Source organism: Taudactylus pleione, unplaced genomic scaffold (assembly GCF_031769625.1).
Source record: "Taudactylus pleione unplaced genomic scaffold, aTauple2 ptg001767l, whole genome shotgun sequence".
Classification (NCBI taxonomy): domain Eukaryota; kingdom Metazoa; phylum Chordata; class Amphibia; order Anura; family Myobatrachidae; genus Taudactylus; species Taudactylus pleione.
In genome coordinates this window covers 1-72,089 of record NW_028286164.1, presented here as the reverse complement: position 1 = coordinate 72,089, position 72,089 = coordinate 1, and the positions used below count along the sequence as shown (strand labels likewise).

At 41.2% G+C, this 72,089-nt stretch overlaps 1 protein-coding gene and 1 pseudogene across 2 annotated transcripts in view; one reads left to right on the top strand and one right to left on the bottom strand.

Moving 5' to 3' along the window:
- The window catches only part of LOC148439464 (uncharacterized), a 34,756-nt gene extending 10,211 nt beyond the window's left edge, over positions 1 to 24,545 (top strand). The window contains exon 2 of the mRNA XM_088464714.1: positions 20,867 to 24,545. Within this exon, the coding sequence (XP_088320840.1) occupies positions 20,965 to 23,325 (2,361 nt within the window). The 5' untranslated portion in view covers positions 20,867 to 20,964 and the 3' untranslated portion in view covers positions 23,326 to 24,545. The remainder of the gene's footprint in view (positions 1 to 20,866) is intronic.
- A 19,786-nt stretch (positions 24,546 to 44,331) lies between these two features.
- LOC148439463 (uncharacterized) lies at positions 44,332 to 71,929 on the bottom strand (annotated as a pseudogene). The gene is made up of 5 exons (XR_015876212.1): positions 71,864 to 71,929; positions 58,887 to 59,032; positions 53,356 to 53,543; positions 47,311 to 47,434; positions 44,332 to 46,862 (listed from the first exon to the last, which is right to left on the bottom strand). The product of XR_015876212.1 is annotated as an uncharacterized LOC148439463 (transcript).
- Between the last annotated feature and the right edge of the window lie 160 nt (positions 71,930 to 72,089).

Sequence of the window (72,089 nt, the reverse complement as noted above, 5' to 3'; positions counted from 1 at the left end):
ATAGTATTAGTGTATGAGGCTGGAGGCTATGGGGATATAGTATTATTAGTGTATGAGGCTATGGGGATATAGTATTAGTGTATGAGGCTGGAGGCTATGGGGATATAGTATTAGTGTATGAGGCTGGAGGCTATGGGGATATAGTATTAGTGTAAGTGGCTGGAGGCTATGGGGATATAGTAGTATTAGTGTATGAGGCTGGAGGCTATGGGGATATAGTATTATTAGTGTATGAGGAGGCTATGGGGATATAGTATTATTAATGTATGAGGCTGGAGGCTATGGGGATATAGTATTATTAGTGTATGAGACTGGACGCTATGGGGATATAGTATTAGTGTATGAGGCTGGAGGCTATGGGGATATAGTATTATTAGTGTATGAGGCTATGGGGATATAGTATTATTAGTGTATGAGGCTGGAGGCTATGGGGATATAGTAACATTAGTGTATAAGGAGGATATGGGGATATAGTATTAGTGTATGAGGCTGGAGGCTATGGGGATATAGTATTAGTGTATGAGCCTAGAGGCTATGGGGATATAGTAACATTAGTGTATGAGCCTGGATGCTATGGGGATATAGTATCATTAGTGTATGAGGAGGCTATGGGGATATAGTATTAGTGTATGAGGCTGGAGGCTATGGGGATATAGTATCATTAGTGTATGAGGAGGCTATGGGGATATAGTATTAGTGTATGAGCCTAGAGGCTATGGGGATATAGTAACATTAGTGTATGAGGAGGCTATGGGGATATAGTATCATTAGTGTATGAGGAGGCTATGGGGATATAGTATTAGTGTATGAGCCTAGAGGCTATGGGGATATAGTAACATTAGTGTATGAGGCTGGAGGCTATGTGGATATAGCATCATTAGTGTATGAGGAGGCTATGGGGATATAGTAGTATTAGTGTATAAGGCTGGAAGCTTTGTGGATATAGTATTATTAGTGTATGAGGCTATGGGGATATAGTATTACTGTATGAGGTTGGAGGCTATGGGGATATAGTATTATTAGTGTATGAGGCTATGAGGATACAGTATTATTAGTGTGTGAGACTGGAGGCTATGGGGATATAGTATTATTATTGTATGAGGCTGGATAGTATGAGGATATAGTATTATTAGTGTATGAGGCTGGAGGCTATGGGGATATAGTAGTATTAGTGTATGAGGCTGGAAGCTATGGGGATATAGTATTAGTGTATGAGGCTGGAGGCTATGGGGATATAGTATTAGTGTATGAGGCTGGAGGCTATGGGGATATAGTATTAGTGTATGAGGCTGGAGGCTATGGGGATATAGTATTAGTGTATGAGGCTATGGTGATATAGTAACATTAGTATATGAGGCTGGAGGCTACGGGGATATAGTAACATTAGTATTTGAGGCTGGAGGCTTTGGGGATATAGTATTATTAGTGTATGAGGCTGGAGGCTATGGGGATATAGTATTATTAGTTTATGAGAATGGACGCTATGGGGATATAGTAACATTAGTGTATGAGGCTGGAGGCTATGGGGATATAGCATTAGTGTATGAGGCTATGGGGATATAGTATTATTAGTGTATGAGGCTGGAGGCTATGGGGATATAGTATTAGTGTATGAGGCTGGATGCTATGTGGATATAGCATCATTAGTGTATGAGGAGGCTATGGGGATATAGTATTAGTGTATGAGGCTGGAGGCTATGGGGATATAGTAACATTAGTGTATGAGCCTAGAGGCTATGTGGATATAGCATCATTAGTGTATGAGGAGGATATGGGGATATAATATTAGTGTATGAGGCTGGAGGCTATGGGGATATAGTATCATTAGTGTATGAGGAGGCTATGGGGATATAGTATTAGTGTATGAGCCTAGAGGCTATGGGGATATAGTAACATTAGTGTATGAGGCTGGTGGCTATGTGGATATAGCATCATTAGTGTATGAGGAGGCTATGGGGATATAGTATTAGTGTATGAGCCTAGAGGCTATGGGGATATAGTAACATTAGTGTATGAGGCTGGAGGCTATGTGGATATAGCATCATTAGTGTATGAGGAGGCTATGGGGATATAGTATCATTAGTGTATGAGGAGGCTATGGGGATATAGTATTAGTGTATGAGCCTAGAGGCTATGGGGATATAGTAACATTAGTGTATGAGGCTGGAGGCTATGTGGATATAGCATCATTAGTGTATGAGGAGGCTATGGGGATATAGTAGTATTAGTGTATAAGGCTGGAAGCTATGTGGATATAGTATTATTAGTGTATGAGGCTATGGGGATATAGTATTACTGTATGAGGTTGGAGGCTATGTGGATATAGTATTGGTGTATGAGGCTGGAGGCTATGAGGATACAGTATTATTAGTGTGTGAGGCTGGAGGCTATGGGGATATAGTATTATTAGTGTATGAGGCTGGAAGCTATGGGGATATAGTATTATTAGTGTGTGAGGCTGGAGGCTATGGGGATATAGTATTAGTGTATGAGGCTGGAGGCTATGGGGATATAGTATTAGTGTATGAGGCTGGAGGCTATGGGGCTATAGTATTATTAGTATATGAGGCTGGAGGCTATGGGGATATAGTATTAGTGTATGAGGCTAGAGGCTATGGGGCTATAGTATTATTAGTATATGAGGTTGGAGGCTATGTGGATATAGTATTGGTGTATGAGGCTGGATGGTATGGGGATATAGTATTATTAGTGTATGAGGAGGCTATGGGGATATAGTATTAGTGTATGAGGCTGGAGACTATGGGGATATAGTATTAGTGTATGAGGAGGCTATGGGGATATAGTATTATTAGTGTATGAGGCTGGAGGCTATGAGGATATAGTATTATTAGTGTATGAGGCTGGAGGCTATGAGGATACAGTATTATTAGTGTATGAGGCTGGAGGCTATGGGGATACAGTATTAGTGTATGAGGCTGGATGCTATGGGGATACACTATTAGTGTATGAGGCTGGAGGCTATGGGGATATAGTATTAGTGTATGAGGCTGGAGACTATGGGGATATAGTATTATTAGTGTATGAGGCTGGAGGCTATGGGGATATAGTATTAGTGTATGAGGCTGGATGCTATGGGGATATAGTATTACTGTATGAGTCTGGAGGCTATGGGGATATAGTAACATTAGTGTATGAGGCTATGGGGATATAGTATTATTAGTGTATGAGGCTGGATGCTATGGGGATATAGTATTACTGTATGAGGCTGGATAGTATGGGGATATAGAATTATTAGTGTATGAGGCTGGAGGCTATGGGGATATAGTATTAGTGTATGAGGCTGGAGGCTATGGGGATATAGTATTACTGTATGAGACTGGTGGCTATGGGGATATAGTATTAGTGTATGAGGCTGGAGACTATGGGGATATAGTATTATTAGTGTATGAGGCTGGAGGCTATGGGGATATAGTATTAGTGTATGAGGCTGGAGGCTATGGGGATATAGTATTACTGTATGAGTCTGGAGGCTATGGGGATATAGTATTATTAGTGTGTGAGGCTGGAGACTATGGGGATATAGTATTATTAGTGTATGAGGCTGGATGCTATGGGGATATAGTATTAATGTATGAGGCTGGAGGCTATGAGGATACAGTATTATTAGTGTGTGAGGCTGGAGACTATGGGGATATAGTATTATTAGTGTATGAGGCTGGAGGCTATGGGGATATAGTATTAGTGTATGAGGCTGGAGGCTATGGGGATATAGCATTAGTGTATGAGGCTATGGGGATATAGTATTATTAGTGTATGAGGCTGGAGGCTATGGGGATATAGTATTAGTGTATGAGGCTGGAGGCTATGGGGATATAGTATTAGTGTATGAGGCTGGAGGCTATGGGGCTATAGTATTATTAGTATATGAGGCTGGAGGCTATGGGGATATAGTATTAGTGTATGAGGCTGGAGGCTATGGGGATATAGCATTAGTGTATGAGGCTATGGGGATATAGTATTATTAGTGTATGAGGCTGGAGGCTATGGGGATATAGTATTAGTGTATGAGGCTGGATGCTATGTGGATATAGCATCATTAGTGTATGAGGAGGCTATGGGGATATAGTATTAGTGTATGAGGCTGGAGGCTATGGGGATATAGTAACATTAGTGTATGAACCTAGAGGCTATGTGGATATAGCATCATTAGTGTATGAGGAGGATATGGGGATATAATATTAGTGTATGAGGCTGGAGGCTATGGGGATATAGTATCATTAGTGTATGAGGAGGCTATGGGGATATAGTATTAGTGTATGAGCCTAGAGGCTATGGGGATATAGTAACATTAGTGTATGAGGCTGGAGGCTATGTGGATATAGCATCATTAGTGTATGAGGAGGCTATGGGGATATAGTATTAGTGTATGAGCCTAGAGGCTATGGGGATATAGTAACATTAGTGTATGAGGCTGGAGGCTATGTGGATATAGCATCATTAGTGTATGAGGAGGCTATGGGGATATAGTAGTATTAGTGTATAAGGCTGGAAGCTATGTGGATATAGTATTATTAGTGTATGAGGCTATGGGGATATAGTATTACTGTATGAGGTTGGAGGCTATGTGAATATAGTATTGGTGTATGAGGCTGGAGGCTATGAGGATACAGTATTATTAGTGTGTGAGGCTGGAGGCTATGGGGATATAGTATTATTAGTGTATGAGGCTGGAAGCTATGGGGATATAGTATTATTAGTGTATGAGGCTGGAGGCTATGGGGATATAGTATTATTAGTGTATGAGGCTGGTGGCTATGGGGATATAGTAGTATTAGTGTATAAGGCTGGAAGCTATGGGGATATAGTATTATTAGTGTATGAGGCTATGGGGATATAGTATTACTGTATGAGGTTGGAGGCTATGTGGATATAGTATTGGTGTATGAGGCTGGAGGCTATGAGGATACAGTATTATTAGTGTGTGAGGCTGGAGGCTATGGGGATATAGTATTATTAGTGTGTGAGGCTGGAATCTATGGGGATATAATATTATTAGTGTATGAGGCTATGGGGATATAGTATTACTGTATGAGGTTGGAGGCTATGTGGATATAGTATTATTAGTGTGTGAGGCTGGAGGCTATGGGGATATAGTATTATTAGTGTGTGAGGCTGGAGGCTATGGGGATATAGTATTATTAGTGTGTGAGGCTGGAGGCTATGGGGATATAGTATTATTAGTGTGTGAGGCTGGAGGCTATGGGGATATAGTATTACTGTATGAGGCTGGAGGCTATGGGGATATAGTATTAGTGTATGAGGCTGGAGGCTATGGGGCTATAGTATTATTAGTATATGAGGCTGGAGGCTATGGGGATATAGTATTAGTGTATGAGGCTAGAGGCTATGGGGCTATAGTATTATTAGTATATGAGGTTGGAGGCTATGTGGATATAGTATTGGTGTATGAGGCTGGATGGTATGGGGATATAGTATTATTAGTGTATGAGGAGGCTATGGGGATATAGTATTAGTGTATGAGGCTGGAGACTATGGGGATATAGTATTAGTGTATGAGGAGGCTATGGGGATATAGTATTATTAGTGTATGAGGCTGGAGGCTATGAGGATATAGTATTATTAGTGTATGAGGCTGGAGGCTATGAGGATACAGTATTATTAGTGTATGAGGCTGGAGGCTATGGGGATACAGTATTAGTGTATGAGGCTGGATGCTATGGGGATACACTATTAGTGTATGAGGCTGGAGGCTATGGGGATATAGTATTATTAGTGTGTGAGGCTGGAGGCTATGGGGATATAGTATTATTAGTGTATGAGGCTGGATGCTATGGGGATATAGTATTAATGTATGAGGCTGGAGGCTATGAGGATACAGTACTATTAGTGTGTGAGGCTGGAAGCTATGGGGATATAGTATTAGTGTATGAGGCTGGAAGCTATGGGGATATAGTATTATTAGTGTATGAGGCTGGAGGCTATGGGGATATAGTATCATTAGTGTATGAGGCTGGAGGCTATGGGGATATAGTATTAGTGTATGAGGCTGGAGGCTATGGGGATATAGTAACATTAGTGTATGAGGCTATGGGGATATAGTATTATTAGTGTATGAGGCTGGATGCTATGGGGATATAGTATTACTGTATGAGGCTGGATAGTATGGGGATATAGTATTATTAGTGTATGAGGCTGGAGGCTATGGGGATATAGTATTAGTGTATGAGGCTGGAGGCTATGGGGATATAGTATTACTGTATGAGACTGGTGGCTATGGGGATATAGTATTAGTGTATGAGGCTGGAGACTATGGGGATATAGTATTATTAGTGTATGAGGCTGGAGGCTATGGGGATATAGTATTAGTGTATGAGGCTGGATGCTATGGGGATATAGTATTACTGTATGAGTCTGGAGGCTATGGGGATATAGTATTATTAGTGTGTGAGGCTGGAGACTATGGGGATATAGTATTATTAGTGTATGAGGCTGGATGCTATGGGGATATAGTATTAATGTATGAGGCTGGAGGCTATGAGGATACAGTATTATTAGTGTGTGAGGCTGGAAGCTATGGGGATATAGTATTAGTGTATGAGGCTGGAAGCTATGGGGATATAGTATTATTAGTGTATGAGGCTGGAGGCTATGGGGATATAGTATCATTAGTGTATGAGGCTGGAGGCTATGGGGATATAGTATTAGTGTATGAGGCTGGAGGCTATGGGGATATAGTAACATTAGTGTATGAGGCTATGGGGATATAGTATTATTAGTGTATGAGGCTGGATGCTATGGGGATATAGTATTACTGTATGAGGCTGGATAGTATGGGGATATAGTATTATTAGTGTATGAGGCTGGAGGCTATGGGGATATAGTATTAGTGTATGAGGCTGGAGGCTATGGGGATATAGTATAACTGTATGAGACTGGTGGCTATGGGGATATAGTATTAGTGTATGAGGCTGGAGACTATGGGGATATAGTATTATTAGTGTATGAGGCTGGAGGCTATGGGGATATAGTATTAGTGTATGAGGCTGGATGCTATGGGGATATAGTATTACTGTATGAGTCTGGAGGCTATGGGGATATAGTATTATTAGTGTGTGAGGCTGGAGACTATGGGGATATAGTATTATTAGTGTATGAGGCTGGATGCTATGGGGATATAGTATTAATGTATGAGGCTGGAGGCTATGAGGATACAGTATTATTAGTGTGTGAGGCTGGAAGCTATGGGGATATAGTATTAGTGTATGAGGCTGAAAGCTATGGGGATATAGTATTATTAGTGTATGAGGCTGGAGGCTATGGGGATATAGTATCATTAGTGTATGAGGCTGGAGGCTATGGGGATATAGTATTAGTGTATGAGGCTGGAGGCTATGGGGTTATAGTAACATTAGTGTATGAGGCTATGGGGATATAGTATTAATGTATGAGGCTGGATGCTATGGGGATATAGTATTACTGTATGAGTCTGGAGGCTATGGGGATATAGTATTATTAGTGTGTGAGGTTGGAGGCTATGGGGATATAGTATTAATGTATGAGGCTGGAGGCTATGAGGATACAGTATTATTAGTGTGTGAGGCTGGAAGCTATGGGGATATAGTATTAGTGTATGAGGCTGGTGGCTATGGGGATATAGTATTAGTGTATGAGGCTGTAGACTATGGGGATATAGTATTATTAGTGTATGAGGCTGGAGGCTATGGGGATATAGTATTAGTGTATGAGGCTGGATAGTATGAGGATATAGTAACATTAGTATATGAGGCTGGAGGCTATGGGGATATAGTAACATTAGTATATGAGGCTGGAGGCTTTGGGGATATAGTATTATTAGTGTATGAGGCTGGAGGCTATGAGGATATAGTATTATTAGTTTATGAGACTGGACGCTATGGGGATATAGTATCATCAGTGTATGAGGCTGGAGGCTATGAGGATATAGTATTTTTAGTGTATGAGGCTGGAGGCTATGGGGATATAGTATTAGTGTATGAGGCTGGAGGCTATGGGGATATAGTATTAGTGTATGAGGCTATGGGGATATAGTATTACTGTATGAGGCTGGATGCTATGGGGATATAGTATTACTGTATGAGGCTGGAGGCTATGGGGATATAGTATTACTGTATGAGGCTGGATGCTATGGGGATATAGTATTACTGTATGAGGCTGGAGGCTATGGGGATATAGTAGTATTAGTGTATAAGGCTGGAAGCTATGGGGATATAGTATTATTAGTGTATGAGTCTGGAGGCTATGGGGATATAGTATTAGTGTATGAGGCTGGAGGCTATGGGGATATAGTATCATTAGTGTATGAGGCTGGAGGCTATGGGGATATAGTATCATTAGTGTATGAGGCTGGAGGCTATGGGGATATAGTATTATTAGTGTATGAGGCTAGAGGCTATGTGGATATAGTATTATTAGTGTATGAGGCTGGAAGCTATGGGGATATATTATTATTAGTGTATGAGCCTAGAGGCTATGGGGATATAGTAACATTAGTGTATGAGGCTGGAGGCTATGGGGATATAGTATTAGTGTATGAGGCTGGAGGCTATGGGGATATAGTATCATTAGTGTATGAGGCTGGAGGCTATTGGGATATAGTAATATTAGTGTATGAGGCTGGATGCTATGGGGATATAGTATTATTAGTATATGAGGCTGGAGGCTATGGGGATATACAGTATTATTACTGTATGAGGCTGGTGGCTTTGGGGATATAGTATTAGTGTATGAGGCTGGAGGCTATTGGGATATAGTATTATTAGTGTATGAGGCCGGAGGCTATGTGGATATAGTATTAGTGTATGAGGCTGGAGGCTATAGGGATATACAGTATTATTAGTGTATGAGGCTGGAGGCTATGGGGATATAGTAATATTTTTGTATGAGGGTGGATGCTATGGGGATATAGTATTATTAGTGTATGGGGCTGGAGGCTATGGGGATATAGTATTAGTGTATGAGGCTGGAGGCTATGGGGATATACAGTATTATTACTGTATGAGGCTGGTGGCTATGGGGATATAGTATTAGTGTATGAGGCTGGATGCTATGGGGATTTAGTATTACTGTATGAGGCTGGAGGCTATGGGGATATAGTATTACTGTATGAGGCTGGTGGCTATGGGGATATAGTATTAGTGTATGAGGCTGGAGGCTATGGGGATATAGTAACATTAGTATATAAGGCTGGAGGCTATGGGGATATAGTAACATTAGTATATGAGGCTGGAGGCTATGGGGCTATAGTATTATTAGTGTATGGGGCTGGTGACTATGGGGATAAAGTATTAGTGCATGAGGCTGGAGGCTATGGGGATTTAGTAGTATTAGTGTATGTGGCAATGGGGATATAGTATTAGTGTATGAGGCTTGGTGGCTATGGGGATATAGTATTAGTGTATGAGGCTGGAGGCTATGGGGCTATAGTATTATTAGTGTATGAGGCTAGAGGCTATGTGGATATAGTATTACTGTATGAGGCTGGTGACTATGGGGATATAGTATTAGTACATGAGGCTAAAGGATAGGAGGATATAGTATTACTGTATGAGGCTGGAGGCTATGGGGATATAGTATTAATGTATGAGGCTGGAGGCTATGGGGATATAGTATTATTAGTGTATGAGGCTATGGGGATATAGTATTAGTGTATGAGGCTGGATGCTATGGGGATATAGTATTAATGTATGAGGCTGGAGGCTATGAGGATACAGTATTATTAGTGTGTGAGGCTGGAAGCTATGGGGATATAGTATTAGTGTATGAGGCTGGTGGCTATGGGGATATAGTATTAGTGTATGAGGCTGGAGACTATGGGGATATAGTATTATTAGTGTATGAGGCTGGAGGCTATGGTGATATAGTAACATTAGTATATGAGGCTGGAGGCTATGGGGATATAGTAACATTAGTATATGAGGCTGGAGGCTTTGGGGATATAGTATTATTAGTGTATGAGGCTGGAGGCTATGAGGATATAGTATTATTAGTTTATGAGACTGGACGCTATGGGGATATAGTATCATTAGTGTATGAGGCTGGAGGCTATGAGGATATAGTATTTTTAGTGTATGAGGCTGGAGGCTATGGGGATATAGTATTAGTGTATGAGGCTGGAGGCTATGGGGATATAGTATTAGTGTATGAGGCTATGGGGATATAGTATTACTGTATGAGGCTGGATGCTATGGGGATATAGTATTACTGTATGAGGCTGGAGGCTATGGGGATATAGTAGTATTAGTGTATAAGGCTGGAAGCTATGGGGATATAGTATTATTAGTGTATGAGTCTGGAGGCTATGGGGATATAGTATTAGTGTATGAGGCTGGAGGCTATGGGGATATAGTATTAGTGTATGAGGCTATGGTGATATAGTAACATTAGTATATGAGGCTGGAGGCTATGGGGATATAGTAACATTAGTATATGAGGCTGGAGGCTTTGGGGATATAGTATTATTAGTGTATGATGCTGGAGGCTATGAGGATATAGTATTATTAGTTTATGAGACTGGACGCTATGGGGATATAGTATTAATGTATGAGGCTGGAGGTTATGGGGATATAGTATTATTAGTGTATGAGGCTGGAGGCTATGGGGATATAGTATCATTAGTGTATGAGGCTGGAGGCTATGGGGATATAGTATCATTAGTGTATGAGGCTGGAGGCTATGGGGATATAGTATCATTAGTGTATGAGGCTGGAGGCCATGGGGATATAGTATTATTAGTGTATGAGGCTGGAGGCTATGGGGATATAGTATTATTAGTGTATGAGGCTAGAGGCTATGTGGATATAGTATTATTAGTGTATGAGGCTGGAGGCTATGGGGATATATTATTATTAGTGTATGAGCCTAGAGGCTATGGGGATATAGTAACATTAGTGTATGAGGCTGGAGGCTATGGGGATATAGTATTAGTGTATGAGGCTGGAGGCTATTGGGATATAGTAATATTAGTGTATGAGGCTGGATGCTATGGGGATATAGTATTTTTAGTATATGAGGCTGGAGGCTATGGGGATATACAGTATTATTACTGTATGAGGCTGGTGGCTTTGGGGATATAGTATTAGTGTATGAGGCTGGAGGCTATGGGGATATAGTATTATTAGTGTATGAGGCTGGAGGCTATGTGGATATAGTATTAGTGTATGAGGCTGGAGGCTATAGGGATATACAGTATTATTAGTGTATGAGGCTGGAGGCTATGGGGATATAGTAATATTTTTGTATGAGGCTGGATGCTATGGGGATATAGTATTATTAGTGTATGGGGCTGGAGGCTATGGGGATATAGTATTAGTGTATGAGGCTGGAGGCTATGGGGATATACAGTATTATTACTGTATGAGGCTGGTGGCTATGGGGATATAGTATTAGTGTATGAGGCTGGATGCTATGGGGATTTAGTATTACTGTATGAGGCTGGAGGCTATGGGGATATAGTATTACGGTATGAGGCTGGTGGCTATGGGGATATAGTATTAGTGTATGAGGCTGGAGGCTATGGGGATATAGTAACATTAGTATATAAGGCTGGAGGCTATGGGGATATAGTAACATTAGTATATGAGGCTGGAGGCTATGGGGCTATAGTATTATTAGTGTATGGGGCTGGAGGCTATGTGGATATAGTATTACTGTATGAGGCTGGTGACTATGGGGATATAGTATTAGTGCATGAGGCTGGAGGCTATGGGGATTTAGTAGTATTAGTGTATGAGGCAATGGGGATATAGTATTAGTGTATGAGGCTTGGTGGCTATGGGGATATAGTATTAGTGTATGAGGCTGGAGGCTATGGGGCTATAGTATTATTAGTGTATGAGGCTAGAGGCTATTTGGATATAGTATTACTGTATGAGGCTGGAGGCTATGGGGATATAGTATTAATGTATGAGGCTGGAGGCTATGGGGATATAGTATTAGTGTATGAGGCTGGAGGCTATGGGGATTATTAGTGCATGAGGCTGGAGGCTATGGGGATATAGTAACATTAGTGTTTGAGGCTGGAGGCTATGGGGATATAGTATTAGTGTATGAGGCTGGAGGCTATGGGGATATATATAGTATTATTACTGTATGAGGCTGGTGGCTATGGGGATATAGTATTACTGTATGAGGCTGGATGCTATGGGGATTTAGTATTACTGTATGAGGCTGGAGGCTATGGGGATATAGTAGTATTAGTGTATGAGGCTGGAAGCTATGGGGATATAGTATTAGTGTATGAGGCTATGGTGATATTGTAACATTAGTATATGAGGCTGGAGGCTATGGGGATATAGTAACATTAGTGTATGAGGCTGGAGGCTATGGGGATATAGTATTAGTGTATGAGGCTGGAGGCTATGGGGATATAGTATTAGTGTATGAGGCTGGAGGCTATGGGGACATAGTATTATTAGTGTATGAGGCTGGAGTATATGGGGATATAGTATCATTAGTGTATGAGGCTGGTGGCTATGGGGATATAGTATTACTGTATGAGGCTGGAGGCTATGGGGATATAGTAACATTAGTATATGAGGCTGGAGGCTTTGGGGATATAGTATTATTAGTGTATGAGACTGGACGCTATGGGGATATAGTATTATTAGTGTATGAGGCTGGAGGCTATGGGGATATAGTATTATTAGTGTATGAGGCTGGAGGCTATGGGGATATAGTAACATTAGTATATGAGGCTGGAGGCTTTGGGGATATAGAATTATTAGTGTATGAGGCTGGAGGATATGGGGATATAGTATTAGTGTATGAGGCTGGAGGCTATGGGGATATAGTATTACTGTATGAGGCTGGAGGCTATGGGGATATAGTATTATTAGTGTATGAGGCTACGGGGATATAGTATTATTAGTGTATGAGGCTGGAGGCTATGGAGATATAGTATTATTAGTGTATGAGGCTGGAGGCTATGGGGATATTGTATTATTAGTGTATGAAGCTGGAGGCTATGGAGATATAGTATTATTAGTGTATGAGGTTGGAGGCTATGGGAATATAGTATTAGTGTATGAGGCTGGAGGCTATGGGGATATAGTATTACAGTATGAGGCTGGTGGCTATGGGGATATAGTATTACAGTATGAGGCTGGAGGCTATGGGGATCTAGTATTAGTGTATGAGGCTGGATGCTATGGGGATATAGTAACATTAGTGTATGAGGCTGGAGGCTATGGGGATATAGTATCATTAGTGTATGAGGCTGGTGGCTATGGGGATATAGTATTACTGTATGAGGCTGGAGGCTATGGGGATATAGTAACATTAGTATATGAGGCTGGAGGCTTTGGGGATATAGTATTATTAGTGTATGGGGCTGGAGGCTATGGGGATATAGTATTAGTGTATGAGGCTGGAGGCTATGGGGATATAGTAGTATTAGTGTATGAGGCTGGAGGCTATGGGGATATAGTATCATAAGTGTATGAGGCTGGTGGCTATGGGGATATAGTATTACTGTTCTAGGCTGGATAGTATGGGGATGTAGTATTATTAGTGTATGAGGCTGGAGGCTATGGGGATATAGTAGTATTAGTGTATGAGGCTGGAAGCTATGGGGATATAGTAACATTAGTGTATGAGGCTGGAGGCTATGGGGATATAGTATTAGTGTATGAGGCTGGATGCTATGGGGATATAGTATTACTGTATGAGGCTGGATGCTATGGGGATATAGTATTACTGTATGAGGCTGGAGGCTATGGGGATATAGTATTATTAGTGTATGAGTCTGGATACTATTGATATATAGTATTATTAGTATATGAGGCTGGAGGCTATGGGGATATACAGTATTATTACTGTATGAGGCTGGTGGCTTTGGGGATATAGTATTAGTGTATGAGGCTGGAGGCTATGGGGATATAGTATTAGTGTATGAGGCTATGGGGATATAGTATTATTAGTGTATGAGGCTGGAGGCTATGGGGATATAGTATTAGTGTATGAGGCTGGAGGCTATAGGGATATACAGTATTATTAATGTATGGGGCTGGAGGCTATGGGGATATAGTATTACTGTATGAGGCTGGTGGCTATGGGGATATAGTATTAGTGTATGAGGCTGGAGGCTATGGGGATATAGTAACATTAGTATATAAGGCTGGAGGCTATGGGGATATAGTAACATTAGTATATGAGGCTGGAGGCTATGGGGCTATAGTATTATTAGTGTATGGGGCTGGAGGCTATGTGGATATAGTATTACTGTATGAGGCTGGTGACTATGGGGATATAGTATTAGTGCATGAGGCTGGAGGCTATGGGGATATAGTAGTATTAGTGTATGAGGCAATGGGGATATAGTATTAGTGTATGAGGCTGGAGGCTATGGGGATATACAGTATTATTACTGTATGAGGCTGGTGACTATGGGGATATAGTATTACTGTATGAGGCTGCAGGCTATGGGGATTTAGTAGTATTAGTGTATAAGGCTGGAAGCTATGGGGATATAGTATTATTAGTGTATGAGGCAAAGGGGATATAGTATTACTGTATGAGGCTGGATGCTATGGGGATATAGTATTAGTGTATGAGGCTGGAGGCTATGGGGATATACAGTATTATTACTGTATGAGGCTGGTGGCTATGGGGATATAGTATTACTGTATGAGGCTGGAGGCTATGGGGATATAGTAGTATTAGTGTATAAGGCTGGAAGCTATGGGGATATAGTAGTATTAGTGTATGAGGCAAAGGGGATATAGTATTACTGTATGAGGCTGGATGCTATGGGGATATAGTATTAGTGTATGAGGCTGGAGGCTATGGGGATATACAGTATTATTACTGTATGAGGCTGGTGGCTATGGGGATATAGTATTACTGTATGAGGCTGGAGGCTATGGGGATATAGTAGTATTAGTGTATAAGGCTGGAAGCTATGGGGATATAGTAGTATTAGTGTATGAGGCAATGGGGATATAGTATTAGTGTATGAGGCTGGAAGCTATGGGGATATAGTAACATTAGTGTATGAGGCTGGAGGCTATGGGGATATAGTATTAGTGTATGAGGCTGGATGCTATGAGGATATAGTATTACTGTATGAGGCTGGATGCTATGGGGATATAGTATTACTGTATGAGGCTGGAGGCTATGGGGATATAGTATTATTAGTGTATGAGTCTGGATACTATTGATATATAGTATTATTAGTATATGAGGCTGGAGGCTATGGGGATATACAGTATTATTACTGTTTGAGGCTGGTGGCTATGGGGATATAGTATTAGTGTATGAGGCTGGATGCTATGGGGATATAGTATTATTAGTGTATGAGGCTATGGTGATATAGTAACATTAGTATATGAGGCTGGAGGCTATGGGGATATAGTATTAGTGTATGAGGCTATGGGGATATAGTATTACTGTATGAGGCTGGATGCTATGGGGATATAGGCCCTCATTCAGAGCCACTCGCTATTTGCGGTCGTTCGTTCTAAAACAAGGGGTGGCTATTCAAATGAACCGTTCGCTGTTTGCGGTCTGTTCACGCCTCTATGTCTGAACGAGCGAACAAAACTTGCGTTCGTTTTTTGAAAAAATACGCCCCCTGGCCGCTCGCATCCTACGTCATGTCCGCTATTTATTAGATTAATCGAGTACATCGACCAGCGTATGAACTGCTCGCTATTCTTGGGGCTGGTGTTTGCTACCACAATTTTGCGAGCAGTTCTGGCTCTAAAATAACCTAGTGACGTGGTCAATGACGCTGCTGTTTTAAATATGCACACCCATAAAACGCCCGTTTTGACCTTTAAGCACGCCTGCGATCGGATCTCCACTCCCCGTTTTCAAGCACCTTCCCCTGTTACCACCCACATACGCCTCTTTCTGTCACTCAAATTATCAGGCATTCGCTATTTTGCGAGCACATGAATTTCGGCCGCACCGAGTTGTTCGCGCATGCGTATAACGATCCGTACGCATGCGCAGTTGGGCAAACATCGCTCGGAGCGAACGAGCAGCAACTTGCGTCCGGCTCTGAATCAGGGCCATAGTAACTAGTGTATGAGGCTGGAGGCTATGGGGATATAGTATTAGTGTATGAGGCTGGAGACTATGGGGATATAGTATTAGTGTATGAGGCTGGATGCTATGGGGATATACAGTATTATTACTGTATGAGGCTGGAGGCTATGGGGATATAGTAGTATTAGTGTATGAGGCTGGAGGCTATGGGGATATAGTATTATTAGTGTATGAGGCTGGAGGCTATGGTGATATAGTAACATTAGTATATGAGGCTGGAGGCTATGGGGATATAGTAACATTAGTATATGAGGCTTGAGGCTTTGGGGATATAGTATTATTAGTGTATGAGGCTGGAGGCTTTGGGGATATAGTATTAGTGTATGAGGCTGGAGGCTATGGGGATATAGTAACATTAGTAGATGAGGCTGGAGGCTATGGGGATATAGTAACATTAGTAGATGAGGCTGGAGGCTATGGGGATATAGTAACATTAGTATATGAGGCTGGAGGATATGGGGATATAGTATTAGTGTATGAGGCTGGAGGCTATGGGGATATAGTATTAGTGTATGAGGCTGGAGGCTATGAGGATATAGTATTATTAGTGTATGAGACTGGACGCTATGGTGATATAGTATTATTAGTGTATGAGGCTGGAGGCTATGGGGATATAGTATTAATGTATGAGGCTATGGGGATATAGTATTACTGTATGAGGCTGGATGCGCTGGGGATATAGTAACTAGTGTATGAGGCTGGAGGCTATGGGGATATAGTAACATTAGTAGATGAGGCTGGAGGCTATGGGGATATTGTAACATTAGTATATGAGGCTGGAGGCTATGAGGATATAGTATTATTAGTGTATGAGGCTGGAGGCTATGGGGATATAGTATTATTAGTGTATGAGGTTAGAGGCTATGGGGATATAGTATTATTAGTGTATGAGGCTGGAGGCTATGGGGATATAGTAACATTAGTAGATGAGGCTGGAGGCTATGGGGATATTGTAACATTAGTATATGAGGCTGGAGGCTATGAGGATATAGTATTATTAGTGTATGAGGCTGGAGGCTATGGGGATATAGTATTATTAGTGTATGAGGTTAGAGGCTATGGGGATATAGTATTATTAGTGTATGAGGCTGGAGGCTATGGGGATATAGTATTATTAGTGTATGAGCCTAGAGGCTATGGGGATATAGTATTATTAGTGTATGAGGCTAGAGGCTATGGGGATATAGTATCATTAGTGTATGAGGCTGGAGGCTATGGGGATATACAGTATTATTAGTGTATGAGGCTGGATGCTATGAGGATATAGTATTAGTGTATGAGGCTGGAGACTATGGGGATATAGTATTAGTGTATGAGGCTGGATGCTATGGGGATATAGTAGTATTAGTGTATGAGGCTGGAGGCTATGGGGATATAGTATTATTAGTGTATGAGGCTGGAGGCTATGGGGATATAGTATTACTTTTCTAGGCTGGATAGTATGGGGATATAGTATTATTAGTGTATGAGACTGGAAGCTATGGGGATATAGTATTATTAGTGTATGAGGCTGGAAGCTATGGGGATATAGTATTACTGTATGAGGCTGGAGGCTATGGGGATATAGTATTATTAGTGTATGAGGCTGGAGGCTATGGGGATATTCAGTATTATTAGTGTATGAGGCTGGAGGCTATTGGGATATAGTAATATTTTTGTATGAGGCTGGAGGCTATAGGGATATACAGTATTATTAGTGTATGAGGCTGGAGGCTATGGGGATATAGTATTATTAGTGTATGAGGCTGGAGGCTATGGGGATATAGTATTACTGTATGAGACTGGATGCTATGGGGATATAGTATTATTAGTGTATGGGGCTGGAGGCTATGGGGATATAGTAACATTAGTAGATGAGGCTGGAGGCTATGGGGATATAGTAACATTAGTATATGAGGCTGGAGGCTTTGGGGATATAGTATTATTAGTGTATGAGGCTGGAGGCTATGGGGATATAGTATCATTAGTGTATGAGGCTAGAGGCTATGGGGATATAGTATTATTAGTGTATGAGGCTGGAGGCTATGGGGATATACAGTATTATTAGTGTATGAGGCTGGAGGCTATTGGGATATAGTAATATTTTTGTATGAGGCTGGATGCTATGGGGATATAGTATTATTAGTGTATGAGGCTGGAGGCTATGGGGATATAGTATTAGTCTATGAGGCTGGAGGCTATAGGGATATACAGTATTAGTGTATGAGGCTGGAGGCTATGGGGATATAGTATTATTAGTGTATGAGGCTGGAGGCTATGGGGATATAGTATTAGTGTATGAGGCTGGAGGCTATGGGGATATAGTATTACTGTATGAGGCTGGTGGCTATGGGGATATAGTATCATTAGTGTATGAGGCTGGAGGCTATTGGGATATAGTAATATTTTTGTATGAGGCTGGATGCTATGGGGATATAGTATTAGTGTATGAGGCTGGAGGCTATGGGGATATAGTATTAGTGTATGGGGCTGGAGGCTATGGGGATATAGTTTTAGTGTATGAGGCTGGAGGCTATGGGGATATAGTATTATTAATGTATGAGGCTGGAGACTATGGGGGTATAGTATTAGTGTATGAGGCTGGAGGCTATGGGGATATAGTATTTCTGTATGAGGCTGGAGGCTATGGGGATATAGTATTATTAGTGTATGAGGCTGGAGGTTATGGGGATATAGTATTAGTGTATGATATAGTCTTGGTGTATGACACATGTAATAGTGTGACATGTGACCTGTCTGCCTTAGTGAATGACACATGTAATAGTGTGACCTGTCTGCCTTGGTGTATGACACATGTAATAGTGTGACGTATGACCTGTCTGCCTTGGTGTATGACACGTGTAATAGTGTGACCTGTCTGCCTTGGTGTATGACACATGTAATAGTGTGACGTATGACCTGTCTGCGTTGGTGTATGACACATATAATAGTGTGACCTGTCTGCCTTGGTGTATGACACATGTAATAGTATGACGTGTGGCATGTCTGCCTTGGTGTATGACACATGTAATAGTGTGACGTGTCGTATGACTGGTATGTAATAGTGTGACGTGTGACCTGTCTGCCTTGGTGTATGACACATATAATAGTGTGACCTGTCTGCCTTGGTGTATGACACGTGTAATAGTGTGACGTGTGACCTGTCTGCCTTGGTGTATGACACGTGTAATAGTGTGACGTGTGACCTGTCTGCCTTGGTGTATGACACATATAATAGTGTGACCTGTCTGCCTTGGTGTATGACACATATAATAGTGTGACGTGTGACCTGTCTGCCTTGGTGTATGACGTATGTAATAGTGTGACGTGTCGTATGACTGGTATGTAATAGTGTGACGTGTGACCTGTCTGCCTTGGTGTATGACATATAATAGTGTGACGTGTGACCTGTCTGCCTTGGTGTATGACACATATAATAGTGTGACGTGTGACCAGTCTGCCTTGGTGTATGACACATATAATAGTGTGACCAGTCTGCCTTGGTGTATGACGTATGTAATAGTGCCAAATGCCTACCCAGACCCTGTGTAGATATTTAGAAACATTTGTATTGCCTACCCCTGTATGGCCCCAGCTAATGGCCCCTTCCCACTACAGATATGTCTATATGATAGCTGTGATGAACACACCACAAACACTGACGCGTTTCACTTAATGGTATGTGTCTGATGGCTGTGATGATCACACCACAAATCTGATGCGTTTCACTTAATGGTATGTGTCTGATGGCTGTGATGATCACACCACCACCTGACGCGTTTCACTTAATGGTATGTGTCTGATGGCTGTGATGATCCCACCACAAACTGACGCGTTTCACTTAATGGGATGTGTCTAAATGATAGCTGTGATGATCACACCATGTTCTGATGCATTTCACTTAATGGGCTATGAGATGTCTAAATGATAGCTGTGATCACACCATGAAACTGACGCATTTCACTTAATGGGCTATGAGATGTCTAAATGATAGCTGTGATCACACCATGAAACTGACGCATTTCACTTAATGGGCTATGAGATGTCTAAATGATAGCTGTGATCACACCATGATACTGCCGCATTTCACTTAATGGGCTATGAGATGTCTAAATGATAGCTGTGATGATCACACCACAAACTTTGATGCGTTTCGCTTAATGGGCTTTTTCAAAGCACAAAGAACCCAACCGGTCAGTCACCTTTTAAAGTACCGGGAGCCTATTGCGATCGACTTCTATCTTATCCAGGAGATCATCTTGGCAATGATTTGATCCAATAATTAAACACAAACAGAGACAATAGCTTATAGTAAGGGCATTCTTTTCACTTGGGAATTAAAATGTAACCTTTATAGTATACATTAAAATATACTGAAATTGTTAATCGGGACACATCAGCCATGATGATAGAAGTTTTAGATAATTTGTTCCCATATAAGTTAATACTGGATATTCTTTCAGGCTGATGGTTTGTGAATATACTGTAGTAATTTTTAATATTCATATTGTGTCCTCATCTCTTGTACATATTTGTTTAGATATTTTGACGTAGATCGATCATAGGGGTTTCGTTTTTGATTCCTATATGTGGTCCTGCTAATTGGTTCTTACATATACTCTCCATACCAATTCATGTGTTAGTCTTGTTTTACCTGTGTGAATTACAATTTGGCTTTAAGTACTGTATAGACTACTTTTCTATATCTTTTATTATTATACTTTGTAAACCCCTCATATTTATTAATGTACATTCTTAAAAATTCTTTGAAACCTTTAATCAAACCATAAAATAATAACCATGAATTTATTTTCTACAGATGCAAATGAGACCTTAGCTGAAGTCAAACTTTACAGTCCTGCATCTTCATCTCATGTAAACTCAAAGAAATGTCTGAAAATATATAAACCAGACAAGATGCCAAGAGCACCTGGGAGAAAAGTGACCTGTGTATCAACTTCTGCTGAAGGAGAAATTCTCACAAATATATTTACACAAACATATAATACTCATATTACAACTGGATCTATCTCATGTGATGGAGGATCCCTCACAGACACCAATATTTATACACCCACAGATCATACACAGTATACATCTACTCATATTAAGGAGGAACCGGTCTCATGTGATGGAGGAACCCTCACAGACAGTGACATTTATACACCCACAGATCATACACAATATACATCTACTCATATTAAGGAGGAACCGGTCTCACGTGATGGAGGAACCCTCACAGACAGTGACATTTATACACCCACAGATCATACACAATATATATCCACTCATATTAAGGAGGAACCAGTCTCATGTGATGGAGGAGACCTCAAAGACACCAATATTTATACACCCACAGATCATACCCAATATACATCTCATATTAAGGAGGAACCGGTCTCATGTGATGGAGGAACCCGCAAAGACACTGACATTTATACATCCACAGATCATATACAGTATACATCTACTCATATTAAGGAGGAATCAGTCTCATGCGATGGAGGAACCCTCACAGGCAGTAACATTTATACACCCACAGATCATACACAATATACATCTACTCATATTAAGGAGGAACTAGTCTCATGTGATGGAGGAACCCTCACAGATACCGATATTTATACACCCACAGATCATACACAGTATACATCTACTCATATTAAGGAGGAACCAGTCTCATGTGACGGAGTAGACCTCACAGACACCAACATTTATACACCCACAGATCATACACAGTATACATCTACTCATATTATGGAGGATTCCGTCTCATGTGATGGAGGAGACCTCACAGACACCAATACATCCACAGATTATACACAATGTATATCTCATATTAAGGTGAAATCCGTGTCATGGGAGGGAGGAAACCTCACAGACAGTGACATTTATACACCCACAGATCATACACAATATACATCTACTCATATTAAGGTGGAACCAGTCTCATGTGATGGAGGAACCCTCAGTGACACCGACATTTATACACCCACAGGTGATGCATGTACAGTTGTTTATATTGGACATCAAAAACAAAGAAATAACTCATTAATAACAGAATCTTTGGAAAAGATTCATAGTCCAGCTGATTCTAGACATCATAGAACTTATAGTGAAGGAACATCGTATAAAGATGTGAACGCTCTTGGTGATTTGTCAGGTATTATTGAGTATCAGAATGGACACCTCAGAGGGAAAGAGTTTGAATGTTTTCTGAAGAAGCTTCAACCTGCCACACAAGAAAGAACCCCCACAAGGGACGAACCCTTTGGATGTTTGGAATGTGGGAGATGTTTTAGAGAGAAGTCGGCACTTGCTACACATCAGAGAACGCACACAGAGGATAATCTGTACGTGTGCTCTGAATGTGGGAAACATTGTCCCTGCAAAACCCAACTTGTTTTACATCAGAGAACTCACACTGGGGAGAAACCATTTGGATGTCTAGAATGTGGGAAGTATTTTAATGAGAAGTCGACTCTCGCGGAACATAAGAGAACTCACACGGGAGAGAAACCGTACATGTGCTCGGAATGCGGGAAATGTTACGCTTTCAATTCCCAACTGATTACGCATCAGAGAACTCACACGGGATATAAGCTGTACGAGTGCCCTGAATGTGGCAAATGTTTCGCTTTCAATTCCCAACTTATTGCGCATCAGAGAACTCACACGGGGGAGAAACCCTATGAATGTTCGGAGTGTGGGAAGTGTTTTATCGACAAGGCAGCGCAATCCGCACACGAGCGCATTCACAAAGGCGATAATCTGTATGTGTGCTCGGAATGCGGCAAATGTTACGCTTTCAATTCCCAACTTCTTACACATCAGAGAACTCACACGGGGGAGAAGCCCTACAGGTGCTCGGAGTGCGGGAAGTGTTTCTCGTACAACGCCCATCTCGTCGCCCATCAGAGGACTCACACCGGGGAGAAACCATTCGAATGCTCTGAATGCGGCAAGTGTTTTCCATTCCATACCCAACTAGCTACTCACCGGAGGACTCACACAGGAGAGAAACCTTACGTGTGCTCGGAATGCGGGAAAAGTTTCAGTGTGAAGACCTCGCTGGTTACACATGAACGGACGCACACCGGGGAAAAACCGTTTGGATGTTCGGAGTGCGGGAAGTGTTTCAACGAAAAATCAACACTTGCCGCGCATCGGAGGACGCACACTGGAGAGAAGCCGTACGTCTGCTCGGAATGTGGGAAATGTTTCACGTTTAAGTCCTCTCTCTCTACACATAGGAGAATTCACGCAGAGGAGAAATAATTTCCTTTCCCTGATTGGGGAGAACAGATTGTTCGCATCTACATGAACTATGCGCAGTATTATTAGGACATCTTAATGCTTCATGCAACGGAAGCTGTCCCTGCCCAGGTGAACTTACAATCTAAGCGATGGGAGAAACAATGGATGCATAAGGTCACAAAATAACAGCTGTAGTTGCTGGCCGGGAAATCGTTAGCGGCTGCCGTAGGCAGAAGCTTTACCAGCCGCCAGTGCTGCGATCGACTACTGTTGTCTCTGTGCAGTTACAGGCGGTGCGGTTAGAATAAACCAAGGCTTTGTACGGTGGAGATAGAATGTAGTCATTGAGGGAATCTGAAGCCGGGCTGATGCTGGAAACTGTCTCCTTCACCATCTATCTTCACCAGATCTCCTCGATTTGGAGAAGGCTTCTATTTTCATGCTTCATGGACACTTGTGGTCATCTCACACCTTGGAGTAGCCGTCTGCCTCTAATATTTCTATAGGATAAAAAAGTTTCCCCTTCAGCATTTATAGAGGTTCTGGTGGCCGCTGTGGTCACCAAGGAGTCCATGGAGACCACCTGAGTAGATGGCAACAGTAATAACAGTGGAAGTCTCTGGTTCCAGCAGCCGTTATGGAATTAATCTTCATAACGTGCTGTCTTTTGTGTGCCGATTCCTCTCCTTGGCTCCCTGACCTCTCGCCCCCTCATTATCCATCGTTATGAGATGATTAGGAAGGAGTTAGCACAGCGCTGACCTTAAAGACTTGTTAAATGTGGGCATTCTTGTAACGATAATAAATACTAGCTTGTCGATATATTGGTATTTGCCCATACAATAGGCATTTATAGATTTAAATAAAAAAAAAATGCAATATTATTGGAATATTCTTGAAAGTGATAAAGGAGTATATTATTCCAAGTTACTTTAACTTAACGAACTGTTTCCATATAAGTCTACAGAAAATAACAGTAAGGTTAGATGTGATTCAGTTATAATCGTGTAGTAATTCTTTTGTACTATGGAAAAAAAACCTGACCACATATTTAATATTTATGATGTAAATAAGCTAAATTATTATTAATACTAAAATGTCACTAATTCTGTCACTGAGCTCTCTAATATTTGATTCCAGCTCGTTAGTAGAATAATCCAGTTTTCTATTTCTGTTGTATTTATAAATGGTGATGATCATACGTTTGATGGAGTGTAACCTGCTAAATGTATAGTGTCACAGTGTGGTTCCATCTCTTAGTAATATATTGTAATAAAACAAATGTTTGTTAATCAAATGTCTATTTTTTTTTAGCGTTTTCAAAATAGGAGGGGTACATAAGACAAGAGAATGGTACATAAGAGAAGAGAGGGGTACATAAGACAAGAGAATGGTACATAAGAGAAGGGAGGGTACATAAGGGAAGGGAGGGGTACATAAGAGAAGGGAGGGTACATAAGGGAAGGGAGGGGTACATAAGAGAAGGGAGAGGTACATAAGATTAGGGGTACATAAGATAAGGGAGGGTACATAAGAGAAGGGAGGGGTACATAAGAGAAGGGAGAGGTACATAAGGGAGGGGTACATTTAAGAAGGGAGAGTACATAAGAGAAGGGAGGGGTACATAAGAGAAGAGAGGGGTACATAACAGAAGAGGGGTACATAAGAGAAGAGGGGTACATAATAGAAGAGTGGTACATAAGAGAACTGAGGGGTACCTAAGAGGAGGGAGGGGTACCTAAGATAAGACGGGTACATTTAAAAAGGGAGGGGTACATAACAGAAGAGAGGACTACATAAGAGAAGGGAGGGTACATAAGAGAAGGGAGGGTACATAAGAGAAGGGAGGGGTACATAAGAGAAGGGAGAGGTACATAAGAGAAGGGAGGGGTACATAAGAGAAAGGGCACATAAGAAAAGGGTACATTTAAAAAGGGAGGGGTACATAAGAGAAGGGAGAGGTACATAAGAGAAGAGAGGGGTACATAAGAGAAGGGAGGGGTACATAAGAGAAGGGAGAGGTACATAAGAGAAGAGGGGTACATAATAGAAGAGTGGTACATAAGAGAAGGGAGAGGTACATATGAGAAGGGAGGGGTACCTAAGATAAGACGGGTACATTTAAAAAGGGAGGGGTACATAACAGAAGAGAGGACTACATAAGAGAAGGGAGGGGTACATAAGAGAAGGGAGAGGTACATAAGAGAAGTGAGAGGTACATAAGAGAAGGGAGAGGTACATAAGAGAAGGCAGAGGTACATAAGAGAAGGGAGAGGTACATAAGAGAAGAGGGGTACATAAGAGAAGGGAGGGTTACATAAGAGAAGTGAGAGGTACATAAGAGAAGGGAGAGGTACATAAGAGAAGTGAGGGGTACATAAGAGAAGTGAGAGGTACATAAGAGAAGGGAGAGGTACATAAGAGAAGGGAGGGGTACATAAGAGAAGGGAGAGTATATAAGAGAAGGGAGGGGTACCTATGATAAGACGGGTACATTTAAAAAGGGAGGGGTACATAAGAGAAGGGAGGGGTACATAACAGAAGAGAGGGGTACATAAGAGAAGGGAGAGTATATAAGAGAAGTGAGAGGTACATAAGAGAAGGGAGGGGTACATAAGAGAAAGGGCACATAAGAAAAGGGTACATAAGAGAAGGGAGGGGTACATAAGAGAAGGGGCACATAAGAAAAGGGTACATTTAAAAAGGGAGGGGTACATAAGAGAAGGGAGAGGTACATAAGAGAAGTGAGGGGTACATAAGAGAAGTGAGAGGTACATAAGAGAAGGGAGAGGTACATAAGAGAAGAGGGGTACATAAGAGAAGAGAGGGGTACCTATGATAAGACGGGTACATTTAAAAAGGGAGGGGTACATAACAGAAGAGAGGGGTACATAAGAGAAGGGAGAGTATATAAGAGAAGTGAGAGGTACATAAGAGAAGGGAGGGGTACATAAGAGAAAGGGCACATAAGAAAAGGGTACATAAGAGAAGGGAGGGGTACATAAGAGAAGGGGCACATAAGAAAAGGGTACATTTAAAAAGGGAGGGGTACATAAGAGAAGGGAGAGGTACATAAGAGAAGGGAGGGGTACATAAGAGAAAGGGCACATAAGAAAAGGGTACATTTAAAAAGGGAGGGGTACATAAGAGAAGGGAGAGGTACATAAGAGAAGAGAGGGGTACATAAGAGAAGGGAGGGGTACATAAGAGAAGTGAGGGGTACATAAGAGAAGGGAGAGGTACATAAGAGAAGGGAGGGGTACATAAGAGAAGGGAGGGGTACATAAGAGAAGGGAGAGGTACATAAGAGAAGTGAGAGGTACATAAGATAAGTGAGAGGTACATAAGAGAAGGGAGGGGTACATAAGAGAAGAGAGGGGTGCATAAGAGAATGGAGGGGTACATAAGGTAAGAGAGGGGTACATAAGAGAATGGAGGGGTACATAAGAGAAGGGAGGGTACATAAAAGAAGGGAGGGGTACATAAGAGAAGGGAGAGGTACATAAGAGAAGGGAGGGGTACATAAGATAAGGGATACTTTTGAGAAGGGAGGGGTACATAAGATAAGGGAAAGGTACATAAGAGAAGAGAGGGGTACATAAGATAAGAGGGGTACATAAGATAAGGGGTACATAAGAGAAGAGAGGGGTACATAAGATAAGGGGTACATAAGAGAAGAGAGGGGTACATAAGAGGAGAGAGGGGTACATAAGGTAAGAGAGGGGTACATAAGATAAGGGAAAGGTACATAATAGAAGAGAGGGGTACATAAGATAAGGGGTACATTTGAGAAGAGAGGGGTACATAAGAGAAGAGAGGGGTACATAAGGTAAGAGAGGGGTACATAAGAAGAGAGGGTACATTACATAAGGAGGGGTACATAAGAGAAGGGAGGGTTGCATAAGATCAGAGAGGGGTACATAAGAGAAGAGAGGGGTACATAAGAGGAGAGGGGTTCATAAGAGAAGAGAGGGGTACATAAGATAAGGGAAAGGTACATAAGAGAAGTGAGAGGTACATAAGATAAGAGGGGTACATAAGGTAAGAGAGGGGTACATAAGAGAATGGAGGGGTACATAAGAGAAGGGAGGGTACATAAAAGAAGGGAGGGGTACATAAGAGAAGGGAAAGGTACATAAGAGAAGAGAGGGGTACATAAGATAAGGGGTACATAAGAGAAGAGAGGGGTACATAAGATAAGGGGTACATAAGAGAAGAGAGGGGTACATAAGAGGAGAGAGGGGTTCATAAGAGAAGAGGGGTACATAAGAGAAGAGAGGGGTACATAAGAGAAGAGAGGGGTACATAAGATAAGGGGTACATTTGAGAAGAGAGGGGTACATAAGAGAAGAGAGGGGTACATAAGATAAGGGAAAGGTACATAAGAGAAGAGAGGGGTACATAAGATAAGGGAAAGGTACATAAGAGAAGGGAGAGGTACATAAGATAAGAGGGGTACATAAGATCAGAGAGGGGTACATAAGAGAAGGGAGAGGCACATAAGAGAAGGGAGGGGTGCATAAGATCAGAGAGGGGTACATAAGAGAAGGGAGGGGTACATAAGAGAAGGAGGGGTACAGTAACATAGATGGCACATTACATTACCATGTCCATAGTGATTACCTGTCTTCAGATCATAGAGCTTTAGGCCCTCATTCAGAGCCGTACGCTCTGAGCAGAGCGCACGCTCTGAATGAGGGCCGGCCTCCATTTTCATGGAGCGTCCTCCTGGACGCTCGTATAGCTGTGGGTCACCACCCACAGGCTATACGAGAGTGCATTGTGATGGTCGCGATGGTCGAGACCATCGCGACCATCGAATTTGCGAGCCGGAGCCTGCGGTTGAGGTTTTCAACCGCAAGCTCCGGAGTGATTTTGGCTCTATCAGAGCCAAAATCACTCCCACTGACATCACTAGTGATGTCAGTGGGCCGTCTTCTGACGGGAGGCGTTCCCGTGGGAACGCCCCCGTCAGGGAGGCACGCCCACCAAAGGGGGCGTGCTGTCAATCAACATTGACAGCACGCCCCCTTTGATCGGACACAACGAGCGAAGGACTTTCCTTCGCTCGTCGCGTCTGGCGCATGCGCACGACGGAGCTCCCTCCGTCGTGCGCATGCTCAGTCCATAACATCGACCCACTTGCGAGCGGACAGCCGCTCGCGAGTGGGTCTGAATCAGGCCCTTAGTTCCTTCTGCTTAAAAACTATTGAACTTCCAGCACATTGGGGCCAATGGCAACTGGTTATAGAATTACTGTGTTAGTAGTTGCCATGGGAGGGTGGAGGATGACTGAGGTCTTAATTTGACTTCTTGTGTTGACCATATATAAAGACAACGATGGTGAGTGTGATTTCTCATATGTGGACCAAGCTGCCCAAGTGCTGTGAAATGCATCGGTCAGCCATCGATGTGTTATAAGCGGTACACCGTGGTGAAGATGGTCCAGCTGTCTTCCAGTTGGGAGCTACGACGTGACAGCTGTGTTTTGTATCTGTCTCTATTTGTTGCTGGAGCCTTCCTGTATTCTTAGACATTTTTGGAACTCTCTGGCTAAAAACACGACTATCTTGGGACAAGTCCATCATATATTGGAGAGGGAGTCCTCAAGTCTACAGTGTCCCCAGCACCAGTTGGACAGAAGTGGACCTATTAGGATGGAGACTGGTGGGAACCAGATGCAATCTGTACAGTCTCCAGCAGCAATTGGATGAGAGCTATGATTAGATGGAGATGGTTGGGGATCATTTAAACTCATAGGAGTCTTTAGAAGAATTACTATATGCCAACAAAAATCCATAGGAAGTTGAGATCAGTCCCCTCAAATCCATCCTGCGAAGGTAGATTATTTCTAATGGGAAATGTCGGGCCAGGGTTCCTGATGTCACAAGTGTAATAAAACCCGCTCAAACTGTAAATCTATCAACTGGAAGTGCTCTTGAAAATGATGTTATTCTGTGTAGAAGCACAGGGGGCGCTGTGTTTGGGAGAAATTATATATTCTACCTAATCCAGTCCATTCTTCAAGTGTCCTCTCCTATGCCTGGTGGTACGGCAGGATTATTTCTTGAAGGGCCAATCCTGATTGGGTTGTCGACTAGCTGGTATATGTGGTCCCAAGTGATTACTGAGGGTTTGTTGACATACAGTATGTGTTACTGTGGGGTCTTGGTAGACGCAATCCGGAATAGAGTATACGGGGAAGAATTTCACTTGTGTCCATCCGTATCTGGGTGGGTGTTAAGGTGACAGACGTCACTTTGTGTGGGTAGTCAATCTATTTGCACGTCGGAATGATCTGGTCCTCCATCTTTGGGTTGTGTATGGAGGATACCTGACTTGTCTTCTGCCCATCCTATATAACTTGGCTATGCATTGCTGCAACTTTTTGAAATGGGCATGAGGATACCGGGTCTATGTGGGCAGTTATTCTCACCTATTGCCCACGTGGGGGAGAATGCATCCTTCCCGCTGGCGCCTGCGACTTGCTGATCCCAGTGAGTGCACGATGAACAAACAATACATTTATTTTATTTTTACTAAAATATAAAACTTTTACTAAACTTGTCACATAAACATATAAAACCAAAGAAAAATATAAAATGTTCAACTCTACAAATGCAGTAAAAACCGTAACTGTAGAACGGTGCAGTATACCAGTGTGACGTGGTGCTGGTCTGTATTATCTGCTGGGCACAGGTACTGCCAGGTAGGTTCCCCTTGGGGGGATATCTTCTAGTTGGCAAGTGTTGTATTGTACAAAACACCTCTCTATTCTAAGGTATGCATAGGTAGAAAAGCCCAATGCTTAGACTAGTATAGGTATAAAATAATAGTCTGGTGTGAACGGGGAGCAGCGTCCCGCATCTCGGTCATATTATCCGCGAATGATCCCTTCCCCCATCATTTCCTGGCAATCTCTGGAATTTGGGAGTCATTATCCCTCTTAAGCTGCATACACACACAACGAATGTTACCAACGATTTTATGAGCGATTTTCTGTCAGATTATCGGTCAGATTTTTTAAAGTGTAATGAACGATTTTTTTGAACTACAAACAATTTTTGTAACTTCCCTTAATGAAAATCGTTCAGTTGGTCAGTCAGAATGAACTACAAACGGGAACGCACATGAACGATAATCGTTCATCGCTAAAACTTAGAAACTGAACGATTTTTTCAACGATTGAATGATAATGACGTCATTATAGTTAAATCATTCAAAAAATGGTTATGTGTGTACGCACCTTAAGACTTGGATTCCCGGCATTCGCCTCAGTATCTCCTGGCCAGGGAAGTGCGACAAAGTGTCAGAGATATAGAGCAAGACAGCTAAGTGATATAACAGTATATAACATGACATCATAGTGTAATAAGAGTATATGGCAGGTCAGGGCATCTTAAGAGCATATGGCAGGATGGCACAGTGTAATAATATGAGATATGGTAAGAACTTACCTTTGTTATCTCTATTTCTACGAAGTCCATAGGGTTCCACAGGATACCTTGGGGTATAGGTGTGACGTCAGTCATCGGGCACCATAGAGTTAAGCTTTCAGCCTCCCAGGATGCACTAGGTCCCCCTCCTATACCCCGCCCCCGAGCCAAGGCATCTCAGTTACGTACCAAGCCATAGGCCGGAGGAGGAGAAGGAAGAGAGAGAGAAAAAAGATCTGGATACACACAAGAATCACGTTCTCACCAGAGGGAGACGGAAAAACCGGTGACCAGAGTAAAGCCCATCTGCAGCACAGGTGCGACAGGGCGGGAGTCCTGTGGAACCCTATGGACTTCGTAGAAATAGAGATAACAAAGGTAAGTTCTTACCATATCTCATATTTTCTACTTCAGGGTCCATAGGGTATCCACAGGATACCTTGGGGATGTCCCAAAGCAGTATCCCTTAAGGGTGGGGACGCTCCTGTGCTGAAAGGAGAATCCGCCGCCCGAAGGAAACATCCTGAGAGGCGAAGGTGTCAAACCTGTAATACCTCACGAAGGTATGGACAGAGGACCACGTAGCAGCCTTGTAGATCTGGACTGCAGAGGCACCACGTCGAGCTGCCCACGAAGGACCCACAGACCTAGTGGAATGAGCCTTCAGAGAAGGAGGAACCGGCAGACCTTCATGAAGATAAGCTTCAGAAATAGCCATACGGATCCAGGCTGCCAAAGTTTGCTTTGAAGCAGGCCAACCCTTTTTACGGAAGCCATAGAGGACAAACAAGGCGTCCGACTTCCTAAACGAAGAAGTGCGGTCAACATAAGTCCTTAAGGCCCACACAACATCCAAAGTGGCCTCACCCACTGAAAGGCCAGGTGAGTTAAAGGCCGGAACAACGATTTCCTCGTTAACATGAAACTGGGAAACAACTTTGGGAAGAAATTCAGGACGAGTGCGTAGCACTGCCCTGTTCCCATGAAAAATCAAGAAAGGGGGTCTACAAGAAAGAGCCCCTAAATCAGAAACACGTCTGGCCGAAGCTATGGCCAGAAGGAAAACAGTCTTAGCTGTTAGCCATTTAAGATCCACTGAGCCCAGTGGTTCAAACGGCGGTCCCTGGAGAGCCCTCAGGACCACAGCCAAATCCCAAGGCGCCACAGGTGGAACAAAGGGTGGCTGAATGCGTAGAACACCTTGCATAAAGGTGCGCACATCCGGGATTGTAGCAATCCTACGGTGAAACCAGACAGACAGGGACGAAACCTGTACCTTCAAAGAAGCAAGGCGAAGCCCATGGTCTAGTCCCGTTTGTAGGAAGGCGAGTATCCGAGACAGACGAAACTCCCGCGGTGCATAACCTCTCGGTCGACACCACTGGAAGAACGTATGCCACACGCGATGGTATATCCTCGCGGAAGACGGTTTCCGAGCTCGTAACATGGTACGCACTACAGAGCTGGAAAACCCCCTGGACCTTAACATGGCTGTCTCAACAGCCATGCCGTCAAAGACAGCCGAGTCAGGTCCGGGTGAAGACAAGAACCCTGCGACAGAAGGTCCGGTCGTAGCGGCAACCGCAGAGGACTGTCCACGGACAGACCCTGAAAGTCTGAGAACCAGTGCCGTCTGGGCCACGTGGGAGCTATCAACAGGAGCGTCCCTCCTTCTTGTTCGAATTTCCGGATTACCCGTGGAAGGGAAACCGGAGGAAACAGGTAAGCGAACCGGAACGTCCACCGGACGGACAGAGCATCCATCAGAGACGCCTTTTCGTCTCTTGTGCGAGACCCATACACCGGCAACTTGTTGTTGTGCCGGGACGCCATGAGGTCGATCTCTGGAAGACCCCACTTGTCCACCAGCAGTTGAAAAACGTCCGGGTGCAGGGACCATTCCCCCGGATGAACGTCCTGGCGACTGAGAAAGTCGGCCTCCCAATTTAGCACTCCCGGGATGAAGACAGCTGATATGGCCGGAAGATTGCGCTCCGCCCATACCAGGATCCGAGACACCTCTACGAGAGCCGCCCGACTTCGGGTTCCTCCTTGCCGGTTTATGTAGGCCACGGTGGTAGCGTTGTCCGACTGGACCTGCACTGGGCGACCCTGGAGAACCCAATGTGCCTGCTGGAGAGCATTGAAGACCGCTCGGAGTTCCAAGATATTTATTGGAAGCTCTGCTTCTGTCGGAGTCCACCTGCCCTGGAACAAGTGTGGACCCGAAACTGCTCCCCAGCCCCGAAGACTGGCGTCTGTTGTCAACAGGACCCAATTCGGTACCCAAAACGGACTACCCTTGTTGAGATGGGTAGTCTGCAACCACCAGGCAAGGGACAGACGAACCTCCGGGGTGAGCACTATCGTCTGGGATTTTAAAGACGGAGGCAGTCCGTTCCATTTGGACAGGATTAGGTGCTGCAGAGGTCTGGAGTGAAACTGGGCATATTCCACCATGTCGAACACCGACACCATGGAGCCCAGTAACCTCATCGCCGAGTGTAGAGACACCCGGCGGCTGTGCAGACAACTGCGCACCCTCGACTGTAAGGCAGAGATCTTTTCCCCCGTAACAAAGATCCTTTGCTGTCCCGAGTCCAATAAGGCTCCGAGGTGCAGAATCCGCTGAGACGGGATTAGAGTGGACTTCTGCCAGTTTATCAACCAGCCATGCCTGTGCAGTAAGGCAATGGTCAGGTCCAGGTGACGCAGAAGGACCTCTGGCGATACTGCCACTAAGAGAAGGTCATCCAAGTATGGCAACATGCGGACTCCCTGCAGCGGCAGAGAAGCCGCCATAACCGCCATCACCTTGGTGAACACGCGCGGTGCTGTCGCCAGGCCAAAAGGTAACGCCCAAAACTGAAAGTGGTCGCTGCGGATTGCAAACCTGAGGAACTGTTGATGGCGCAAAAGAATAGGGACATGCAGGTAAGTGTCCTGTATGTCCAATGACACCATGTAGTCCCCAGGTTCCAGCGCCAGAATGATGGACCGTAGGGTCTCCATCCGAAACTTCGGCACCCGCAAAGACTTGTTGAGAGCTTTGAGGTTGAGAATCGGACGATACGACCCATTGGGTTTCTGCACCAAAAAGAGATTGGAATAGAAACCCTGGCCCCTCTGGGAGAATGGAACAGGCACTATAACTCCAGCCTGGAGCATAGTGTGCAAGACCTTCCGCAGCTCCGTGGCCTTGTTCCGGTCTGATGGTAGACCCGTGGTGAAAAATCGAGCCGGGGGTCTGTGTCGGAAGGAGAGGGCATACCCGTGGGAGACCACCTCGAGAACCCAAGTGTGTGTCGTGGTGACCGACCAACACCGGGCGAACTGCAGCAGGCGGCCTCCCACTTTGGGATCCCCCAAAGGGAGGCCCGGACCGTCAGGCCGCAGGCTTGTCATCTGGCTTAGGGGCCGGACGTCTGGTACTCCAGGCCTGCTTCCGAGGCTTGGCCGATTTCTTGGGGCCAGCCTGTCGGGGAAAAGACTGTGGTTTGGGCCTGCCCTGGGCCCTATAAGACCAAAAGGACGATGGCCCTGAACCTGAAGGGACAGCATCCGACGGGAGACATGCCGATTTAGCTGCCGCCAGTGTGGCTACAATCTTGTCCAGATCAGGACCGAAGAGAACTTCTCCGTTAAAGGGCCTCCAAACCCTTTTTGGAATCAGCGTCCGCCTTCCAGGATCGCAACCACGAGGTGCGACGAGCAGCCACCGCTGCCGAAGAAATTCGAGACACCAGGGTACTAATGTCTAAGGCCGCCTCGTTGATATAAGTGGCCGAATCACGGAGATTACCAATCAACTCTGCCTGCTCAGCCGGACAGTCGGAATCGAAGGACGCCTCCAACGTATCCGCCCAGCGCTCCATAGCTCTGGCAACCCAGCAAATGGCCATAGCCGGCCGTGCTGCCCCCCCCCGCAAGTGAATAAGCGGACTTCAGGCAGATCTCCACCTTGCGGTCCGTAGCATCCTTAAGGGAGGACATGGATGGCATCGGCAATGTGGCACTATGGACAAGACGTGTCACGTGAGAATCCACCTGTGGAGGGGATTCCCACTTAGCAAAATAATTATCCGCGAACGGATAAGCCACCGCCAGACACCTCTGCGGCTGGTATCGCTTGCCAGGCTGTTTCCACGCCTCCTCTAAATGGTCCACTAACTGAGGAAAGAGGAAAGACTGTGGCATCGCCCTTCACATCTTTAAAAAAGGCATACTTGGATTTGGACACCGGAGGAACTTCGTCCTCAATCACCAAGGCTGTGCGGACTGCCCGAATAAGTCCAGGAATATATACCTTGGACTTAGCGTCAGCGTCCTTAGCATGGAGAGGTTCCTTATCGTAAGGATCCAGAATCTCCCCATCATCAGACGTCCCCTCGTCATCCTCATAAGGAGCCGACAGAGACGCCACCGGCCGTTTATGAGGCTGCATCACAGACTCCCCCTGCAACACATCCGACAAGTGCTGTACAGAACTCGTCAGGGAGTTAACCCACGCTGGCTCCTGAGAAACCGGGAGCGGGGAAATAGGGAGACTGTGGGGTACCACCAATTGTCGTGGGAAACCCTGCATGGGTGACGACACCACTGACCGCTGGGACAAACCCATCTGTGTAAACGCGGGCTGCGGAGCTAACTGGCCCACTAAGGTTGTAAGTGCCTGAGCGAAACAAGCCCAGGGCGGCTCCTGCACCGGTGCTGTAACCGTAATAGGCCGCGCCAAGGACAAACACTGCCGGCAGAGGCCCTCCGCGCTACCCTCCCCCTCCGCTAAAGGTACTTTACACGTAGTACACTGCAGCCGGAAAGGAAAGTCACTTTCAGACATGATGGTAGAAAAAGTATGTGACCCCTCTCACCAATTTTTTTAAAAAGGCGAGAGGCCACCCTGCAGCACCGCACCACAAGGGCTTAGCAGAAAGAACAGGGACAGTAATAAAGCTGACAGTCAGAAATGGAAAGTACAAGCAGCAGCGCTAGCACAGTCACATACAATGCAAAGAAATATCAATTCCTGCACTAACAGCGCTGATCACTCAACTACACAGACACAGGGCCTGGTAGGACACAGCGCTGCATACACAGACCTGACCACAGCGGAGGAGAGGTATGCGGGGGGACCCAGACCACGATGCTTCCGTCCAGCACTTCCAGCAGCGTTCACCATGCGTTCTTGAAGATGGCCGCCGAGGAGCAGAGAGGTTGGCCTGGGGGAGGAGCGCTGCCACAGGACCAGTCGGCGTGTTGCAGAGAGGGCTGTGTGCAGCGGGGGAGGCGCCGGCTGTGAGACAGGGAAGGCGCACTCCCCTGGCATGCATTTAACCCCTGGGATGCCGCAGCGCTACCGCTCTGCCGCGGTCCTGCAGTCCCAGGGGGTAGTGGAAGCGCAGGTTAGTACCTGGCTCCACGCTGCAGCCAGTCCCCAGGGAGCCCCCTGCCTGGGGACTTCTGGACCATGTATCAGCGGGGACCCACCGCGGGACCCCGCTGCTTACCTTGCTGCCCCCCTTGAATCCGGCCATGGTCCTAAACATCTGGGGTCACCGCTAGCTGTGACCCAAGATGCTTACCAGCATCCCCGGATCGGTACCGGCGTTCTGGTACCGGCGGGGGTGTAGGGAAGACAGCATGGACGTCAAAACTGACTGTCCATCCAGATATGCAGCCACAGCTGCATAGAAGATAGCTTCAGGGGCTCTTCATGGCCCCCTTCTTACAGATGCCTCCGACTCCGGCCGGGCACCGAACTAAACTGAGATGCCTTGGCTCGGGGGCGGGGTATAGGAGGGGGACCCTAGTGCATCCTGGGAGGCTGAAAACTTAACTCTATGGTGCCCTGCGACTGACGTCACACCTATACCCCAAGGTATCCTGTGGATACCCTATGGACCCTGAAGTAGAAAAGAGTATATAGCAGAACAGTGTAATAAGAGCATATGGCAGGATGGCACAGTGTAATAAGAGTATATAGCAGAATAGTGTAATAAGAGCATGTGGCAGGATGGCACAGTATAATAAGAGTATATAGCAGAACAGTGTAATAAGAGCATATGGCAGGATAGTGTAATAAGAGTATATAGCAGAACAGTGTAATAAGAGCATATGACAGGATGGCACAGTGTAATAAGAGCATATGGCAGGATAGTATAATAAGAGTATATAGCAGAACAGTGTAATAAGAGTATATGGCAGGATCGAACAGTGTAATAAGAGTATATAGCAGAACAGTGTAATAAGAGCTTATGGCATCACAGTGTAATAAGAGTATATGACAGGACAGTGTAATAAGAGTATATGGCAGGACAGTGTAATAGTATATGGTAAGATGGCACAGTGTAATAAGAGTATATGGTAGGACAGTGTAATAAGAGCTTATGGCATGACAGTGTAATAAGAGTATATGACAGGACAGTGTAATAAGAGTATAAGGCAGGACAGTGTAATAAGAGTATAAGGTAGGATGGCACAGTGTAATAATAGTATATGGCAGGACAGTGTAATAATAGTATATGACAGGACAGTGTAATAAGAGTATATGGCAGGATAGTGTAATAAGAGTATATGGCAGTATAGTGTAATAATAGTATATGGCAGGATAGTGTAATAATAGTATATGACCGGATAGTGTAATAATAGTATATGACAGGACAGTGTAATAAGAGTATATGACAGGACAGTGTAATAATAGTATATGACAGGACAGTGTAATAAGAGTATATGGCAGGATAGTGTAATAATAGTATATGGCAGGATAGTGTAATAATAGTATATGGCAGGATAGTGTAATAATAGTATATGACAGGACAGTGTAATAAGAGTATATGGCAGGATAGTGTAATAATAGTATATGGTAGGATGGCACAGTGTAATAAGAGCATATGGCAGGACAGTGTAATAAGATTATATGACAGGACAGTGTAATAAGAGTATATGACAGGACAGTGTAATAATAGTATATGGTAGGATGGCACAGTGTAATAAGAGTATATGGTAGGACAGTGTAATAAGAGTATATGGTAGGACAGTGTAATAATAGTATATGGTAGGATGGCCCAGTGTAATAAGAGTATATGGTAGGACAGTGTAATAAGAGTATATGGTAGGACAGTGTAATAATAGTATATGACAGGACAGTGTAATAAGAGTATATGGTAGGACAGTGTAATAATAGTATATGGTAGGACAGTGTAATAAGAGTATATGGTAGGACAGTGTAGTAATAGTATATGACAGGACAGTGTAATAAGAGTATATGGTAGGACAGTGTAATAATAGTATATGGTAGGATGGCACAGTGTAATAAGAGTATATGGTAGGACAGTGTAATAAGAGTATATGGTAGGACAGTGTAATAATAGTATATGGTAGGATGGCACAGTGTAATAAGAGTATATGGTAGGACAGTGTAATAATAGTATATGACAGGACAGTGTAATAAGAGTATATGGCAGGATAGTGTAATAAGAGTATATGGTAGGACAGTGTATTAATAGTATATGGTAGGATGGCACAGTGTAATAAGAGTATATGACAGGACAGTGTAATAAGAGTATATGACAGGACAGTGTAATAAGAGTATAAGGTAGGACAGTGTAATAATAGTATATGGTAGGATGGCACAGTGTAATAAGAGTATATGACAGGACAGTGTAATAAGAGTATATGACAGGACAGTGTAATAAGAGTATATGGTAGGACAGTGTAATAATAGTATATGACAGGACAGTGTAATAAGAGTATATGGCAGGATAGTGTAATAAGAGTATATGGTAGGACAGTGTAATAATAGTATATGGTAGGATGGCACAGTGTAATAAGAGTATATGACAGGACAGTGTAATAAGAGTATATGACAGGACAGTGTAATAAGAGTATAAGGTAGGACAGAGTAATAATAGTATATGGTAGGACAGTGTAATAATAGTATATGGTAGGATGGCACAGTGTAATAAGAGTATATGACAGGACAGTGTAATAAGAGTAGATGACAGGACAGTGTAATAATAGCATATGACAGGACAGTGTAATAAGAGCATATGGTAGGACAGTGTAATAATAGTATATGGTAGGACAGTGTAATAATAGTATATGGCAGGACAGTGTAATAAGAGCATATGGCAGGACAGTGTAATAAGAGCATATGGCAGGACAGTGTAATAAGAGTATATGACAGGACAGTGTAATAAGAGTATATGACAGGACAGTGTAATAAGAGTATATGGCAGGATAGTGTAATAAGAGTATATGGCAGGATAGTGTAATAATAGTATATGACAGGATAGTGTAATAATAGTATATGACAGGACAGTGTAATAAGAGTATATGGCAGGATAGTGTAATAATAGTATATGGTAGGATGGCACAGTGTAATAAGAGCATATGGCAGGACAGTGTAATAAGATTATATGACAGGACAGTGTAATAAGAGTATATGACAGGACAGTGTAATAATAGTATATGGTAGGATGGCACAGTGTAATAAGAGTATATGGTAGGACAGTGTAATAAGAGTATATGGTAGGACAGTGTAATAATAGTATATGGTAGGATGGCACAGTGTAATAAGAGTATATGGTAGGACAGTGTAATAAGAGTATATGGTAGGACAGTGTAATAATAGTATATGACAGGACAGTGTAATAAGAGTATATGGTAGGACAGTGTAATAATAGTATATGGTAGGACAGTGTAATAAGAGTATATGGTAGGACAGTGTAGTAATAGTATATGACAGGACAGTGTAATAAGAGTATATGGTAGGACAGTGTAATAATAGTATATAGTAGGATGGCACAGTGTAATAAGAGCATATGGCAGGACAGTGTAATAAGAGCATATGGTAGGACAGTGTAATAAGAGTATATGACAGGACAGTGTAATAAGAGTATATGGTAGGACAGTGTAATAATAGTATATGGTAGGATGGCACAGTGTAATAATAGTATATGACAGGACAGTGTAATAAGAGTATATGGTAGGACAGTGTAATAATAGTATATGACAGGACAGTGTAATAAGAGTATATGGCAGGATAGTGTAATAAGAGTATATGGTAGGACAGTGTAATAATAGTATATGGTAGGATGGCACAGTGTAATAAGAGTATATGACTGGACAGTGTAATAAGAGTATAAGGTAGGACAGTGTAATAATAGTATATGGTAGGATGGCACAGTGTAATAAGAGTATATGACAGGACAGTGTAATAAGAGTATATGACAGGACAGTGTAATAATAGTATATGACAGGACAGTGTAATAAGAGTATATGGTAGGACAGTGTAATAATAGTATATGACAGGACAGTGTAATAAGAGTATATGGCAGGATAGTGTAATAAGAGTATATGGTAGGACAGTGTAATAATAGTATATGGTAGGATGGCACAGTGTAATAAGAGTATATGACAGGACAGTGTAATAAGAGTATATGACAGGACAGTGTAATAATAGTATATGACAGGACAGTGTAATAAGAGTATAAGGTAGGACAGTGTAATAATAGTATATGGTAGGACAGTGTAATAATAGTATATGGTAGGATGGCACAGTGTAATAAGAGTATATGACAGGACAGTGTAATAAGAGTATATGACAGGACAGTGTAATAAGAGTATATGACAGGACAGTGTAATAAGAGCATATGGTAGGACAGTGTAATAATAGTATATGGTAGGACAGTGTAATAATAGTATATGGCAGGACAGTGTAATAAGAGCATATGGCAGGACAGTGTAATAAGAGCATATGGCAGGACAGTGTAATAAGAGTATATGGCAGGACAGTGTAATAAGAGTATATGACAGGACAGTGTAATAATAGCATATGGCAGGACAGTTTAATAAGAGCATATGGCAGGACAGTGTAATAAGAGCATATGGCAGGACAGTGTAATAAGAGTATATGGCAGGACAGTGTAATAATAGTATATGGTAGGACAGTGTAATAAGAGCTTATGACAGGACAGTGTAATAAGAGTATATGGCAGGATAGTGTAATAAGAGTATATGGCAGGATAGTGTAATAATAGTATATGACAGGACAGTGTAATAATAGTATATGACAGGACAGTGTAATAAGAGTATATGGCAGGATAGTGTAATAATAGTATATGGCAGGATAGTGTAATAATAGTATATGGCAGGATAGTGTAATAATAGTATATGACCGGATAGTGTAATAATAGTATATGACAGGACAGTGTAATAAGAGTATATGACAGGACAGTGTAATAATAGTATATGACAGGACAGTGTAATAAGAGTATATGGCAGGATAGTGTAATAATAGTATATGGCAGGATAGTGTAATAATAGTATATGACAGGATAGTGTAATAATAGTATATGACAGGACAGTGTAATAAGAGTATATGGCAGGATAGTGTAATAATAGTATATGGTAGGATGGCACAGTGTAATAAGAGCATATGGCAGGACAGTGTAATAAGATTATATGACAGGACAGTGTAATAAGAGTATATGACAGGACAGTGTAATAAGAGTATATGGCAGGACAGTGTAATAAGAGTATATGGCAGGACAGTGTAATAATAGTATATGGTAGGATGGCACAGTGTAATAAGAGTATATGGTAGGACAGTGTAATAAGAGTATATGGTAGGACAGTGTAATAATAGTATATGACAGGACAGTGTAATAAGAGTATATGGTAGGACAGTGTAATAATAGTATATGGTAGGACAGTGTAATAAGAGTATATGGTAGGACAGTGTAGTAATAGTATATGACAGGACAGTGTAATAAGAGTATATGGTAGGACAGTGTAATAATAGTATATAGTAGGATGGCACAGTATAATAAGAGCATATGGCAGGACAGTGTAATAAGAGCATATGGCAGGACAGTGTAATAAGAGTATATGACAGGACAGTGTAATAAGAGTATATGGTAGGACAGTGTAATAATAGTATATGGTAGGATGGCACAGTGTAATAATAGTATATGACAGGACAGTGTAATAAGAGTATATGGTAGGACAGTGTAATAATAGTATATGACAGAACAGTGTAATAAGAGTATATGGCAGGATAGTGTAATAAGAGTATATGGTAGGACAGTGTAATAATAGTATATGGTAGGATGGCACAGTGTAATAAGAGTATATGACAGGACAGTGTAATAAGAGTATAAGGTAGGACAGTGTAATAATAGTATATGGTAGGATGGCACAGTGTAATAAGAGTATATGACAGGACAGTGTAATAATAGTATATGACAGGACAGTGTAATAAGAGTATATGGTAGGACAGTGTAATAATAGTATATGACAGGACAGTGTAATAAGAGTATATGGCAGGATAGTGTAATAAGAGTATATGGTAGGACAGTGTAATAATAGTATATGGTAGGATGGCACAGTGTAATAAGAGTATATGACAGGACAGTGTAATAAGAGTATATGACAGGACAGTGTAATAATAGTATATGACAGGACAGTGTAATAAGAGTATAAGGTAGGACAGTGTAATAATAGTATATGGTAGGACAGTGTAATAATAGTATATGGTAGGATGGCACAGTGTAATAAGAGTATATGACAGGACAGTGTAATAAGAGTATATGACAGGACAGTGTAATAAGAGTATATGACAGGACAGTGTAATAAGAGCATATGGTAGGACAGTGTAATAATAGTATATGGTAGGACAGTGTAATAATAGTATATGGCAGGACAGTGTAATAAGAGCATATGGCAGGACAGTGTAATAAGAGAATATGGCAGGACAGTGTAATAAGAGTATATGGCAGGACAGTGTAATAAGAGTATATGACAGGACAGTGTAATAATAGTATATGGCAGGACAGTGTAATAAGAGCATATGGCAGGACAGTGTAATAAGAGCATATGGCAGGACAGTATAATAAGAGTATATGGCAGGACAGTGTAATAATAGTATATGGTAGGACAGTGTAATAAGAGTATAAGGTAGGACAGTGTAATAAGAGTATATGGCAGGACAGTGTAATAATAGTATATGGTAGGACAGTGTAATAAGAGCTTATGGCAGGACAGTACAGCACATACATGTGACTGGCAGAGAAGTCCTCTTACCTCATCCGGCGATGACACTGTAGGACCCCAATTTGCTGGTGTTTACAATCCCAGACACTAGAGGCCAGCGTGTGTGACATGTCTTGCACGGGGGCTATAAACCAACACACCCCTCCCCCCACTGAGCGTGTCAGAGATGGGACAGACCCTATACGAATATTATAAAGATTATTATATTAAGGTGGGTGTAACCAGAGATGCGGCACCACAAGGAAAACACCCTGCTAAAGGTTCGTGTTACTTGGGTCTCTGAATTCTCCTCCAGGTCTCGCTGGACACCCTACCACGGAATTCCCCAGGCACCCTGGCCAAAACAGCTCCCGCTCACATTTACGTCTTATAGGGTAAGGCACTGGTACTTCACCCTATGAGAGGAAACATTCCCAAATGTAACCCTGAACCTTGGCTCTAGTCCGGATATTAACCAGGGCCTTGACCACCCATGAAGACTGTCGTTACGTCTTCAGTCTGTCCCTTGCAGCTGTGGACGCCACTCAAGGAAAAACTTTCTCTATTAATTGTCCTTCAGCCTCCAGAATACTAAGACTACTAGGCCCGCACACCAACTACCCAACTCATTCATAGATCTAACCACCCACCAGAAGCCTTCCTGGACCTCCATGCTCCACTATATGAGACCCTACCTTCCTTGATACCTTCTCTCGGCCTCAACCCCGAGAACCACCTGGCACCATGAACCTGATGAGAGTCTTCATTTCATATTGCTGTTATTTTTGCCTTTTGTACCCTTTCTATTATTTTGTTATCTTACTACACCCCCTGACGGTGTTTTAGCCCCAGCATGTGAGTATATACGTTATTCCTAAATACACAAGTGAGCATTCAGCACTGAAACCAATGTGAGCTGGTGCAGGGGAGGTGGTGCCCCTAATCCATCGGGTCCCCATAACAATGCCACCCTCTGCACCCACTATAGTTGGAACTCGCCAAAACTACCGTGTTGCTTGATTCATACATAGTATTTTGCAATCTTATTTTTCACGATGTGAATGTTCGTGGCCAACGTCATTGGGTGTGCCTGCTCGACCCAATAGTTTTCTCTCTCTACATAAGAACCATTACTCTACCCACTGATTGCCAATCACCGTTCAAAGATATTTCCTCTGTTGCCCAAAAACATTTGCGTTGACTTAAAAGAGCAGCACATGTAGGACAGATTGGTGAAAGTGACAGTCGCGAGACCCCACCACTCTGGTGGAAGCAGCTCAGCTACCAAGTCACTTGAAAGTGAAGCCTCCTGAGAAACTCAGCGTATAAGTGGACCATGACATTTTAGTCCTGTGGGTTCTAAACCTGGACCTCCATGTAGCTATTACCATTCTGAAACCCTTCTCTCCTTATCATAACCGCCAATGTCCTGTAGAAGCCAAAGAGCTAATGGTTCAACTTACAATAGAGAATAGTGAAAGACAAACTTGGATCAACCGGTGAAATAGGTGACAATGACAAAAGGAGACAATATTTGTTTATTGCAGAGCACATGGAAATTAAGTATATCGTCAACTACCCAAGACACTCCCGAAATTCTTCCAGTTCTCCTCCACATGGATCTGAATTAACAATCAAACTTTGGACAACACAGGACAAGGTTCATGAAAGTGTAAATGTAAGTGCATAAAAAGCCTGGACGATCTCTGAGTGGAAAGATGGAAATTGACTATCTCAACACCCGACAGGGCAGTCTTCATCTATTGCAAAAGTGCAGCAAGAAATCAATGTGCGGGACCTCAAGTCATCAACTGTGACTTCAATTAACCAGCCAACGAACATCTTGCGACCATTTTTATTTTCTGAGTTTTGAAATTCAAAATGAATTCAATGGATGCGAGAAACAGAAACCTACAGAAAACTAGCATGGGCATATACAGTCCAAGGAGTCAAACCAAAATATGGATTCCAAAGCCTGAGGTAGAGAAAATGGCATATGAAGGCATTGGCGATGACAAACTAAAGTGATATCGGGTTTAAGGAGTAGAACAAAGACCACGACGACATCCCAACTCCAGTGCTGCTTCTATTACTTTCTATGAGTTATTTTTAATTGGCTGGGACACACTGGCCTCTAAAAAAAACTTCTATCATTAACCAGACATTTGGAAAAATATAAATAAATCTTTAAGCCATAGTGTGATTAATCAGATTTAAGAAACGCTAAGAATTCGCACAGCATGCATGAGCGATTCATGTTTACCGACATCGATACTGGACTGTTGCTGAAATAATCGAGATAACACATGGGGGCTCATGTAAAGTTGGAAAATTGCTTGTACCTCAAAGACCCGTGCATGGAAAAAATTTGTATATTCAAAGCTCCATGGTCTTATTATTAGAACTAACAAGGTAACATTGTGTTGAATGGTCACCGGGGCAAAACTGTTGTAGAACCCCCGAGCAAATTGTATCATATCTCTTCATAACGACAGGCTAGGGTGCAGTTGCGCGATTTTACGTTTCTTCAAAACTTTATAAATCTTCAAAATGGTCCTAATGTTTGGACCACAGAGGTCATTTTCATTTCGAACACGGGTTTCAAGTCAGTAGGAGAACTTTCCTTCCTTACATTTTCAACATCAAACATTTTTAATAAATTACAATTTGGGAACCACCAAAATTAAATTTGGTTATGAGACAACATTCGAACAGTCCATGTCTGTCACACCACAACACAAACCTCCCATCATTTCGGCTCAAGTTCCATTTGCGAGTGCAGCAACAGATGTTTCTTAAGAAGAGATTTGACGGTAAAACTTTTCCCACACACGTGGCATCCAAACGGTCGGACGCCCGTGTGCTTCCTTTCATGTATGTCCAACTCTGACTTCATGAAAAAACATTTCCCACAGGTAGAACAAAACAAAGGTAAGGAGTGACTTTTCTGATGCTTGGCGAGTGAAGTCTCACTGTAGAAACAGTCTCCACACTCTGGGCAAACGCAGAGCTTCAAGTCGGTGTGAATAACCTGATGTTTCACAAGGAAGGACATCTCTGTGAAACTTTTCCCACATAGGTTACATACAAAGAGTTTATCTACAGTATGGATAACTTGATGTCTAGCAAGGTCCAAGTTACTGGAGAAGCCCTTGTGACAGCTTGGACAGTGGTACAGGATCTCCATAGTATCCGCTCGTTGATGAACTGTGTATACTGATGAGTTTTTTCCAGACATTTTGCCTTTCGATTTTGGGTAGTTGTGTCTCTGGTTACCAACAGCTGTTTTCACATGTCCTACAACAGTTAACTTCAAAGCCGGCTTTGAAGTTTCAACATCATTGCTTATGAGCTTTCCGTCTTCATGTGAGAGAGATTCCTCAGCAACATCAGTAGAAGAACATGGTCTATGATCTGCTGTTGCACAAATCTCGGTGTCTGTGAGCTCTTCTTCTTCACCAGATACAGGTTCCTCCTTAATATGAGTAGTTGTATATAGTGAAGGATCTGTGAGGGTTCCTTCATCACATGAGACTGGTTTCTCCATAATATGAGCAGATGTACATTGTGTAGTAACTGGAAGTTTGTCAATCTCAGTCTCTGTGAGGGTTCCTCCATCGCATGAGGCTGGTTCCTCCTTAATATGAGCAGATGTACACTGTGAAGGAACTAGGACTACATGAATATTGGTGTCTGTGAGGGTTCCTCCATCATATGAGACTGGTTCCTTCTTAATATGAGTAGATGTGTTCTGTGTATGATCTGTGGGTGTATAAATGTTGGGGTCTGTGAGGGTTCCTCCATCACATGAGATCGGTTCCTCCTTAATATGAGTAGATGTACACTGTGTATGATCTGTGGGTGTATAAATGTCAGTGTCTGTGAGGGTTCCTCCATCAGATAAGACGGGTTCCTCCTTAATATGAGTTGATATATTTTGTGTATGTTCTGTGGGTGTATAAATGGCACTGTCTGTGAAATCTTCACATGAAGTTTTCTCTTCATTAAAGCTTTTCAAAAAATTATCTTCCGTTGCTCCAGGTTTATGCTGATGGAAACCTCCAAGAGATTTTTTGGAGATGGATCCAACTGTGGGTAACAAAAATCTTCGCTATTAAATTATTTATCATTATATTTATGGAGCTTAAATTAGTTTTACACTTTTATAAACTACATTTTTTTGTTGACATGGTGCAATCATTTTAAATTCTTCAGGAAAGGAAATTAGCAAATTAAAATTTGAGAAAACAGGGGATCAAATCAACATTACAACAAATATTTATATATTGGATATATCCTTCAGAATGGAATTAGGTTTTATTCTGTATATGTCGAATTATTTCATATAAAAGTGTTTAGTAATGAGAGTATGGAGCCAATTGATGGATTCAATGGATTGACAACAACATCATCAACAAAACAACCTTTTTGAAACAAACTAAACTATTTTTCTGCATGCATACCTCCCCATTGTCCTAATTTGGAAGGGGGTTGGCAGAACTGGTCAAAATACTGCGAGATAATGGTATAGACATACCTTGTGTACCAAACAACGGGCCATCCTCCATCAGCACATCCTTATAAAGATCTTTGTGGCCTTCTAAGTAATCCCACTCCTCCATGGAGAAATAAACAGTGACATCTTCACATCTTATAGGAACCTGAAAAACACACAATGAAACAGTCATCACCCAGACACATCCCCCGGTGTTACTGTATAATGTCCCATTCCCAGCAGTCACCTCTCCGGTCACCACCCAGACACATCCCCCGGTGTTACTGTATAATGTCCCATTCCCAGCAGTCACCTCTCCGGTCACCACCCAGACACATCCCCCGGTGTTACTGTATAATGTCCCATTCCCAGCAGTCACCTCTCCAGTCACCACCCAGACACATCCCCCGGTGTTACTGTATAATGTCCCATACCCAGCAGTCACCACCCAGACACATCCCCCGGTGTTACTGTATAATGTCCCATTCCCAGCAGTCACCTCTCCAGTCATCACCCAGACACATCCCCCGGTGTTACTTCATCACCCAGACAGATCCCCTGGTGTAACTGTATAATGTCCCATTCCCAGCAGTCACCTCTCCAGTCATCACCCAGACACATCCCCTGGTGTTACCGTATAATGTCCCATTCCCAGCAGTCACCTCTCCAGTCATCACCCAGACACATCCCCCGGTGTTACTGTATAATGTTCCATTCCCAGCAGTCACCTCTCCAGTCATCACCCAGACACATCCCCCGGTGTTACTGTATAATGTCCCATTCCCAGCAGTCACCTCTCCAGTCATCACCCAGACACATCCCCAGGTGTTACTGTATAATGTCCTATTTCCAGCAGTCACCCAGACACATTCCCTGGTGTTACTGTATAAAGTCCCATTCCCAGCAGTCACCTCTCCGGTCATCACCCAGACACATCCCCTGGTGTTACTGTATGTCTCATTCGCAGCAGTCACCTCTCCAGTCATCACCCAGACACATCCCCTGGTGTTACTGTATAATGTCCCATTCCCAGCAGTCACCTCTCCGGTCATCACCCAGACACATCCCCTGGTGTTACTGTATAATGTCCCATTCCCAGCAGTCACCTCTCCAGTCATCACCCAGACACATCCCCCGGTGTTACTGTATAATGTCCCATTCCCAGCAGTCACCTCTCCGGTCATCACCCAGACTCATCCCCCGGTGTTACTGTAATATGTCCCATTCCCAGCAGTCACCTCTCCGGTCATCACCCGGACACATCCCCCGGTGTTACTGTAATATGTCCCATTCCCAGCAGTCACCTCTCTGGTCATCACCCAGACACATCCGCTGGTGTTACTGTAATATGTCCCATTCCCAGCAGTCACCTCTCCAGTCATCACCCAGACACATCCCCCGGTGTTACTGTACAATGTCCCATTCCCAGCAGTCACCTCTCCGGTCATCACCCAGACACATCCCCTGGTGTTACTGTACAATGTCCCATTCCCAGCAGTCACCTCTCCGGTCATCACCCAGACACATCCCCTGGTGTTACTGTATAATGTCCCATTCCCAGCAGTCACCTCTCCGGTCATCACCCAGACACATCCCCCGGTGTTACTGTACAATGTCCCATTCCCAGCAGTCACCTCTCCAGTCATCACCCAGACACATCCCCCGGTGTTACTGTATAATGTCCCATTCCCAGCAGTCACCTCTCCAGTCATCACCCAGACACATCCCCTGGTGTTACTGTATAATGTCCCATTCCCAGCAGTCACCTCTCCAGTCATCACCCAGACACATCCTCTGGTGTTACTGTATAATGTCCCATTCCCAGCAGTCACCTCTCCAGTCATCACCCAGATACATCCCCCAGTGTTACTGTATAATGTCCCATTCCTAGCAGTCACCTCTCCAGTCATCACCCAGACACATCCACTGGTTTTACTGTATAATGTCCCATTCCCAGCAGTCACCTCTCCAGTCATCACCCAGACACATCCCCCGGTGTTACTGTATAATGTCCCATTCCCAGCAGTCACCTCTCCAGTCACCACCCAGACACATCCCCCAGTGTTACTGTATAATGTCCCATTCCCAGCAGTCACCTCTCCGGTCATCAGGGCCGGTTCTACACATACGCTGGGTACGCAGCTGAGTAGGGCGCCGCATAAAGGAGGGCGCTCTGACCCGGCCGCTGCCAGCGATATGCAGCTCAGGCTGGCGGGTGGCAGTCAGACTGTGTCACTGTCTTTGACACAGCTGTCTGCGCCATTATATTACTAGGGGCGGGCCAAGTCTGCGTCTCCGGCTCTTTGGTTGCTAGGGGCAGGGCGACGTGACATGCACGTTGCGCAAAGAAGGCTGGGGCTGGCCTGCCTGGATCCCTGTGGACGGCATTGGAGAGGAGTCCCGATCCGTACCAGAGCACTTGGAGACTGCAGCGGGCGGTGCCACGGCCATCAGCAGGCTCCAAAATTAATGTACCCTTCTGGGTCCTGGCCTGTCTGGTGGTCACTCACTCACACTCAGTGAGTGCAGGCACCGCCAGCGTTTCACTCCCCAGAACCTCTTTGCTGTACTTACTGTGGGTTGCTCCGATCAACCCTGCCTGCAGCTGCTACTGGGATCGCGGATCTACTCCTTGCTTCCTCGTCTCGGGTCGGTCCCTCCCCTGCTCCCCTTAAACCCAGATACCTCTCCATTACTATGCAGACCCTGGCCGGATGCTGCTAACAGGACCCGCAGCTCGACTCTCCTATCCTGCTTTTGTTCCACGTTTGATCACCTCCAACGTGATTATGCCTCCTTCTCCTGCAGCTTACTGGGACCTGAGCTACCCTGCCGGCCTGGTACTCGCCTTAGGGTCCCACACCGCCTCCGCTGTCTCCCATGATCCTTGTTGCCTCACCCCTCTTCTCCTGCAGCAGTCAAAGTGCAGAACCTCCTACCCGCCGCCATGCTGACCACGTGGCTCCTCTGCCTGCCAGTCTGGCCCTGGGGTAAGTCCTCTCATCAATGTGACCTGTGAAACTGGCCCTCTACACCCCGCCACTGACCAGCAGACATCTTGCCCTCCATCCCATTATCGTATGCCACCACTCTGATGAACTGGACCTCTCCCGGTGCCGGTTAACTAGACTTTTAGTACACACCATTTAACATTATTTTCTTCCCTAGGCACTACCTTATTTCATTGTTTATTACTTACTGTAATAGGGAAAAAAAATCTGATTGCTGCCATCTCCAAAAAGGGAGATAGCTAAACCCCAATAGACCAATGGAGAAAAAGAAGGAAGTGCAAATAGATTAATCAATAAACATTTATTATACCAGAATAACCTATTCAACCACTAGTAAGAATTTTGCCCCTGGGAGAGACAGAACAAACACATGTGCATATCTTCCCAATTTCTTGATAATTTTGCTGCCTAACTTCCTTACTACCTCTCCTCCAAATCTTTGGTAAATTTAACATCCCCACCTACCCAGTGTCCTTTAAACGTCTCACCCTTTCTTCCTTTTTGGGCCTTTCTTAGTGGACCTCCTCCCTACTCACCACCTCTGCCTCTCCCTTCTCTCTCTCTCTTGTACAGTAAATACAGCAAACAGGCTCTGGAGAGTGTGGCTCTGGTGCTGCCTGCACTCACTGAGTGACCACCAGGCACAGCTTTTCCCTCGAGACCACGTACCATTAATTTTTTCGTGCATTTGCCTTTGGAGCGTGCATCAGTGCCCCTGGGGGCGCTGACATTTTTTTTGCTTACCTAAAAAATTCAGCTTGGGTCGGCCCTGCCGGTCATCACCTAGACACATCCCCTGGTGTTACTGTATAATGTCCCATTCCCAGCAGTGTCCTCCCCAGTCATCACCCAGACACATCCCCCAGTGTTACTGTATAATGTCCCATTCCCAGCAGTCACCTCTCCAGTCATCACCCAGACACATCCCCTGGTGTTACTGTATAATGTCCCATTCCCAGCAGTGACCTCTCCAGTCATTACCCAGACACATCCCCTGGTGTTACTGTATAATGTCCCATTCCCAGCAGTCACCTCTCCGGTCATCACCTAGACACATCCCCCAGTGTTACTGTATAATGTCCCATTCCCAGCAGTCACCTCTCCGGTCATCACCTAGACACATCCCCTGGTGTTACTGTATAATGTCCCATTCCCAGCAGTCACCTCTCCGGTCATCACCTAGACACATCCCCTGGTGTTACTGTATAATGTCCCATTCCCAGCAGTCACCTCTCCAGTCATCACCCAGACACATCCCCTGGTGTTACTGTACAATGTCCCATTCCCAGCAGTCACCTCTCCAGTCATCACCCAGACACATCCCCTGGTGTTACTGTACAATGTCCCATTCCCAGCAGTCACCTCTCCGGTCATCACCTAGACACATCCCCTGGTGTTACTGTATAATGTCCTATTCCCAGCAGTCACCTCCCCAGTCATCACCCAGACACATCCCCTGGTGTTACTGTATAATGTCCCATTCCCAGCAGTCACCTCTCCGGTCATCACCTAGACACATCCCCTGGTGTTACTGTATAATGTCCTATTCCCAGCAGTCACCTCCCCAGTCATCACCTAGACACATCCCCTGGTGTTACTGTATAATGTCCCATTCCCAGCAGTCACCTCTCCAGTCATCACCCAGATACATCCCCTGGTGTTACTGTATAATGTCCTATTCCCAGCAGTCACCTCTCCAGTCATCACCCAGACACATCCCCTGGTGTTACTGTATAATATCCCATTCCCAGCAGTCTCCTCTCCAGTCATCACCCAGACACATCTCCTGGTGTTACTGTATAATGTCTCAATCCCAGCAGTCACCTCCCCAGTCATCACCCAGACACATCCCCCGGTGTTACTGTATAATGTCCCATTCCCAGCAGTCACCTCCCCAGTCATCACCCAGACACATCCCCTGGTGTTACTGTATAATGTCCCCTTCCCAGCAGTCACCTCTCCAGTCATCACCCAGACACATCCCCTGGTGTTACTGTATAATGTCCCATTCCCAGCAGTCACCTCTCCAGTCATCACCCAGACACATCCCCTGGTGTTACTGTATAATGTCCCATTCCCAGCAGTCACCTCCCCAGTCATCACCCAGACACATCTCCTGGTGTTACCGTATAATGTCCCATTCCCAGCAGTCACCTCTCCAGTCATCACCCAGACACATCACCTGGTGTTACTGTATAATGTCCCATTCCCAGCAGTCACCTCTCCAGTCATCACCCAGACACATCCCCCGGTGTTACTGTATAATGTCTCAATCCCAGCAGTCACCTCCCCAGTCATCACCCAGACACATCCCCCGGTGTTACTGTATAATGTCCCATTCCCAGCAGTCACCTCCCCAGTCATCACCCAGACACATCCCCTGGTGTTACTGTATAATGTCCCCTTCCCAGCAGTCACCTCTCCAGTCATCACCCAGACACATCCCCTGGTGTTACTGTATAATGTCCCATTCCCAGCAGTCACCTCTCCAGTCATCACCCAGACACATCCCCTGGTGTTACTGTATAATGTCCCATTCCCAGCAGTCACCTCCCCAGTCATCACCCAGACACATCTCCTGGTGTTACCGTATAATGTCCCATTCCCAGCAGTCACCTCCCCAGTCATCACCCAGACACATCCCCTGGTTTTACTGTATAATGTCCCATTCCCAGCAGTCACCTCCCCAGTCATCACCCAGACACATCCCCTGGTGTTACTGTATAATGTCTCAATCCCAGCAGTCACTCCCCAGTCATCACCCAGACACATCCCCTGGTGTTACAGTATAATGTCCCATTCCCAGCAGTCACCTCTCCAGTCATCACCCAGACACATCTCCTGGTGTTACCGTATAATGTCCCATTCCCAGCAGTCACCTCTCCAGTCATCACCCAGACACATCCCCCCGGTGATACTGTATAATGTCCCATTCCCAGCAGTCACCTCTCCAGTCATCACCCAGACACATCCCCTGGTGTTTACCGTATAATGTCCAATTCCCAGCAGTCACCTCTCCGGTCATCACCCAGACACATCCCCTGGTGTTACTGTATAATGTCCCATTCCCAGTCACCTCTCCAGTGAGCAGCTGAATGATCTTGTTGGTGAGTTCAGGATCTTCTGGTTGTTGAGTCGTTCATCTATCTGAGACTCACCTGGAGGCACCAATACACAACTTTGTGCTCTACAAAAGCCTTCTACAACCTGGAGTCTATTGCTGCGTTCTGATCGCCCACCTGGCTTCTTCACAATGATGTAATCCTACAATTTATGAAAATTACATATAATTCTCAACAAGAGACACTCTATTACTTAGATAAATATCTTGAAACATTAAAGAGATAAGAATGAAGTCATGTCATGTCCCTGTATTAATACTATGGCTATAAGTGATGTCACTGTGACACCCCCAGATCCATTCACCTCCCCAGTCATGTCCCTGTATTATTACTATAGATATAAGTGATGTCACTGTGACACTCCCAGATCCCCTCACCTCCCCAGTCATGTCCCTGTATTAATACTATGGCTATAAGTGATGTCACTGTGACACCCCCAGATCCCCTCACCTCCCCAGTCATGTCCCTGTATTATTACTATAGATATAAGTGATGTCACTGTGACACTCCCAGATCCCCTCACCTCCCCAGTCATGTCCCTGTATTATTACTATAGATATAAGTGATGTCACTGTGACACTCCCAGATCCCCTCACCTCCCCAGTCATGTCCCTGTATTATTACTATAGATATAAGTGATGTCACTGTGACACTCCAGATCCCCTCACCTCCCCAGTCATGTCCCTGTATTATTACTATAGATATAAGTGATGTCACTGTTACACCCCCAGATCCCCTCACCTCCCCAGTCATGTCCCTGTATTATTACTATAGATATAAGTGATGTCACTGTGACACTCCCAGATCCCCTCACCTCCCCAGTCATGTCCCTGTATTATTACTATAGATATAAGTGATGTCACTGTGACACTCCCAGATCCCCTCACCTCCCCAGTCATGTCCCTGTATTATTACTATAGATATAAGTGATGTCACTGTGACACTCCCAGATCCCCTCACCTCCCCAGTCATGTCCCTGTATTATTACTATAGATATAAGTGATGTCACTGTGACACTCCCAGATCCCCTCACCTCCCCAGTCATGTCCCTGTATTATTACTATAGATATAAGTGATGTCACTGTTACACCCCCAGATCCCCTCACCTCCCCAGTCATGTCCCTGTATTATTACTATAGGTATAAGTGATGTCACTGTGACACTCCCAGATCCTCTCACCTCCCCAGTCATGTCCCTGTATTATTACTATAGATATAAGTGATGTCACTGTGACACCCCCAGATCCCCTCACCTCCCCAGTCATGTCCCTGTATTATTACTATGGCTATAAGTGATGTCACTGTGACACCCCCAGTCCTCTCACCTCCCCAGTCATGTCCCTGTATTATTACTATAGATATAAGTGATGTCACTGTGACACCCCCAGATCCCCTCACCTCCCCAGTCATGTCCCTGTATTATTACTATAGATATAAGTGATGTCACTGTGACACCCCCAGATCCCCTCACCTCCCCAGTCATGTCCCTGTATTATTACTATAGATATAAGTGATGTCACTGTGACACTCCCAGATCACCTCACCTTCCCAGTCATGTCCCTGTATTATTACTATAGATATAAGTGATGTCACTGTGACACTCCCAGATCCCCTCACCTCCCCAGTCATGTCCCTGTATTATTACTATAGATATAAGTGATGTCACTGTGACACCCCCAGATCCCCTCACCTCCCCAGTCATGTCCCTGTATTATTACTATAGATATAAGTGATGTCACTGTGACACCCCCAGATCCCCTCACCTCCCCAGTCATGTCCCTGTATTATTACTATAGATATAAGTGATGTCACTGTGACACTCCCAGATCACCTCACCTTCCCAGTCATGTCCCTGTATTATTACTATAGATATAAGTGATGTCACTGTGACGCCCCCAGATCCTCTCACCTCCCCAGTCATGTCCCTGTATTATTACTATAGATATAAGTGATGTCACTGTGACACTCCCAGATCCTCTCACCTCCCCAGTCATGTCCCTGTATTATTACTATAGATATAAGTGATGTCACTGTGACTCCCAGATCCCCTCACCTCCCCAGTCATGTCCCTGTATTATTACTATAGATATAAGTGATGTCACTGTGACACTCCCAGATCCCCTCACCTCCCCAGTCATGTCCCTGTATTATTACTATAGATATAAGTGATGTCACTGTGACACTCCCAGATCCCCTCACCTCCCCAGTCATGTCCCTGTATTATTACTATAGATATAAGTGATGTCACTGTGACACCCCCAGATCCCCTCACCTCCCCAGTCATGTCCCTGTATTATTACTACAGATATAAGTGATGTCACTGTGACACCCCCAGATCCCCTCACCTCCCCAGTCATGTCCCTGTATTATTACTATAGATATAAGTGATGTCACTGTGACACTCCCAGATCCTCTCACCTCCCCAGTCATGTCCCTGTATTATTACTATAGATATAAGTGATGTCACTGTGACACTCCCAGATCCCCTCACCTCCCCAGTAATGTCCATGTATTATTACTATAGATATAAGTGATGTCACTGTGACACTCCCAGATCCCCTCACCTCCCCAGTCATGTCCCTGTATTATTACTATAGATATAAGTGATGTCACTGTGACACCCCCAGATCCCCTCACCTCCCCAGTCATGTCCCTGTATTATTACTATAGATATAAGCGATGTCACTGTGACACGAGCAGATCCCCTCACCTCCCCCGTCATGTCCCTGTATTATTACTATAGATATAAGTGATGTCACTGTGACACTCCCAGATCCTCTCACCTCCCCAGTCATGTCCCTGTATTATTACTATAGATATAAGTGATGTCACTGTGACACTCCCAGATCCCCTCATCTCCCCAGTCATGTCCCTGTATTATTACTATAGATATAAGTGATGTCACTGTGACACTCCCAGATCCCCTCACCTCCCCAGTCATGTCCCTGTATTATTACTATAGATATAAGTGATGTCACTGTGACACTCCCAGATCCCCTCACCTCCCCAGTCATGTCCCTGTATTATTACTATAGATATAAGTGATGTCACTGTTACACCCCCAGATCCCCTCACCTCCCCAGTCATGTCCCTGTATTATTACTATAGATATAAGTGATGTCACTGTGACACTCCCAGATCCCCTCACCTCCCCAGTCATGTCCCTGTATTATTACTATAGATATAAGTGATGTCACTGTGACACCCCCAGATCCTCTCACCTCCCCAGTCATGTCCCTGTATTATTACTATAGATATAAGTGATGTCACTGTGACACTCCCAGATCCCCTCACCTCCCCAGTCATGTCCCTGTATTATTACTATAGATATAAGTGATGTCACTGTGACACTCCCAGATCCCCTCACCTCCCCAGTCATGTCCCTGTATTATTACTATAGATATAAGTGATGTCACTGTGACACTCCCAGATCCCCTCACCTCCCCAGTCATGTCCCTGTATTATTACTATAGATATAAGTGATGTCACTGTTACACCCCCAGATCCCCTCACCTCCCCAGTCATGTCCCTGTATTATTACTATAGGTATAAGTGATGTCACTGTGACACCCCCAGATCCCCTCACCTCCCCAGTCATGTCCCTGTATTATTACTATGGCTATAAGTGATGTCACTGTGACACCCCAGATCCCCTCACCTCCCCAGTCATGTCCCTGTATTATTACTATAGATATAAGTGATGTCACTGTGACACTCCCAGATCCCCTCACCTCCCCAGTCATGTCCCTGTATTATTACTATAGATATAAGTGATGTCACTGTGACACCCCCAGATCCCCTCACCTCCCCAGTCATGTCCCTGTATTATTACTATAGATATAAGTGATGTCACTGTGACACTCCCAGATCACCTCACCTTCCCAGTCATGTCCCTGTATTATTACTATAGATATAAGTGATGTCACTGTGACGCCCCCAGATCCTCTCACCTCCCCAGTCATGTCCCTGTATTATTACTATAGATATAAGTGATGTCACTGTGACACTCCCAGATCCTCTCACCTCCCCAGTCATGTCCCTGTATTATTACTATAGATATAAGTGATGTCACTGTGACTCCCAGATCCCCTCACCTCCCCAGTCATGTCCCTGTATTATTACTATAGATATAAGTGATGTCACTGTGACACTCCCAGATCCCCTCACCTCCCCAGTCATGTCCCTGTATTATTACTATAGATATAAGTGATGTCACTGTGACACTCCCAGATCCCCTCACCTCCCCAGTCATGTCCCTGTATTATTACTATAGATATAAGTGATGTCACTGTGACACCCCCAGATCCCCTCACCTCCCCAGTCATGTCCCTGTATTATTACTACAGATATAAGTGATGTCACTGTGACACCCCCAGATCCCCTCACCTCCCCAGTCATGTCCCTGTATTATTACTATAGATATAAGTGATGTCACTGTGACACTCCCAGATCCTCTCACCTCCCCAGTCATGTCCCTGTATTATTACTATAGATATAAGTGATGTCACTGTGACACTCCCAGATCCCCTCACCTCCCCGGTCATGTCCCTGTATTATTACTATAGATATAAGTGATGTCACTGTGACACCCCCAGATCCCCTCACCTCCCCAGTCATCTCCCTGTATTATTACTATAGATATATAAGTGATGTCACTGTGACACCCCCAGATCCCCATCACCTCCCCAGTCATGTCCCTGTATTATTACTATAGATATAAGTGATGTCACTGTGACACTCCCAGATCCCCTCACCTCCCCAGTAATGTCCATGTATTATTACTATAGATATAAGTGATGTCACTGTGACACTCCCAGATCCCCTCACCTCCCCAGTCATGTCCCTGTATTATTACTATAGATATAAGTGATGTCACTGTGACACCCCCAGATCCCCTCACCTCCCCAGTCATGTCCCTGTATTATTACTATAGATATAAGCGATGTCACTGTGACACGAGCAGATCCCCTCACCTCCCCCGTCATGTCCCTGTATTATTACTATAGATATAAGTGATGTCACTGTGACACTCCCAGATCCTCTCACCTCCCCAGTCATGTCCCTGTATTATTACTATAGATATAAGTGATGTCACTGTGACACTCCCAGATCCCCTCATCTCCCCAGTCATGTCCCTGTATTATTACTATAGATATAAGTGATGTCACTGTGACACCCCCAGATCCCCTCACCTCCCTGGTCATGTCCCTGTATTATTACTATAGATATAAGTGATGTCACTGTGACACCCCCAGATCCCCTCACCTCCCCAGTCATGTCTCTGTATTATTACTATAGATATATAAGTGATGTCACTGTGACACTCCCAGAGCCCCTCACCTCCCCAGTCATGTCCCTGTATTATTACTATAGATATAAGTGATGTCACTGTGACACGAGCAGATCCCCTCACCTCCCCAGTCATGTCCCTGTATTATTACTATAGATATAAGTGATGTCACTGTGACACGAGCAGATCCCCTCACCTCCCCCGTCAGCAGGTAGATTATCTCCAGGGTGAGATTTAATATCTTTTCCGTCATCGCACTGTTATCCTTCTCCATCCTCAGATGATTGGTAACTGGACTTTTATATTCTATGGTTTTACACTTGAGGGTATATTTCTTTTAGTCTAATAAAAAAAAAATAATTGAAATTTAGCCTGGAAATATAAATAATATAATATAGATCAGTGATTACATTACTATGTGTGTGTATTACGGTTGAGTATGAAATACCGAACCCGGAAGCCCGACTGGCGAAAATGCAGACGAGGGAAGGTAAGGATGCTATCCCTCCCCTCTTCCCCTAATAACCCTAACCCTCCCCCCAGTGGTGCCTTACCCTAATCCCACTTCCCGCAACCTAAACCTAACCATCCCGGGGAGGTCTCTAACCCTAATATCCTCCAGGGAGAGCCTAAACCTAACGCAACCTGGACATTCGGGATGGTAACGCCGGTACTATGTTTCCGGCTTTTACCCTCTTCCCAGTATAATACAGATCAGTGAGTATATATAGTATAGTAGAGGTATAACAGGGATAGAATATACAGTATAATACAGATCAGTGAGTATATAGTATAGTAGAGGTATAACAGGGATATAATATACAGTATATTACAGATCAGTGAGTATATAGTACAGTAGAGGTATAATAGTGATATAATATACAGTATAATACAGATCAGTGAGTATATATAGTATAGTAGAGGTATAACAGGGATAGAATATACAGTATAATACAGATCAGTGAGTATATAGTATAGTAGAGGTATAACAGGGATAGAATATACAGTATAATACAGATCAGTGAGTATATAGTATAGTAGAGGTATAACAGGGATAGAATATACAATATAATACAGATCAGTGAGTATATAGTATAGTAGAGGTATAACAGGGATATAATATACAGTATAATACAGATCAGTGAGTATATAGTACAGTAGAGGTATAACAGGGATATAATATACAGTATAATACAGATCAGTGAGTATATAGTATAGTAGAGGTATAACAGGGATATAATATACAGTATAATACAGATCAGTGAGTATATAGTATAGTAGAGGTATGACAGACATATAATATAAGTATAATACAGATTAGTGAGTATATAGTACAGTAGAGGTATAATAGTGATATAATATACAGTATAATACAGATCAGTGAGTATATAGTACAGTAGAGGTATGACAGACATATAATATACAGTATAATACAGATTAGTGAGTATATAGTACAGTAGAGGTATGACAGACATATAATATACAGTATAATACAGATCAGTGAGTATATAGTATAGTAGAGGTAAAACAGGGATATAATATACAGTATAATACAGATCAGTGAGTATATAGTACAGTAGAGGTATAACAGGGATATAATATACAGTATAATACAGATCAGTGAGTATATAGTACAGTAGAGGTATAACAGGGATATAATATACAGTATAATACAGATAAGTGAGTATATATAGTATAGTAGAGATATAACAGGAATATAATATACAGTATAATACAGATAAGTGAGTATATAGTACAGTAGAGGTATAACAGGGATATAATATACAGTATAATACAGATCAGTGAGTATATATAGTATAGCAGAGATATAACAGGGATAGAATATACAGTATAATACAGAATAATGAGTATATAGTATAGTAGAGGTATAACAGGAATAGAATATACAGTATAATACAGAATAATGAGTATATAGTATAGTAGAGGTATAACAGGGATATAATATACAGTATAATACAGATCAGTGAGTATATATAGTATAGTAGAGGTATAACAGGGATAAAATATACAGTATAATACAGATTAGTGAGTATATAGTACAGTAGAGGTATGACAGGGATAGAATATACAGTATAATACAGATTAGTGAGTATATAGTACAGTAGAGGTATAACAGACATATAATATACAGTATAATACAGATCAGTGAGTATATAGTATAGTAGAGGTAAAACAGGGATATAATATACAGTATAATACAGATCAGTGAGTATATATAGTATAGTAGAGGTATAACAGGGATATAATATACAGTATAATACAGATCAGTGAGTATATATAGTATAGTAGAGGTATAACAGGGATATAATATACAGTATAATACAGATCAGTGAGTATATAGTATAGTAGAGGTATAACAGGGATATAATATACAGTATAATACAGATCAGTGAGTATATATAGTATAGTAGAGGTATAACAGGGATATAATATACAGTATTATACAGATCAGTGAGTATATATAGTATAGTAGAGGTATGACAGACATATAATATACAGTATAATACAGATCAGTGAGTATATAGTATAGTAAAGGTATAACAGACATATAATATACAGTATAATACAGATCAGTGAGTATATATAGTATAGTAGAGGTAAAACAGGGATATAATATACAGTATAATACAGATCAGTGAGTATATAGTACAGTAGAGGTATAACAGGGATATAATATACAGTATAATACAGATCAGTGAGTATATAGTACAGTAGAGGTATAACAGGGATATAATATACAGTATAATACAGATAAGTGAGTATATATAGTATAGTAGAGATATAACAGGAATATAATATACAGTATAATACAGATAAGTGAGTATATAGTACAGTAGAGGTATAACAGGGATATAATATACAGTATAATACAGATCAGTGAGTATATATAGTATAGCAGAGATATAACAGGGATAGAATATACAGTATAATACAGAATAATGAGTATATAGTATAGTAGAGGTATAACAGGAATAGAATATACAGTATAATACAGAATAATGAGTATATAGTATAGTAGAGGTATAACAGGGATATAATACACAGTATAATACAGATCAGTGAGTATATATAGTATAGTAGAGGTATAACAGGGATAAAATATACAGTATAATACAGATTAGTGAGTATATAGTACAGTAGAGGTATGACAGGGATAGAATATACAGTATAATACAGATTAGTGAGTATATAGTACAGTAGAGGTATAACAGACATATAATATACAGTATAATACAGATCAGTGAGTATATAGTATAGTAGAGGTAAAACAGGGATATAATATACAGTATAATACAGATCAGTGAGTATATATAGTATAGTAGAGGTATAACAGGGATATAATATACAGTATAATACAGATCAGTGAGTATATATAGTATAGTAGAGGTATAACAGGGATATAATATACAGTATAATACAGATCAGTGAGTATATAGTATAGTAGAGGTATAACAGGGATATAATATACAGTATAATACAGATCAGTGAGTATATATAGTATAGTAGAGGTATAACAGGGATATAATATACAGTATTATACAGATCAGTGAGTATATATAGTATAGTAGAGGTATGACAGACATATAATATACAGTATAATACAGATCAGTGAGTATATAGTATAGTAAAGGTATAACAGACATATAATATACAGTATAATACAGATCAGTGAGTATATATAGTATAGTAGAGGTATGACAGAGATATAATATACAGTATAATACAGATCAGTGAGTACATATAGTATAGTAGAGGTATAACAGACATATAATATACAGTATAATACAGATCAGTGAGTATATAGTACAACAGAGGTATAACAGGGATATAATATACAGTATAATACAGATCAGTGAGTATATATTACAGCAGAGGTATAACAGGGATATAATATACAGTATAATACAGATCAGTGAGTACATAGTATAGTAGAGGTATAACAGGGATATAATATACAGTATAATACAGATCAGTGAGTATATAATACAGTAGAGGTATAACAGGGATATAATATACAGTATAATACAGATCAGTGAGTACATAGTATAGTAGAGGTATGACAGGGATATAATATACAGTATAATACAGATCAGTGAGTACATAGTACAGTAGAGGTATAACAGGGATATAATATACAGTATAATACAGATCAGTGAGTATATAGTATAGTAGAGGTATAACAGGAATAGAATATACAGTATAATACAGATCAGTGAGTATATAGTATAGCAGAGGTATAATAGTGATATAATATACAGTATAATACAGATCAGTGAGTATATAGTACAGTAGAGGTATAACAGGGATATAATATACAGTATAATACAGATCAGTGAGTACATAGTACAGTAGAGGTATAACAGGGATATAATATACAGTATAATACAGATCAGTGAGTATATAGTATAGTAGAGGTATAACAGGAATAGAATATACAGTATAATACAGATCAGTGAGTATATAGTATAGTAGAGGTATAACAGGGATAGAATATACAATATAATACAGATCAGTGAGTATATATAGTATAGTAGAGGTATAACAGGGATATAATATACAGTATAATACAGATCAGTGAGTATATAGTACAGTAGAGGTATGACAGGGATAGAATATACAGTATAATACAGATCAGTGAGTATATATAGTATAGTAGAGGTATAACAGGGATAGAATATACAGTATAATACAGATCAGTGAGTATATAGTACAGTAGAGGTATGACAGGGATAGAATATACAGTATAATACAGATCAGTGAGTATATAGTAGAGGTATAACAGACATATAATATACAGTATAATACAGATCAATGAGTATATATAGTATAGTAGAGGTATGACAGGGATATAATATACAGTATAATACAGATCAGTGAGTATATAGTAGAGGTATAACAGACATATAATATACAGTATAATACAGATCAATGAGTATATATAGTACAGTAGAGGTATGACAGGGATATAATATACAGTATAATACAGATCAGTGAGTATATAGTACAGTAGAGGTATGACAGGGATAGAATATACAGTATAATACAGATCAGTGAGTATATAGTAGAGGTATAACAGGGATAGAATATACAGTATAATACAGATCAGAGAGTATATAGTACAGTAGAGGTATGACAGGGATATAATATACAGTATAATACAGATCAGTGAGTATATAGTACAGTAGAGGTATAACAGGGATATAATATACAGTATAATACAGATCAGTGAGTATATATAGTATAGTAGAGGTATGACAGGGATATAATATACAGTATAATACAGATCAGTGAGTATATATAGTACAGTAGAGGTATAATAGGGATATAATATACAGTATAATACAGAGCAGTGAGTATATAGTATAGTAGAGGTATAACAGGGATATAATATACAGTATAATACAGATCAGTGAGTATATATAGTATAGTAGAGGTATAATAGTGATATAATATACAGTATAATACAGATCAGTGAGTATATAGTTTAGTAGAGGTATAACAGACATATAATATACAGTATAATACAGATCAGTGAGTATATATAGTATAGTAGAGGTATAATAGTGATATACTATACAGTATAATACAGATCAGTGAGTATATAGTTTAGTAGAGGTATAACAGACATATAATATACAGTATAATACAGATCAGTGAGTATATATAGTATAGTAGAGGTATAACAGGGATATAATATACAGTATAATACAGATCAGTGAGTATATAGTATAGTAGAGGTATAACATGGATATAATATACAGTATAATACAGATCAGTGAGTATATAGTACAGTAGAGGTATAACAGGGATATAATATACAGTATAATACAGATCAGTGAGTATATATAGTATAGTAGAGGTATAATAGTGATATAATATACAGTATAATACAGATCAGTGAGTATATAGTTTAGCAGAGGTATAACAGACATATAATATACAGTATAATACAGATCAGTGAGTATATATAGTATAGTAGAGGTATAACAGGGATATAATATACAGTATAATACAGATCAGTGAGTATATAGTATAGTAGAGGTATAACAGGGATATAATATACAGTATAATACAGAATAATGAGTATATAGTATAGTAGAGGTATAACAGGGATATAATATACAGTATAATACAGATCAGTGAGTATATAGTATAGTAGAGGTATAACAGTGATATAATATACAGTATAATACAGATCAGTGAGTATATAGTACAGCAGAGGTATAACAGGGATATAATATACAGTATAATACAGATCAGTGAGTATATAGTACAGCAGAGGTATAACAGGGATAGAATATACAGTATAATACTGATCAGTGAGTATATATAGTATAGTAGAGGTATGACAGGGATAGAATATACAGTATAATACAGATCAGTGAGTATACAGTACAGTAGAGGTATAACAGGGATATAATATACAGTATAATACAGATCAGTAAGTATATAGTATAGTAGAGGTATAACAGGGATAGAATATACAGTATAATACAGATCAGTGAGTATATATAGTATAGTAGAGGCATAACAGGGATATAATATACAGTATAATACAGATCAGTGAGTATATAGTATAGTAGAGGTATAACAGGGATATAATATACAGTATAATACAGATCAGTGAGTATATATAGTATAGTAGAGGTATGACAGGGATATAATATACAGTATAATACAGATCAGTGAGTATACAGTTTAGTAGAGGTATAACAGACATATAATATACAGTATAATACAGATCAGTGAGTATATATAGTATAGTAGAGGTATAATAGTGATACAATATACAGTATAATACAGATCAGTGAGTATATAGTTTAGTAGAGGTATAACAGACATATAATATACAGTATAATACAGATCAGTGAGTATATATAGTATAGTAGAGGTATAACAGGGATATAATATACAGTATAATACAGATCAGTGAGTATATAGTATAGTAGAGGTATAACATGGATATAATATACAGTATAATACAGATCGGTGAGTATATAGTACAGTAGAGGTATAACAGGGATATAATATACAGTATAATACAGATCAGTGAGTATATATAGTATAGTAGAGGTATAATAGTGATATAATATACAGTATAATACAGATCAGTGAGTATATAGTTTAGCAGAGGTATAACAGACATATAATATACAGTATAATACAGATCAGTGAGTATATATAGTATAGTAGAGGTATAACAGAGATATAATATACAGTATAATACAGATCAGTGAGTATATATAGTACAGTAGAGGTATAACAGGGATATAATATACAGTATATTACAGATCAGTGAGTATATAGTATAGTAGAGGTATAACAGGGATATAATATACAGTATAATACAGATCAGTGAGTATATAGTATAGTAGAGGTATAACAGGGATATAATATAGAGTATAATACAGATCAGTGAGTATATAGTATAGTAGAGGTATAACAGGGATATAATATACAGTATAATACAGATCAGTAAGTACATAGTATAGTAGAGGTATAACAGGGATATAATATACAGTATAATACAGATCAGTGAGTATATAGTACAGCAGAGGTATAACAGACATATAATATACAGTATAATACAGAGCAGTGAGTATATATAGTATAGTAGAGGTATGACAGGGATATAATATACAGTATAATACAGATCAGTGAGTATATAGTACAGTAGAGGTATAACAGGGATATAATATACAGTATAATACAGAATAATGAGTATATAGTATAGTAGAGGTATAACAGGGATATAATATACAGTATAATACAGATCAGTGAGTATATAGTACAGTAGAGGTATAACAGGGATATAATATACAGTATAATACAGATAAGTGAGTATATATAGTATAGTAGAGATATAACAGGGATAGAATATACAGTATAATACAGAATAATGAGTATATAGTACAGTAGAGGTATAACAGGGATATAATATACAGTATAATACAGATCAGTGAGTATATAGTACAGTAGAGGTATAACAGGGATATAATATACAGTATAATACAGATCAGTTAGTATATAGTATAGTAGAGGTATAACAGGGATATAATATACAGTATAATACAGATAAGTGAGTATATAGTACAGTAGAGGTATAACAGGGATATAATATACAGTATAATACAGATCAGTGAGTATATATAGTATAGTAGAGATATAACAGGGATAGAATATACAGTATAATACAGAATAATGAGTATATAGTATAGTAGAGGTATGACAGGGATAGAATATACAGTATTATACAGATCAGTGAGTATATATAGTATAGTAGAGGTATAACAGGAATAGAATATACAGTATAATACAGAATAATGAGTATATAGTATAGTAGAGGTATAACAGGGATATAATATACAGTATAATACAGATCAGTGAGTATATATAGTATAGTAGAGGTATAACAGGGATAAAATATACAGTATAATACAGATTAGTGAGTATATAGTACAGTAGAGGTATGACAGACATAATATACAGTATAATACAGATTAGTGAGTATAAAGTACAGTAGAGGTATGACAGACATATAATATACAGTATAATACAGATCAGTGAGTATATAGTATAGTAGAGGTAAAACAGGGATATAATATACAGTATAATACAGATCAGTGAGTATATATAGTATAGTAGAGGTATAACAGGGATATAATATACAATATTATACAGATCAGTGAGTATATATAGTATAGTAGAGGTATGACAGGGATATAATATACAGTATAATACAGATCAGTGAGTATATAGTATAGTAAAGGTATAACAGACATATAATATACAGTATAATACAGATCAGTGAGTATATAGTATAGTAAAGGTATAACAGACATATAATATACAGTATAATACAGATCAGTGAGTATATATAGTATAGTAGAGGTATGACAGACATATAATATACAGTATAATACAGATCAGTGAGTATATAGTACAGCAGAGGTATAACAGGGATATAATATACAGTATAATACAGATCAGTGAGTATATATTACAGCAGAGGTATAACAGGGATATAATATACAGTATAATACAGATCAGTGAGTACATAGTATAGTAGAGGTATGACAGGGATATAATATACAGTATAATACAGATCAGTGAGTACATAGTACAGTAGAGGTATAACAGGGATATAATATACAGTATAATACAGATCAGTGAGTATATAGTATAGTAGAGGTATAACAGGAATAGAATATATAGTATAATACAGATCAGTGAGTATATATAGTATAGTAGAGGTATAACAGGGATATAATATACAGTATAATACAGATCAGTGAGTATATAGTACAGTAGAGGTATCACAGGGATAGAATATACAGTATAATACAGATCAGTGAGTATATATAGTATAGTAGAGGTATAACAGGGATAGAATATACAGTATAATACAGATCAGTGAGTATATAGTACAGTAGAGGTATGACAGGGATATAATATACAGTATAATACAGATCAGTGAGTATATAGTACAGTAGAGGTATGACAGGGATAGAATATACAGTATAATACAGATCAATGAGTATATATAGTATAGTAGAGGTATGACAGACATATAATATACAGTATAATACAGATCAGTGAGTATATATAGTATAGTAGAGGTATAATAGTGATATAATATACAGTATAATACAGATCAGTGAGTATATATAGTATAGTAGAGGTATGACAGGGATATAATATACAGTATAATACACATCAGTGAGTATATATAGTACAGTAGAGGTATAACAGGGATATAATATACAGTATAATACAGATCAGTGAGTATATAGTACAGTAGAGGTATGACAGGGATAGAATATACAGTATAATACAGATCAGTGAGTATATATAGTATAGTAGAGGTATAACAGGGATAGAATATACAGTATAATACAGATCAGTGAGTATATATAGTATAGTAGAGGTATAACAGGGATATAATATACAGTATAATACAGATCAGTGAGTATATAGTACAGTAGAGGTATGATAGGGATAGAATATACAGTATAATACAGATCAGTGAGTATATAGTATAGTAGAGGTATAACAGGGATATAATATACAGTATAATACAGATCAGTGAGTATATAGTATAGTAGAGGTATGACAGGGATATAATATACAGTATAATACAGATCAGTGAGTATATATAGTACAGTAGAGGTATGACAGGGATAGAATATACAGTATAATACAGATCAGTGAGTATATAGTAGAGGTATAACAGGGATATGATATACAGTATAATACAGATCAGTGAGTATATAGTACAGTAGAGGTATAATAGGGATATAATATACAGTATAATACAGAGCAGTGAGTATATAGTATAGTAGAGGTATAACAGGGATATAATATACAGTATAATACAGATCAGTGAGTATATATAGTACAGTAGAGGTATAATAGGGATATAATATACAGTATAATACAGATCAGTGAGTATATAGTACAGTAGAGGTATAATAGTGATATAATATACAGTATAATACAGATCAGTGAGTATATAGTTTAGTAGAGGTATAACAGGGATATAATATACAGTATATTACAGATCAGTGAGTATATATAGTATAGTAGAGGTATAATAGTGATATAATATACAGTATAATACAGATCAGTGAGTATATAGTTTAGTAGAGGTATAACAGACATATAATATACAGTATAATACAGATCAATGAGTATATATAGTATAGTAGAGGTATAACAGGGATATAATATACAGTATAATACAGATCAGTGAGTATATAGTATAGTAGAGGTATAACATGGATATAATATACAGTATAATACAGATCAGTGAGTATATAGTACAGTAGAGGTATAACAGGGATATAATATACAGTATAATACAGATCAGTGAGTACATATAGTATAGTAGAGGTATGACAGGGATATAATATACAGTATAATACAGATCAGTGAGTATATAGTATAGTAGAGGTATAACAGGGATATAATATACAGTATAATACAGATCAGTGAGTATATATAGTATAGTAGAGGTATAATAGTGATATAATATACAGTATAATACAGATCAGTGAGTATATAGTTTAGCAGAGGTATAACAGACATATAATATACAGTATAATACAGATCAGTGAGTATATATAGTATAGTAGAGGTATAACAGGGATATAATATACAGTATAATACAGATCAGTGAGTATATAGTATAGTAGAGGTATAACAGGGATATAATATACAGTATAATACAGATCAGTGAGTATATAGTATAGTAGAGGTATAACAGTGATATAATATACAGTATAATACAGATCAGTGAGTATATAGTACAGCAGAGGTATAACAGGGATATAATATACAGTATAATACAGATCAGTGAGTATATAGTACAGCAGAGGTATAACAGGGATAGAATATACAGTATAATACAGATCAGTGAGTATATATAGTATAGTAGAGGTATGACAGGGATAGAATATACAGTATAATACAGATCAGTGAGTATATAGTACAGTAGAGGTATAACAGGGATATAATATACAGTATAATACAGATCAGTGAGTATATAGTATAGTAGAGGTATAACAGGGATAGAATATACAGTATAATACAGATCAGTGAGTATATATAGTATAGTAGAGGCATAACAGGGATATAATATACAGTATAATACAGATCAGTGAGTATATAGTATAGTAGAGGTATAACAGGGATATAATATACAGTATAATACAGATCAGTGAGTATATATAGTATAGTAGAGGTATGACAGGGATATAATATACAGTATAATACAGATCAGTGAGTATACAGTTTAGTAGAGGTATAACAGACATATAATATACAGTATAATACAGATCAGTGAGTATATATAGTATAGTAGAGGTATAATAGTGATATAATATACAGTATAATACAGATCAGTGAGTATATAGTTTAGTAGAGGTATAACAGACATATAATATACAGTATAATACAGATCAGTGAGTATATATAGTATAGTAGAGGTATAACAGGCATATAATATACAGTATAATACAGATCAGTGAGTATATAGTATAGTAGAGGTATAACATGGATATAATATACAGTATAATACAGATCGGTGAGTTTATAGTACAGTAGAGGTATAACAGGGATATAATATACAGTATAATACAGATCAGTGAGTATATATAGTATAGTAGAGGTATAATAGTGATATAATATACAGTATAATACAGATCAGTGAGAATATAGTTTAGCAGAGGTATAACAGACATATAATATACAGTATAATACAGATCAGTGAGTATATATAGTATAGTAGAGGTATAACAGAGATATAATATACAGTATAATACAGATCAGTGAGTATATATAGTATAGTAGAGGTATAACAGGGATATAATATACAGTATATTACAGATCAGTGAGTATATAGTATAGTAGAGGTATAACAGGGATATAATATACAGTATTATACAGATCAGTGAGTATATAGTATAGTAGAGGTATAATAGGGATATAATATAGAGTATAATACAGATCAGTGAGTATATAGTATAGTAGAGGTATAACAGGGATATAATATACAGTATAATACAGATCAGTAAGTACATAGTATAGTAGAGGTATAACAGGGATATAATATACAGTATAATACAGATCAGTGAGTATATAGTACAGCAGAGGTATAACAGGGATATAATATACAGTATAATACAGATCAGTGAGTATATAGTATAGTAGAGGTATAACAGACATATAATATACAGTATAATACAGAGCAGTGAGTATATATAGTATAGTAGAGGTATGACAGGGATATAATATACAGTATAATACAGATCAGTGAGTATATAGTACAGTAGAGGTATAACAGGGATATAATATACAGTATAATACAGATCAGTGAGTATATAGTATAGTAGAGGTATAACAGGGATATAATATACAGTATAATACAGATCAGTGAGTATATAGTTTAGCAGAGGTATAACAGACATATAATATACAGTATAATACAGATCAGTGAGTATATAGTATAGTAGAGGTATAATAGTGATATAATATACAGTATAATACAGAATAATGAGTATATAGTACAGTAGAGGTATAACAGACATATAATATACAGTATTATATACATTATAGTATAATATAATAGTTATTATAGTGCAGGACACTTACATAGTGACTGTTTGAGATCAGGAAGTGAGAATAAGCTGAGAAAGTAAAGCATTCTGGGTATTGTAGTTTGTTGTATGTGAACACTAGAGGTAATTTGGTATATTACAGCTATGTCCTCTCCCTCGGCGGCCATTTTGTGTAGGCTCCTTTATTCTTTCTAGTGTCTCGGGCTACAGAAATATGGCCGCTATCACATATGTCAGCCTAGTGCTGTGCTGTGGTCGTG